The sequence below is a fragment of the Sander lucioperca genome, chromosome 11 (assembly GCF_008315115.2).
Source record: "Sander lucioperca isolate FBNREF2018 chromosome 11, SLUC_FBN_1.2, whole genome shotgun sequence".
Taxonomy (NCBI): Eukaryota; Metazoa; Chordata; class Actinopteri; order Perciformes; family Percidae; genus Sander; species Sander lucioperca.
In genome coordinates this window covers 27859760-27914372 of record NC_050183.1, presented here as the reverse complement: position 1 = coordinate 27914372, position 54613 = coordinate 27859760, and the positions used below count along the sequence as shown (strand labels likewise).

At 41.4% G+C, this 54613-nt stretch overlaps 4 protein-coding genes across 4 annotated transcripts; all 4 read right to left on the bottom strand.

Moving 5' to 3' along the window:
* Positions 1–8342: 8342 nt before the first annotated feature.
* faslg (Fas ligand (TNF superfamily, member 6)) lies at positions 8343–11199 on the bottom strand. The gene is made up of 4 exons (XM_031311839.2): positions 10312–11199; positions 9661–9703; positions 9501–9560; positions 8343–9409 (listed from the first exon to the last, which is right to left on the bottom strand). The coding sequence occupies exons 1-4, from the start codon at positions 10591–10593 to the stop codon at positions 8997–8999; spliced, it is 798 nt and encodes a 265-aa protein (XP_031167699.1). The 5' UTR covers positions 10594–11199; the 3' UTR covers positions 8343–8996.
* Positions 11200–13542: 2343 nt separating this feature from the next.
* Positions 13543–20547, bottom strand: si:dkey-86e18.1 (uncharacterized protein LOC557342 homolog). The gene is made up of 5 exons (XM_031311838.2): positions 20361–20547; positions 18875–18915; positions 18720–18794; positions 18417–18606; positions 13543–14292 (listed from the first exon to the last, which is right to left on the bottom strand). The coding sequence occupies exons 1-5, from the start codon at positions 20425–20427 to the stop codon at positions 13742–13744; spliced, it is 924 nt and encodes a 307-aa protein (XP_031167698.1). The 5' UTR covers positions 20428–20547; the 3' UTR covers positions 13543–13741.
* Positions 20548–22792: 2245 nt separating this feature from the next.
* On the bottom strand, positions 22793–26787 carry LOC116058851 (CARD- and ANK-containing Inflammasome Adaptor Protein). The gene is made up of 4 exons (XM_031311782.1): positions 25509–26787; positions 25173–25356; positions 23994–24216; positions 22793–23903 (listed from the first exon to the last, which is right to left on the bottom strand). Exons 1-4 carry the CDS (start codon positions 26686–26688, stop codon positions 23154–23156), a joined length of 2337 nt encoding a protein of 778 aa, XP_031167642.1. The 5' UTR covers positions 26689–26787; the 3' UTR covers positions 22793–23153.
* A 3826-nt stretch (positions 26788–30613) lies between these two features.
* On the bottom strand, positions 30614–32331 carry jun (Jun proto-oncogene, AP-1 transcription factor subunit). Its single transcript, XM_031311784.2, has one exon. It carries the CDS (start codon positions 31935–31937, stop codon positions 30948–30950), a length of 990 nt encoding a protein of 329 aa, XP_031167644.1. The 5' UTR covers positions 31938–32331; the 3' UTR covers positions 30614–30947.
* Between the last annotated feature and the right edge of the window lie 22282 nt (positions 32332–54613).

Below are 54613 nucleotides of genomic sequence, written 5' to 3'. Positions count from 1 at the left end.
GCAAACCCCTGAGTCCCCGTGCCACAATATAAAGTTAGTTGAAAACAGTCATTAAAAAGTCATAGTATAGTATGTCGAAAAAAATTATTAGAAAATCGTAGTATAGTATGTCGAAGAAAGTGATTAAAAAAAGTCATAGTATAGTATGTCAAAAAAAAGTCATAGTATAGTATGTCGTAAAAAGTGATAGTCATAGTATAGTATGTTGAAAAAAGTCTGAATTTCATGTAAAAAAAAAAGTCATATTATAGTGTGTTTAAAAAAGTGATAAAAAGTCAGTATAGTTTATTTAAAAAAAAAACAGACTGGGGTTGAACCAAGGGTCAGAGTCTGCACTGACTACTTGCTGGTGCTTTGCAAGCCCCTGCGTCACCGTGCCACAATATAAAGGTTGTTAAAAACAGTCATATTACTGTATAGTATGTCATAAAAAGTGATAAAAAAGTCATAGTATAGTATCACGAAAAAAGCCATAAAACCGTGGTATAGTATGTCGAAGAAAGTCAAGAAAAACATACAAACTCCACACAAAAGTCCCAGACCAGACAGGGGAATTGAACCAGAGGTCAGGGTCTGCACTGGCTACTTGCTTGTGCATTGAAAACCGCTGAGCCACCATGCCACAATATAAAGTTAGCTGACAACAGTCATAGCATAGTATGTCGAAAAAAGTCATGGTATGGTATGTTGAAAAAACGTATAAAAAAGTCATAGTATAGTATGTCAAAAAAATGATAAAAATAGTAGTCATAGTATAGTATGTTGGAAAAAGTCATAGTAGGCTATAGTAGGTTGAAAAAGTCATGAAAAGTATATAGTATATCAAATATAGTATGTCGAAAAAACTTTCCCTCCTGCCATGCAGCACTCAGTCAAGTTGTTACTTAAGTTAAGTAGAGATTTATAATGAACTTAGAAAAAACAAAAGGTTCAAATGTGAAAAAAACTGTGTCCTCACCTGATTGGTCCAAATCTATCACAATATACAAAACAAGGACTATGTGTGCTTTGTAGTAAACACTGTAATTTGAATGACATGTGGTGGGAAAGAGTTTATCCTTTCTTTTACTCATGATAAAAGTAGACAGCACTGAACTATTCAATTCAATTCAATTTTATTTATAGGTATAGTTACCTTGGGTGGTGAGGAAAACACTGCAGGGCAATGCAGGGCGTAGCAGGGCACTGCAGGGTATAGCAGGACGTAGCAGGATGTAGCAGGGAGAGTTGCACAATATCCACGATGATGGAGAACGAGTAGGGTGATGTTAATATAAATGCGTTTTGTTAGTGTTGACAGAACATCACTGCAGTACCCAGGAATAATTGATATTTTAGATAAAAGGTGTTTTTTTCCCCCCTTGTTGTCTTCCTTTGTCTTGTTGCAGTCACAGTAAATGCAATTCATTGAATATTTGATAGATGGAGCTAAAGACAAGATGAGTATGATACTCAGCATTTTGTTTCAGTTTCCTCTCTGTCTACTTAGCTTTTCCCTATCACAGAGGCAGAACATGGGCCAGTATCGTCTGCAGCTTGTCAGACTGGGGGACTCTCATACAGCGGTGGAAAGTAATTAAGTAGGCTACATTTCTCAAATACTGTACTTATTAATTATATACTTTATACTTAATGCTACTTTTTACTTATACTCCACTACATTTTAGAGGAACCACAAGGGCACTCGGAGAGCGCTGCCCTCCGCCAAGGCATGCCGTAATCTCACAATGTTAATGCAGTGTGAATTTTCCCTGTCAGGAAGTCATTTTTTTCCCGACACCACATGAATTCAGCACCGATACCCAATCTCGCAATGTTAACAAAAGTAGAAAATCATTTTTTGTATTAGTCTCATGATTTGGATCCAAAATGTAATGGGTTCTCTCTTGGCCCGTGTTAAGGCAGATTTATGCTTGTGCGTCGAATCGATGGCGTACCCCCACAGACCCCTCTGCGTCACCGCGAACCCCCCCTCCGAGCCCTCCGCCGTAGCTCGACATGCACCTCCAAAAATTTGTAACTTTGCGTCGAGGCTACGCAGACCACAAGGACTGTGATTGGTCAACTCGTCCTGTTTGTTGGAAGTCGGTGTTTCAAGCAGCCTACTGTGGGGAGTAGCAACATGCTAGTTCACTGACAAGCTTTGCAAATAAACTTAGACATATTTTGGTTACAATGACGGGGTTATCCGTTTGTAAAGTGTCTATATGTCAGTAACGTTTTGAAATTAGAACTTCGCCAGCAAGCAGTACTTTGTGGGCAGTTGTGCTAAAGTTAGCTTGCTAACATAACATAAACTGGCTGGCAGACACCTCGCAAATAACCTCTGACTTATTTTCTGGTTACAGCATCTATGTCAATGGATTTCCAGATACTTTTTTTTTTGTGTGTTTTTACAAAATCTAAGCAAGAGAAGGCCAAACAAATAGCATTAATATTTTAGCACGACACTATAGCAGCGGTGTCAAACTCAGTTTCACTACGGGCCACACTGGAAAATAAGAATCTCGTCAAGGGCCAGGCATTTTTAGTTTATTGACATGTTTTTATTTAATTGAAAAAGTCAAACATCTTTGACTGTATTATTTCATGTCTTATATACTCTTCTCACTTACAGCTTGGTCGACATAAAGCCCCAAAAAGTAACTTCAAAAGAAAAAAGGTCGAAAAAAGCAAGGGGAAAAAAGTTGGAAAACGCGCCAGAAATGTCGGCAAAAGTTGTGAAAACGTTGAAAAAAAAAAGTGCCAAAAGAATCGACAAAAGTGACAAAAACTTCCAAAAAAGCGACAAAAAGTAGGTGGGCCAAAATTTATTATAAACCTAAATTGTTATGAGGGACGGATCTAAATCTGCCAGGAGCCGGATTTGGCCCGCGAGCCTTGAGTTTGACACATGTGCTCTATGGGGTTTGCCATTCTGAATACCGTTTCGGTGGTGAGCGACACAGACGCAGGCGACACCCCCTAGCGTTATGGCGGTGAAATGCACCGCGATGCAAAGCAACCCCGACGCAGAACTCCGAAAGGGTCATGTCGCCGTGGGAGCGATGGCGGAGCTACGGCGTGGAGTTAACGCAGAAGCATAAAACAGCCTTTACACCCTTCCACCAGGTTTCATGGAAATCGGGCCAGTAGTATTTCCGTAATTCTGCAAACAGACAAACCACACCGAAAACATAACCTGCTTGGTGGAAATAAATGCTGTACTTTTTACTTCACTACATTGATTTAATGACTTTAGTTACTAGCTACTTTGCAGATGAAGATTCTAAAAACCCTTTAATCAGTATATGGAATACATGCATTGGTATACAGTATTAAACCACCCAACAGTATAAAATTATCCAAAGCAGCTCTACTGCATGCCAGCTAACATTAAAATGCATCGTAGATAATAATGTAACAACTAAAGAGCCCATTTGGCTGCATAGTGATTAGTTTTACTTTTATACTTATAAGTACATGTTCTTGATTATACTTATTTACTTAAGTAAGATTTTAAATGCAGACTTTTACTTGTAAGAAAAATTTTTTAAATCATGGTATTAGTACCTTTAATTTTATTTATAGTATCAAATCATAACAAGAGTTATCTCGAGACACTTTACAGATTACAGAATAGGTCTAGACCACACTGTAATTTAGAAAGACCCAACTATTACAGTGGTTGCCTCAAGAGCAAGCATTAGCAGTAGCTATTGCGACAGTGGCAAGGAAAAACTCCCTTTTTGGAAGAAATCTCAGACAGAAAACTCCCCAGAGCTAGGTTAGTAACAAGCACTTCTGGGACAATGATGCACACAAAAGGAAACAAGTGAAAAGAGAGAAGAGAGAGCAGCTCATTGTGTCGTTGGAAGGAAGGAACTTCCCCATCGGTCTAGAGTTATAATAGCATAACTAAGAGAGGCAGGCTAAAGAGAGGTGCCGGATCGGGCTAAACTCTCCCCTGCCGGATCGGGCTTTACTAAAATATCTTACAACTTCTTCCTCCACTCTTACACACAAAAGTATTTGGACATTCGTACATTACACCCATGTGACAGCTCATTCTAAGACCATGTGCATTGATCTGCCTCCACTCTGCTGCTCTTGGTGTTGGAAGCTGCTGCAGGGATTTGCTTTTGCTCCCCTTCAACCAAATGAACATTGGTGAGGTCCACCACTGATGTTCAGGGGTTTATGTGGTCTGTCTCTACTGTAAGTCTGTGTTCCAGTTCATCCTGAAGGTGTTGGATGGGGTTGAGGTCAGGCCTCTGTACAGGCCAGTCCCACACCAAACTTGGAAACACAATTCGGTAATACTTTACTTGAAGGTATCTACATAAGAGTGACATGACACTGTCATGAACACATGACACAGTCATGACACATGAACCCTAACTCTAACCCTAACCCTAACTTGTGGTGACAAAAACCGAGTGACACTTACTGACAGAAGCGTTATGTCATAAACGTTTATGACTTGTTTATAATGTTTATGACACGTTCATGTCACTCTTATGTAGATACCCTCAAGTAAAGTGTAACCCACAGTTCTTTATGGACCGGGCTTTGTGTACAGGGGCATTGTCATGTTGAAACAGAATAAGCATCTTTCCCAAGTTGGAAGTATTCCATTGTCTAAAATATGACTGTATGATGTAGCATAAGGTCCTTACCATTTATTTTCTCAATCACATTCTTACTACCAGTGATCGGACACTACACAAAAATACTATTTTCTAACACAGATCAGTTTTTCTAATCTGTGTTTCTGGTTGTTTTTTTAGCGCTTCTCGCTGGTGTCAAGTGGGCTGAGCTCCATTGGAAAAGGTTATGTCACGTACTTCTTGAGTCAGAATATGATGACAGTTGGTGGGTTGCTTGGTCACTGTCAATCAAATCTGATGAAACCATAACCCACACAGTCCTGATTATCGCAAGAACTTCTTGAATGTTAATGTTAAAACTTTTCATAAATAATATCATGATGGTTTTTTTTTAGAGAAATACTTCCACTTTTAACTTAGGAGGATAAGTTAAAGATTTTCAAGTGTGCCTTATAACAATACTCACATGCCCTAATACCCCCACCACTTTGCAAAGGGACTGGGGATGCTGTGACATGTCTCCTTTAGCTTTAGCTTTAGCTCTTTCTTACACACTATCCAACGCTACCAGATGATCAGCAAACTCCACCATGTCAACGTCCCCTAATCTTTGTGTTCTGGCAAACTTAAGTCCGATGAAAGAAGACGCAGGAATTAATAAATTGAAGTCAGATTTGACAGGCCTTAGGGCCTTATTTTAGACATAATTCCTTACACTAGGTACACAGTTTCCTCAGTAACAGACTCTAAGCCGTCAGGGTGTGCACCACTACTTTACCAAGCGTCATCACCAACACTGGAGCCCCCCCAAGCCTCCAGGACAGGAGAAGGGAACTCTCAGTCAGTTGTCCCGGGCCCTGGGCCCTACTCAATGGACTCATGATCCTGTGACTTTATTATGTTCCTTGTGGCTATGTTTTTTGTGATTGATTCCTTTAATTGTTCTAATTTGTACAGGCTGAGAAAACAAATTTCTTCTAACAGAGGACAATAAATAAATGATCTATTATCTGTCTAATGAAATTCTAATGTAAGAAGTAGAGGACAAAATCTGTAGTCCTCATTATATAGGGACTCGGTACACAAGGGTACCGAGTCAACCGTTCTCTGGGATATGTTTTCATGCTAATCGAATGTGACCAGTTTTAGCGCAAACCGCTAATTAGCTTATAACGCTAGTCGTCGGGGCACGTGAAAGTAAAAAGAAATCTCTATTTCTATACCACTAACAAGGCTCAAAATAGCACCACACTTCCATGGTAGCATAATGAGGGTCCCTACATGTAAACCGAAGCATTGAGAACTTTGTAAGTGTACAGACAGTTTATTAAAAAGATAGTTTAGAAAGACAATACCGTTCGGTATACAGGCAGGCTCCATCTTGGGAAAAGGTCACGACCAGTCGAACGCCGTGCAACCAGTAACCAGTAACATAGCTCAAGCACGGCGTTCGTCGTTCGACTGGTCATTAATTAAGTTCTTTATTTTTTATTTTTTTTATTTTTTTTACGAATTAACAAATTCCCTCTTTATTTCATCATATAAGCTTTGTTTAATAGACCTTGATCTCTTACATTGGATTTGTATTAGGAAGGGACGCTTCAGGGCCAGTACGGACATGAGGAACAATTACAGTAACCAATAACTCTTTGAATGTACACATGGGCAGGCATGTCGGTGTTGTTTTAAGATAGACTGAAAAAAAAATGCAAAACTACCCTTATAATGAGTGTTTCAACTTCATGTTTATGCTTAAACAAAAATGAGATGAGATGATTCATGGGCCAAAGGGTTTTCTGTGAGCCAACTTTCCATTTTTGTTTATTGTCTCATTAGCTCATGCATGACTGTGGTGAGCAAACTTAAATTTCATATTCAGATGCTTTACGTGATTAATTTCCAAGATAGGAAACAGGAAACCGAGCAGAAGACATGTCACATGATATATTAACCATTGATTTGATTTGTAAAGTTTTGCTTCTTCTTATTTGCTCATTTGCTGGTGGAAGAAGTATTCAAATAGAAAGTAGCAATATACATTGTAAAAAATACTCTGTTACAAGACTCTGTTCAAACTTCTGCATTCAAAATCACACTCAAGTATAAGTACGAAAGCGTGAGCATCAAAATATACTTAGAGTACTGAAAGTAAACGTTATGCAGAATGGCCTATTTCAGAATCATATACATTATATCACTGACTTATAATTAGTGATGCATTAATGTGTTTATCACTTTAATGCTAAAGCTGGTAAAGATGGGGCTTATTTTAATTATTTTATATATTGCTCAGCAGCTCATTTATTAGTTCAATGGTTCCCAAACTTTTTCACATCAAGGACCCCTAAACTTACACAAATTAGACCACGGACCCCCATTTGATCAGATTGTGTCCCAATGTCTCCCATCTGATAGGATTTGTTTGCCTTTTGATGTTTTATTACAAAAAGGGTATGAAACCCATGACCAAAATAGTCAAACATTCTGCCATTGTATTACTTATGGATGGAATTATAGTGAAAATAAATGATTCCCCTTTTTGCTGGGGACCCCAGGGAGTCCCCCGACCCCACTTTGGGAACCACTGTATTAGTCGATTCTATTATTTTGTTTTAATAATCTAAATCTGCAAAGTAACTAGAGCTGTCAAATAAAGCAGAGTGAAGTAAAGAGTACAATAGTTGACTCTGAGATGTAGTGGAGTAGAAATATAAAGTAATAGCATAAAATAGAAATACCCAAAAGTACAAGTACCTAAAAATTGTATTTAAGTACAGTACTTGAGTCAGTGTACTTAGTGTTAGTAACATTGCACCACTGACTGGAAGTCCACATAAACAAGAAACATGAATGGATACACAATATCCATCATCAATCAACTTGTTTCACTAACATGCTGATGGGAACCAGTACACAAAAAGTCAATTTCTGCTTCCGCTGATCAGTAACCACTGAGATTCTGTGAGTAATTTGGGGTTTAGCCCAAAATGACAGAAACATAGAAGTTTGTTCACTTTAAAGAGGATTGTTTGGCTCTTATTTTGAGGCACACCAGGTCTGGAGACAGTAACTAACATAAGTTTAAAGTTAGTCACATGGATAAAAGGAAGCACAAACTCAAAAATCGACCTGCACAGAAGCGAGACCCTCATGATATTCACACAGGAAGGAAACGAGCGTCAAACCTGCCACTGTTCAGTCCTCTCATCTGTGCCCAGCCCGCATATCTTGTCACACTGCACTGACATGAATGTTTGTGGTGTACTGAAGAAGAACCGTGCAATGAGGGTGTTAAACTGCAAAAAAAAAAAAAAAAAAAAAACTTACCATTGCAACGATGCAGAGCACTCTTACTCTTACAGTGGTCTGTAAGCTAAATGATAAACTTTTCAATAACCAGGAGAAGTATTTCTTCCCCCATTTCTGCTACTTCTGGAGTGTTAAACTGCATCTTTACTGGAATTTACTGGGAACTACTGGAACTGTTGGGTCTTTGTAAATTATAGTGTGGTCCAGACTTGGATAACTCTTGTTATGATTTGATACTATAAATAAAATTGAATTGAATTGAATCTTTCAAAAAATACAAACCTGCTTGTCTCAGACTTCTGCTCTACCTCAGTGGAATATATGGAAATCTAGTTCATTATAAGGAGCAAAGACCACATTCGAGTTGGTGTCTTATCTAAATACTTTCCAGTGGTCATAAACAAAACTCATGTGGGTGTTCATAACATGGCAGACAATCACTTCTTTTTTTCGTTTTCATTTATTAAAGCATTTCTCTATTCCAAATGAAAATCAACTTAAATTATATGTTTATTTACTTCCAAACAACCATTATAATCACACATTTAGACACCATCCATGTCAGATCCACACTAGAATAAATATTTAAGTGGCCAGGTTAGCTCAGTTGGTAGAGCAGGCGCACATATATAAGAGGTTTACTCAGCGGGCCCCGGTTCGACTCCGACCTGTGGCCCTTTGCGGCATGTCATTCCCCCCTCTCTCTCTCTCTCCCCTTTCATCTCTTCATCTGTCCTGTGGAATTAAAGGCCTAAAATGCCCCAAAAATAATCTTCAAAATAAATATTTCAAAAAAATGCTACCACTAAATCAGCATGTTAGTGTTAACTGATTCAACATTTATAAAAACTTGTTTATGTACATGTGTGGAAATTGCTTCAATTAATCTCACTGCCAACTTTAAAGCTGGCAATAAAAACAATGTGAGATATTTCCTCTGGGTTTTAACACTGCAAACCATTTCATATTATGCTATTCAGTGCAGTTATTGTAGGCTATAGCGATCACATTCAACATAGGAATCAAAGTGATGAGTAAGATTCAGAGACATTCAGGTTTCCATTCTTTCAGTGGAGTAAAATCATTACACTAAAGCCTTCAGATCTTGTAGAGACCAAAGAAATTGGCATAATAAGCATGACTAAGATAAATAGGGTGTGATACATTCACAAAAACTCTGTCGGATTTCTGCAGCTGCAGGGCGGAGGCGAGGTAACTGTCTGTGGTCCAGGGGTGGCCCTGCTGCTGAGAGCAGAAACCCCCTCTGTGGGCCTCCATCAGGGTCAGGGGCAAGGGGCGCCCTGCTCTCCTCACAAACACAGAGTGAACGAATGAGGACGAACAGTCCTTAAAGATCAACTCCACTCGTGAGTAAACGTGGTAGAGTCCGGTCTCGTTGACTTGCAGGGCACCATCTTCAAACCTGTAAGCCACTGCTCCGGATATGAACGCCCGGCCTGCCTGCGACTCCCATCGCAAAGTCTTAGGGAAGTGTTCTTTTTCAATCCGCCCTGCAACAGAGGAGAGAGGATGTTATAACTCGTTCAGCCCTATTTAGGATAGAGAATCAGAGTACCGGTTACATTTTTATTATTATGTTACCTATCACATGTGCTGCAGGTCTGTTGTCTTTGTCTTTTCCATCGAACTCGGGTTTATGACCTGAAACAACCGTCAGATTAGAGTCACATCACCCCTCTTTTTCTCCTTTATTGGGAACATTTTCACTTTGTTGGGAATCATGAGAGTTGTTTATATTTACCAATTTGCTTCTGAGGTGTATTAAACTCAGTCATGGGTTGAACCTTATTCGCGAGACAAAAGAGAAACAGAGAAATGTCAATACCACATCACACAGCGACACTTCCACAGCGCCTCAGTGCTTTCTTCTAGAAGCCCTCTCAGAGCTAAAGTCAGAGAGAGAGGAAATCCTGTTAGACTGGACCGGTGACCACAGATGGAACGATTACATCCATGGTTTGCGCTTTTTAAATGTCAAAAGCAGAGCTGAGATACATTAACTCTTCAAATGATGGCAGTAAAGTGAATTCATTATTAAACGTTGCAGTGTTAACTTTCCAGATGTGTTCCACTCTCCCACCTTACACCTCTCCATCACCCCCTCTCTATGCAAAGGTGAGAGAAGTCACACCTTTTATATTTGCAGCTTTGCCCCCATTAAAACAGTACAAGAAGCAATTTTATACACATTCAAATACTAATAATATTGACATTATTTCTTGACAACTGCCCAATTACTTACTTTGCGGTCACATTCTACAACCTCAAAACTATTTATTTCCACATACTGCTGTAGTCATCATTACCAATATTAATACAGTAAAAGCTCACTCTCTTTTTTGTTCACTCTCCATGTTCACTTCCACATCCATCACGTCTTGCGGCCCCTTACCGTTCTCAACTCTTTCAGTTCTTGCTGCATGTGGTTAATCTGGTAGGCTTCGAACCCCAGGGCTACAAACACAAGCAGGAAAAGAAACAGCACGACCAGGGCCAGACCGGGGCTGACTCCCATGCAGCCCCGACTCTTCTCACGGCTCTGAGTCCTCTCCTGGGCCGGCGGGAAGGACCAGCAGGGTACGAGACTGGGTGGATGGACGGTTGAGTGCTGCGAACCTCCACCTCCATCTACAAGGAACACCTGTGGGAACGGATAGCTCTGGTCATGGCTCATGGTGCAGGTCCTGTGGGGAGACAAACTGTGTGCATCTATTGCCTCTGCACAAAAGAGGTGTGTACTTTTGTCTGAGCACCTCGGTCTTAAAAAAAAAAAAAAAAAACCAAGATACAGCTGTCAAGGCATTCACCACCCACAAACCCCTCCTACACGCACAAAGGAATGAAGACAAGTGCAATTGACTTCTCATTAACTTACACAAGCCAAGAAACGATCAAACCATCCATTTATCCCTCCCCTCTGGTCTGTATTGCTGCTTACTATTTATTTATTTAGTACTTGTTGCATATTTACTGACGTCATTGAGCTTTATCACACAGTTTGGGTTATTTATTTGTTCACTAGTTCAATCTTGTCTTTGTACTTCACGTGTAGCTCAGTCTGAAACGAAAGGAAGCTAGAGGTTTCAACTGACCCCCACCTCACTAACCACCCACAAGTCATCATCAGAAAGATGATACGTATGATACGTTTCTCACAAATTCCACGAAAGGAAAGATTGAGCAACCAAGACCAGTTACCTGCGCAGCATTATATATGAAATACAACAGGTCTTTTGGCCTAGGGTAACATCTATCTAATAAAGCGGGGCGCCTCTGTGTGTGTGTGTGTGTGTGTGTGTGTGTGTGTGTGTGTGTGTGTGTGTGTCTGTGTCTGTGTCTGTCTTTGAAATATCTCATGAACCATTCATCCAATCTACTTCACACTTGGTTTCCTGGGTACCCAATGAACTTGGGGTTTTGGATTTTGGACTGCAGTTCACTTTTTGCTGCTTCTAACATAACATGATTGCTGGATATAACAAGCAAACTTTTCTTCATGTTCCTGGAGCATGAGCGGATAGCTGACAGGAACATCGCAATTGTTGTTGAATAAGGTTGGGGGGAAAAAAGGCGCTACGTAACACTGGCTTTTCCTTGTCTATTATTTTGCTAACAGAAAACTCAATAAAAAGCCATTTGCCAACACTAAATATCAAACAAAAACCATACACTATATCAATTCAATTAAATTTTATTTATAGCATCAAATCATAACAAGAGTTATCTCAAGACACTATACAGATAGAGTAGGTCTAGACCACACTCTACACTAATAATTTACAAAGACCCAACAATTCCAGTAATTCCCCCAAGAGCAAGCATTTAGTGCAACAGTTGCGAGGAAAAACTCCCTTTTAGGGAGAAACCTGGGACAGACCCAGGCTCTTGGTAGGCAGTGTCTGACGGTGTCGGTTGGGGGTGTGATGAACAGTGGCAATAATAGTCACAATAAAGATAACGGAACTATGACTACAAATAAAAACAGAGAAGAGAAAGGATGCTGTGTCTGAAGCTATACACCCTCCCCTGCCGGTCGAGGCGAACGCTGCAACTCCTCCCTAACTGTAAGCTTTATCAAAGAGGAGAGTTTTAAGTTTACTCTTAAATGGGGTGACGGTGTCTGCCAACGATAATACGATATTGTTGACGAAAAAGACACTAAAATGTTTTCGCCCCCTCTCTCTCTGCGCACCCACGCAAGAAGTAGCCAACACTGTAAGTCAGTAGTAGGGTATACAGTGGAGTTGCATATTAAGTGGTTCGGGGTCCTTCTGTAAGTCATTTTGGGGTACAAGTTGGTTTTGGAGAATTCTAAAACCAGCAATACCACAGGCCAAGCAATCGGCCCGTTCCAAACAGGCACATTTTCAACTGGCACTGTACTAGTACTTTTAACATTCCTTTTTTGCACTCTTTCACATCTAAACCATGTCCTGAATATTTATCTTTGGTATTCCACGCGTTTAAAAATGCATTATTATTATTATTAAAGTTGTATTACTTTATCAGTCTTTATGAGACACAGTGTGTAAGTAAACAGTGATACAGCAGTTTCAGTAGAACACAGCGTATTCTTGGTGGGAAGACACTGATGCCACATGAAAAGGCCATATGTCTCTGCATTGGCTTTCCTGCATGTGAAAAGCTAGTAGTGAGAGACAGCGATACTTCACTGGGGGTGAGAATTAACCCCAACCACTACCTCAGAGATGGGCTTACAGGAAAGTCACACACACAGCCCTTATTCCTCTCCGCTCAGTGAAGAGTTAATGCCATTGTGGTCGTTCTGCCACTTTTTGGGTTCGTTACTTCAGAACAATCACCCTGCTCCTTCATTGTGGTTGCAACCGTTTCCATGAGTGGGTTTTCGTGATTTTTGATAAAGGGCATCTTTTTGACCTCATAGATGGAATTCATTGCAAGAAATTAAAAGCCTTGCAGTGCAGATCAGGGGCCTAAACAATAAAACTTTGTTAAACTGCTTTGTTATGATTGACATCAATTGTAAAGCTAAGCCAGTCTGATATACTGTATTGTCTAACTTAGTCTTTGTTTTGTGTGTATTTTGGTACCTGCACAGGAAGCTTGGAGGCCTCTGCCCTGTCCACTGTTGCAAAACTTTCATTTCCTTTCTCCAGGCCCCTGCGGAGACAAAGGGAAACTCACCTTGCAGTGTGCATACAGAGCTCCAACTAAAAGGGTAACTACGTCAAACTAAACCATAAACTTCACAGGGTGTCTGCACTCTCTGAGCTGATGTGTCTGTTTCCCAGAAGTGTCATGCAGTCCTCGCAGCAGCAGCATCTGCATCTGCAGAGTGGGTTATAGTGGGAGGGTGGGGTTGTGGGGTCTAATCAGGTCGTGCTCTGAACTGCTTCTCCAGTTAGTATAACCAGGCAATGACACTAAAATGAATCACTGAATCAGCAAGTATCTCTGTCTATTACCATCTGTTTCTCACAGTCTCCCTGCTTTCTGTTGCATAATGGAGATGCTTGTGGTCGTGATGACTGATTATGTACCTAAATGCAGTACTGCCTGACAATGACAAAGAATGCCTCATGCTGAAATGAATGACAATTACCCTTGTCATGCAAACATACCTTTTCCCTTACGCAGCAGGTGTTGTGAGCGGGGCTTTAATATTCAGATTTTCTGTATACCAATTACATGTCGAGGTATCGCCGTGATGCAGTCCTAGTCATTTTCAATTCAGTTCAGTTCAATTTAGCTAAAGGAAAGGAAGCCTTTGAATGAACCCAGAGCACTCAAGATGTTTCATAAAATACTTCATTGTAAAATGTCATGATCACGTAAAAACGTCACGTGTCACACTCCTCATCAGAAGAAGAGTAACAGTCTAGTCCCAGTACATGACCCATCCTCTCCTCTGTTGTCCCAGTGATGGATGATTTCCCAGGTACCATTTCTGTTGCTTCACAGTCTCGGACGACACTTTTCTGTCCAACGACAGATCCCATCGCTGCACCGCCATCATTCTGTGTGTCTCCGCTCTGGGTTGAAAATGTTTGCCTTAATGAAGCGTTAACGAGGTTTGGCAGGCCAGACTGCAGCACTCTGGCTAGGCTCTGTGTTTGAGAGGAGCCTCGCTGAACTGACGATCCTCTGAACGCAGCAGTGGCCACCGCCAGCCTTGTATGGTCGAAGGAGAGGGGCTGGTCCTGGTCTGCACAGACGTCCTCTGAGGTTTCGGAGTTTGGCTTGGTGGGGACAGGGGTTTGAAACCTGGTCGCTGAACTTCTCTCAGGGGCTGAGGTTTTGTGACATCCTGTCCAATTGCGGGCCAAGTCACTCTCACTTCCACTTAACTGACTGCTACCATCATATGACTCACAGGGCCGAGGGTTCTTAACTGTAAATGAAAATGAAGATAGATCGAGGCATGAAGGTGAGCTACTGGTGTCTTGAAGGAATAGTTCACCCAAAATGAAATTCAGTCAGAAACAAAGTGTATTAGACAAGTAATAGCATATTAAGATTATACCGATTTATGTCTGTCAGAGACTGGACATTCCCAGAAATAATCAGCAGCAGTGAGCAGGTAAAATACGAGGGGATACGGAATAGAATGTAGAAGACTTGATACAGTATCACTGAGTTATGTAATGTGTATAATTTACAAAATAAACCGTTTTTAATATGGCAAAGAAGACAGGAGCTAGGGCTGGGCGATATGGAGAAAATCAAATATCACGATATTTTTGACCAAATACCTCGATATCGATACCGCAACGATATTGTAGTGTTGACTATTGGTGCTTTCACAAAATATTTACACAATGAGATTTTTGATAAATAATCATCAGTAATGTGGATATAATGACTAAGTGAGTAAAGGCAAATGATAGAACAGTGACAACAGTCTGGTAAGTTCAGAAAATGACATCACTTTACTGTAATGCAGCCTTTAAAACCAGGAATGGACAACACTTATGCCATATTACGATATCCAAAATCTAAGACGATATCTATCTCTTATCACGATATTGGTATAATATCGATATATTGCCCAGCTCTAACAGGAGGCCTGGTTGGTGAAAGAGGGAATCAGCATTATCAGTAGGGCTGCACAATGTGAGGAAAATATGCAATAACGTTGTTGAATACCACGATAACGGTATTACTCGGGATAAATAAACAGGTATTATTGTGTACTCAGTTCTGCCTTTCTGCTGCTTTCAGTATACTGCTGAAACACAACAAATTGCTTGTTAAATAAGCAATTTAAAAAATCCCTGCATGACTTATATAGAGCGATATGTTTATATATATGTTTATTAAACATTATTGCACAAGTTGATATCGCGATGGCGATAGAAAAACGATATATTGTGCAGCCTGCCTGGTTATTCAGAGTTCTAAAAGTTCTGGAAACTACCATAAAATGACTATTACTATTATTATTTATTAAGTATAACAATCACACATTGTCCAGAGTCCTATTCTGACTAAATCTGACTCACTCCCAAGGTTCTACTGGTCCTACATTCATCTGGCGGAGGAGTCTACTGCCTTTATGTGTGTCTTGTAAAAATCTGTCAATACAACTTGTTGCACACATATATACAGTGAGGAAAATAAGTATTTGAACACCCTGCTATTTTGCAAGTTCTCCCACTTAGAAATCATGGAGGGGTCTGAAATTGTCATCGTAGGTGCATGTCCACTGTGAGAGACATAATCTAAAGGAGGAGCTGGTCAATGACCTGAAAAGAGCTGGGACCACCGTTTCCAAGGTTACTGTTGGTAATACACTAAGACGTCATGGTTTGAAATCATGCATGGCACGGAAGGTTCCCCTGCTTAAACCAGCACATGTCAAGGCCCGTCTTAAGTTTGCCAATGACCATTTGGATGATCCAGAGGAGTCATGGGAGAAAGTCATGTGGTCAGATGAGACCAAAATAGAACTTTTTGGTCATAATTCCACTAACCGTGTTTGGAGGAAGAAGAATGATGAGTACCATCCCAAGAACACCATCCCTACTGTGAAGCATGGGGGTGGTAGCATCATGCTTTGGGGGTGTTTTTCTGCACATGGGACAGGGCGACTGCACTGTATTAAGGAGAGGATGACCGGGGCCATGTATTGCGAGATTTTGGGGAACAACCTCCTTCCCTCAGTTAGAGCATTGAAGATGGGTTGAGGCTGGGTCTTCCAACATGACAATGACCCGAAGCACACAGCCAGGATAACCAAGGAGTGGCTCTGTAAGAAGCATATCAAGGTTCTGGCGTGGCCTAGCCAGTCTCCAGACCTAAACCCAATAGAGAATGTTTGGAGGGAGCTCAAACTCCGTGTTTCTCAGCGACAGCCCAGAAACCTGACTGATCTAGAGAAGATCTGTGTGGAGGAGTGGGCCAAAATCCCTCCTGCAGTGTGTGCAAACCTGGTGAAAAACTACAGGAAACGTTTGACCTCTGTAATTGCAAACAAAGGCTACTGTACCAAATATTAACATTGATTTTCTCAGGTGTTCAAATACTTATTTGCAGCTGTATCATACAAATAAATAGTTAAAAAATCATACATTGTGATTTCTGGATAGATTATGTCTCTCACAGTGGACATGCACCTATGATGACAATTTCAGACCCCTCCATGATTTCTAAGTGGGAGAACTTGCAAAATAGCAGGGTGTTCAAATACTTATTTTCCTCACTGTGTGTATATATATATATATATATATATATATATATATATATTTTCAACTGACTGTCATATTGGACTGGTCCAACATGTGTCTACAGAACAGGACATGTTTTACTGGTTGGACAGTATAAAATAAATAAATAAAGAGCATGTCTATAGAACAGGACATGTTGTACTGGTTGTATACACACACTACAGTATAAAAAACAATGCAATGCACATCTGTTAGCTTAAAGCCAAAGTATTTCCAAGCTACCGAGGAGGCATTACTTTTGGCCACTAAAGTTTCCTCTTCAATCTCTGTTATTTCGTCGTCTCCCTGAGCAACACTCATTTTCTTACTTTCGTGTTCTTTTTGCTCCACTGGCTCCCTTCACTCTCTCTTTAGGTCCTTTCTTTTCTTTCGCTTCGTTTTGTTGTCTCTGTCTATTTCTTCACTGATTTATGGTTCTGCGGAGGCTCCACGCAGCTGATGTTTATACTTGTGCGCTGGTGTGTGCGTCGAGTCGGCATGTGTGTGTGTGTGTGGTAGAGCGAGGAAGAAGTGAGAGAGTGACGGCGATTTTCTTCGGAGTGAGTAGCGACTCTAGAGTCATAGTGAGAGAAACAAAGTGTCTCCTCTGTTCTTTCTGACCACGGTGGGAAATCTGGAGCAGGAGAAGTTAACCCTCTCCTTGATTTCACGTTGTTTATGGAGAAGGAGAACCAGGAAATGAGTCGGGGGAAATGCAACGCTACCAAGTGATGTGTATTTTTTATGTGCATCAAAGAGTATAGACATAACAAGAGGCGAAACTCAATAGAACGTTGTGCTGTAGCTTGCAATGGAACAGTCTATTGAGTGCAGCTCCGCCAACTTAGACTGAATGCAACACAACGTTCTATCGAGTTTCGCCTCTTACTTACTTCTATACTCTTTGGGTACATGTTGGGCGGGATGCAACGCTTCACAAATAAAACAAAATATCGCATAATTATCGCGAGACTTTCGGTATAATATCGCGCAACGTGGTATCGCGATAACGATATTGAGTCGATATATCTTGCACCCCTAATATATATATATATATATATATATATATATATATATATATATATATATATATATATATATATATATATATATATATATATATATATATATATATATACATACATACACACACACACACACACACACACACACACACACACACACACACACACACACACTACCGGTCAAAAGTTTGGGGTCACTTAGAAACTTCCATTCCACTCCATTATAGACAGAATACCAGATTAGTAAACAAAACGTGCCTTTGGAACATTGGATGAATGGTTGCTGATAATGGGCAATGTCGATATTGCATTAAAGATCAGCCACTTCTTTCTACAACAGTCGAGAACCCTTTTGCAATTATGTAAGCACATAATGTAATCTGAAAACTGCTGCCCTGGTTAAAAAAACAATGCAACTGATCTCAGCTGGTATTCTGTCTGTAATGGAGTGGAATGGTAAAGTCTAAATGACCCCAAACTTTTGACCGGTAGTGTATATACTGTATCCATTTTTTGTTTTTAAACAATTTCTACTTTACACATTTTTTTCTACCTCTCTGTTGGGATATTCAACCATGCTAAACATGGATCTGCCCCAGCCAACTCGCAATGTGCCGCCATGACGCACAAGCTTCACCTGTTTTTTCCGCTAACATTCTGGAATGAAATATTCTTCACGAGAGTCAGTCAAAACAAGATGAATATATCTCTAGAAGCTGTTAGCTAATAAGAAAACATGCTTGTATTGCATGTGAGAGATTAGTCATAAGCTTTGACACACTGACCGATATTTGGAGAGTCTTGTGTCTCTGCTCTTCGTTTGCAGTATGCTCGAGGAGTCCATGGCTTATGTTTGCAGGTGGGGTCCAGAACTCGTAGTTTGGCAATGAAGCTTTTGTACTCTTTTTCTAAAGCCTCAATGTGCAGTTGGAACTCGGCTATCTTCCTCTCTGGGTAATGAGACAGCTGGGATTGCTGAAAGGGAAAAGACAAATACTGATATTATTCAACTTTACACAGGGAACTCAGAGTCATTAGAAGCCATGTTCTGTAGAATCAATTTGACACATTACTGACAATTCACTTACTTGCAAATAATATTCTATTTCATTCTTGATGCCGGGGATCCACTTTTTCACAGAGGAAGTTGAATTAAGAGTAGACTGCAAATAAAAGAGTTGTCTCAAACAAACTAGTCCAAATAAAAGTGAGTTAAGGCGAAGTGTTAACAATTCTTTATTACCAGCTTGGGTCTCCGCTCGTGGACATCTTTGATGCGTCCCTCTGTAAATGATATATTGAAAGAAAACATTAGTCTAGGTGCCTTACTGGTGACGGTGGCAGAGAGGAGGACACTGGACAAACTGCTGGACATTACTGACAATGCCAGCCACCCTCTGCACACTGTCATCAGCAACCAGAGGAGCCTGTTCAGTGGAAGGCTGCTCCTTCCCAAGTATAGGACCAACAGACTCAAGAACTCCTTTGTCCCTCGTGCCATCATACTCTACAACTCCTCACTCGGGGGGAGGAGGAAATAGGGTAAAGAGGACAGAACAGAACACAACAGGAAGGAAGGGAAGGAGTGGTAGCCACTCACTCATTCACTGTGCAATAAATTAATAATCTACTCACATACATACCTGGACACTCTAACTGCTCTTAACTGCTAATTTATGCTAAATGTCATTTATTTATTAACTGTATAATAACACAATACCATACACAGTCCTATAAATTTATCTTTATGTATCTGTAGTTTATTGTTTTTTACTGTTTGTTTACTTTTTGTAAAAAATATTTAGCTAAAAGTTTATTGTTATTGTTATTCTTATACTGTATATACCTCTTTATTTAAAGAGTGTTTTGTAAGCTGCTGAAATCTGCTGCTGGAAATCTAATTTCCTTGCGGGAGTCATCCCAAAAGGATCAATAAAGAGAAGTCTAAGGGTTAGGGTTAATCTAAGTCTAAGTCTTAACCCTTGTGTTGTCTTCCCGTCGACCACATCACTTTTAGTTTTTTTCTGGGTCAAAATTTTAAATGAAAACTTTTTTTTTCAACATTTTGTAGTTCTTTTTCGACACTTATCACTACCCGATGTTCTTGTTGATTTTTTCCAGGTTTTTTTGTCACTATTTCTGACGTTTTTGTCGATTTTTTGGGATGTTTTTGTCGATTTTTTCTCGCATTTTGGAAGCTTTTTCCAACATTTTTATCATTTTTTTCCCCTTTCTTCAAATACAATAAAATTAAATAAAACACCCAAATTCAATAAAAGTAGTGAACTGATCATTTATTTTACTTGTGAAGAGTAATGGTTGTATGGAACCATCCACGTTATTTTCTTTGACAAATTTGGTTAAAAGAAACCCCAAATATCTGAAATTTCGGAAACTTTTTTTTTTTTTAAAAATGGGTCAAATTTGACCCGAGGACAACAGGAGCTCAGTATACTCTGAGCAACATGATGAATGCTAATGTTAGCTGTTAGCAGGCAATGTAGCACTGTAAAGAAGAGATGACTAGTTCTAAGGATTAGTCCTAGTCCCTACATGCAGCACCTTAGTTAATTTCCTTCTTTCATTTCAACCAGATGGAGTTAATCTGTGAGTTAGCATCATTGTCAGTTAGCTAACAGTTAAAGCTAACATTTGCTCGGCCAAAGCTTTGTCCGTCGGCCAAATATGAATGGCAGTGGATGTTACTGCTACTAGCTGCTTGCGCTTACCCTCTCTCTCTTTCTGAAGCCATAGTCTGTTCAATTTCCCTTGTTGTTTCTCCTCGTTTCTTGCCATTTCAACCTTTACTAGCTACTACTCCAGACTCCAGAGTCTGCAGCGAACAGCGGCTTAATACAAAACAATGTCACGTGACCCATAGCAGTCATGTGATGCTAACATGCCGCAAGAGCAACTCCCAACGTCATCACACGTGCGCTTACCTGTACAACCATAGACTGTGAAAACACAGTATTATAAGACTTATTAATAATATATTCATAAATAATATATTTATTATAATATGCAGTCTATGTGTGCAACTCATAGGTAAAACTCGAGCTTATAAGTGGGAAAGTGTTTCTGTTCCTCTGGTTTGTATGTATTAATTAGCCTACATATGAGGCAATTATTAAAATGAAAAAGAAATGAAAGATACAGTTTAAAGGTGCTGACTGAACCAATGCCCTGTTATTATTACAATGGAGTCACAGATTTGTTTTTCTGAAAGATAATCCCCATACTTTAAAAACCCCAGAATATTGTTAACAGAGTCCTTAATTAACCTACACTTCTAACTATGGTTGCAATGATCTGATACACTGCGTACATTCAGCTACATTCACTCATTTAGTTATGGTGGGCCAGGCCCAGTTTTTAGTGCCACAGCAATCCCTGGCCTCATGTTACTTACCTTATATAACACCTATTCAGTGGCTCGATGGTGTTTTAAGGCCCCAACGTCTCCTTCCAGGCAGCGCTGCGACCATTGACTTCAAGGCACCTAACCTTAACCCTAACCCCTAACCCTAACCATTGCCTAATCCTAGTGCAGTGCTGCCTGGAAGGAGACTATGGGGGCTTAAAACACCGATAAACTATTTAGTGAGTCTCAAACAGTGAGGTAGGCTATAACAGGTTTTACTTTTGGGCAAAAGTGAGCACTGGAATCGGATCAGTACTCGCCAGCGGACACCCTGAGTGTCGGCATAAGGAGAGAAAAAGGTTAGATCACTGCATACTTCTAACTATCTGGATTAAAAACAAACAAAAACGATATGTCCACTGTAACAACATTAATTTAGAAGTTGCAACTCTATTTTCTAATCCAGAATCCTAACATCTGCACTGGGTTAGACTAACTGCAACTGCTGATGCCTCATATTAGCTTCAGCTGAATTTAAGAAAGTAAATTGTAATAGACACAAAGTTTTTAAAATTACATTTTTATATTTTTTTTACATTCATTTAATTATTATATTTGTTTACATTAAAGTTGCCTACAGGTTTTGGATTTTATCTGAGATACTTATGTGCTATCTGTTTCCGCTCAATATTTTTTGCATTTGCTCAAAATATGTTTTACATCATGTCATTATACTTTTTATACTTTATGCCATGTTGAAGTGAAAATGTGTCAATCCATTATCCATTATCCATTGTGACAAAGTGTTTTCTGATGCAAGAGTCACAATGGAAAAGTGATGTGGTGGGGGATGCAACATAATTACCGAAACTGGCAAATGTGAGGAAACACAAAACCATAAAAACATTTTTTTTTTTTTTAAAATGGGTCTCCAGTGGTTTTGGTTTTGCTGTCAGCCGCTTGCCATGTTGGTCTTTTTTACCAAGAAACATCCTGAGGCAGATGTGAATCACTAGCAGTTATCTTCATCAGTCTATAATCACCCAGCACAACTTGCACCTCTGTTGATCTTTTGCAGATGAAGGGTATATGAAATAAAGAATAATAGCCTACGTCTTTAACGAAATATTTTTTTATTCTAAACTACTGCAAGGACACATAGCAACCACTGCAAAATCTCTTTTCAACAACAATTAAAATAGAAATCACAGCACCGAACATCACAACAGACCCGACCAATGGGCCGAGCATAACGTTAAAGGCTCAGTATTTAACTTGTATTAAAAAATAAAAACATTTTGTCATATTTGCTGAAACTGTCACTATATCCTGACAGGACTACATGAGATAGATAATCTGTGAAAAAAAAATCATATTCCTCTGCCTCCTCCTGGTACTCTGAATGGCATTTCCAATTTTCACTGTGCCCGAACATAAACAACCAATCACAGCCAAGGAGTCTTTAGCGACATATTTTTCATATAAACATATTTTAGTGTAGCTGTGAGAAATAGGCAATGCAGTAACAGAATCTTGATTCATTCATGATCAGCGCCGCCTAGACATTTGGAGATATAGAGATCGGAGTTCACAAGCAGATTGACACTGCGTTAGAGACTCCTCGCCTCTAAGTGGTTGTTTCCTTATGCCATTAGGTAACAGGTGGAGGCAGAGGAATGTGATTTTTTTTCACAGATTATCTGTATATTATCTGTCATATTAACTGTAAACCACCTGTAGCTTTTATGTACTAAATATCAGCGTTTTCTTTTATAAAAGTGGCCATCACGTGTCTAGTCTACACATAGTGACTCAAAAAGAAAACTCTCCTTCCACTGAGGTCTTAACTGGGATTTTATTTGGACACGGGAAAGAGGGATTTCATTACCACGTATTTGCTTCATTACCGAAAATAAAAGCAACCTTTGCAGTCTATTCTAACATCCACACAAGAATACAGTGTTGCATGATTTTATTTCTGTATTATTTTTTGTTTCTATCGCTATTTTATGCAAAACGCATGTCCTCAATACCTTTCACAGGATATGACACAAGGTTTGAGATAAAAGATGAATAGATGAATAGATAAAAAGATAATATCATTAAGCTGGCTTTATATTTTCAGTTCCTGTCGTTTGCTCTCTGAACTCATCTCCCTTTATTTGATAAGAAACATCTTTCTCCCGAGTAAAGATGCAATGCTCTCATGTTCCGGTGTGTCTCCACTCTTTGCCACCTGCAGTGGTGTCTTCCCCACATTGTTGGCCGCCTGCAGATTCACCTTCTTCTGCCGCCCCATGTGCCCAGCTTGGCCCCAGTTTACGAGCCTCTTCACTACCTCCTGGTGTCCACCTCGTGCAGCACAGTGCAGAGGAGTGTCTTTACTGTGATCTGTGCTGTTGATCTTTGCCCCAGCCTCCAGGAGCAGCACCGTCACACTATCATGGCCCCTCTCAGCCGCAGCATGAAGCGGCGTTTTCCTCCATGTATTCCTCTCCTCTGTCCCTCTGTTGCTGAGTAACTGTAGAAGAGCTGAAACCACGCCGGCATGCCCACCAGCTGCTGCGTAATGGAGAGGTGTGGAGCCATCCATGTCTTTAGCCCCTCCCTTTGCCTTGTGGGACAACAGTGAGGTCACAGCATCTACTTTCCCCTCCGCAGCAGCCAGGTGAAGGGCGGTTTTTTTCTCCTTATCAGTGGCGTTTGGGTTGGCTTTGGCTGACAGCAGCAGGTCTACCACACAGCTTTCTCCCTGGGAGGAGGCTGCCCAGTGCAAGGCTGTCCTCCCCAGCTTGTCTTTGACGTCTGGGTCTGCCTTGCCTTGAAGAAGCTGGGTCACTGAGTCTGCATGGCCCTGTTGACTGGCTATATGCAGAGGGGTCAGCCCATCCTGGGTTAACGCATTTACCTAAAGAAATGACACACAACTCTCAGTCTCCACAAACATAAACACACATCTACAAAATGGACACTAATGACCAACTGGTTTGACAAGTACCTGTGCTCCAGCTCGTAGCAACACATCAACTAGTTCTGGCCTATTGCATTGAGCTGCCAGGTGTAAAGGGGTTTGGCCTTTAGGTCCAGTTATGTTGGGGTCTAATCCCTTTTTCAGCAACATCTGCACCATGGGCACACTGCCACTGTGGACAGCCAGGTGCAATGCTGAGGACAGGTCGGTTAAAGTAGCATCCAGTTTGGCCTGTTTTGCTACCAACACTCTGAAATGAAAAAATAAGGTCACTGTTTAAGATATACAAATAGTTAGTCTATATCCACGACATTCCATTTCCGGGATTGCTCCGGTGCCGCCGGAAATTCCACTGGATTTTTTTTCCATTGGAATTTTAAACTCCGGTGGATTTATGAGGACTTTGGTTAACTGCTCCTCAGATATCTGCAGGGTAAATCCAGACAGCTAGCTAGACTATCTGTCCAATATGAGTTTTCTGTTGCAAGACTAAAACTACTTTTGAACGTACATGTTCCACCAAAACAAGTTCCTACCCGAGGCTATTTTGCGGAGGCGCTGTGGCTCGGTCCAGCGCAAAGCACCGCCTAAGACGATTTAGATTGGTTTAAAGAAATGCCAATAAACCAGAGCACGTTTTTGTCCCATCCAGGAACGCTGTGTTGACTAGCCAGACCCTCCTCCGCAGCACTGTGGAGGAGGGTCTGGCAATGTGAGACTAACAAATAGCAAATAAACCGGAGAATACAGAGAAAGGACTGGCTCAAAGTAAATATGGACTCATTAGCAGTAGCAAGTATTGCAGTAACAAGAAAGAGCTGCAGTAATGACCATATAGAATATGATTTGATAGGAAGAAGAATGTGGACATTATATTGTATGTAGCCTACTGTGTGTATTGGATGTTTTAGATATGTTTACATTCTATGTTCTGTTGTAGACATGGCATGGTTTGTTAATTGCTGTCTGTGAAAACCTGAAAAAGCAAAATATAAAGCTACAATGTGTGAAATTGAACAATATCATACACTAGTTCCCCCTAGTGGTGGTTAAAAAATTCCTGTGGCAGTCAGCAACGTGTGCAGCTACGAAGGAGACCTATGAAGTCACTGATAATAATCCCTCCTATAGGATTCCCTCAATGTGAATGTGTAGAACAGCCATGTCAGTTTACTTTAGCAACATTCAGTCCTGTTGGAGAGTTACCTGAAGACCTCAGTGTGCCCCAGCTCAGCTGACAGCAGGAGAGGAGTGTACCCCTGTTTGTCTAACATGTTCACTTTTGCTCCGCTGTCTATGAGAGTGGTTACCAGTCCATCATGGTTCTGTTCAACAGCTGAGAAGAGAGCAGAGCCGAGGGTTTCTTCACTCAGAGCTCCTCTGGGATTACCTAGAGTTTAAACAAGATTTAGTGTGAGCTTGTATGGCTGCAGCTTCCTTCTTTATTTATGTACAATTAACATCTCCAAAAAGAAGTCTAATGCAAGGGGATGTAGGTTACTAAATAACATAGGCCTGAATATCTCAGGGGAAAAGACTCACCAAGCAGCATATGGAGAATTGATTCTTCATTGAGCTTAATGGCTTCATTTATAGCATCATAGTCCACTTCAGCCCCTGCGTTTAAAAGGACAGTCAGTGTTTTCTCATTGTTCCTGGAAACTGCGTGAAAAAGAGCTGTTTTTTTACAGTTGTTTCTGGCACCGACAGCGGCCCCGCTCTGCAGCAGCAGCTCAGCCAGCCTCCAGTTGTCTTCCATGGCTGCCGTGTGAAGAAACATGTCCTGCTTGTGGCTTTCACACTGCTTGGCCTCCTCCTTCACCAGGAGTTTCACAGAATCCATGTGCTTATTGTCCGCTGCCAGGTGAATGGGAGTTTTGCCTTGTAGATCCAGAGTGTAGATGGGGGCCCCGGCCTGTATGAGGGCCCCGACTATCTCAGTGTGACCCCTGATGGCTGCTCTGTGAAGAGCTGTATGGCCCTTATTATCCTGCAGGTCCAGTCTGGCTCCTTTACGGATCAAGAGCTCAATGATGGACAGGTGACCGTGCTCAGCAGCTACATGTAAAAGAGTCTGATTGGAGGAATTGACAGTGTTAATATCAGTGTCTTCTAACAGCTCCTCCAGCAGTGCTAGCTCCCCGTCTGTAGCCATAATGTGGATGAGATCTTCTGGTTTACTTTGCACTGGTTTGTGCTCCTCTGACTTTAAAAGTGGCACAGGGCTTCTGTCTTCCTTTTCAGGGCTAGATTTCTTAGTTGCTTTGGTGGCAAATAAAATACGAGTCTTCTGAGTGACAATTCTATGTGTAATTTCCTCCGTCCCCTCCTGCTCCCTCTCCAGCAAATATCCAATCAGCTGTCTCCTTGTGTCTCGTATACGTTCATTCACACCACCCAAATAGGTTTTGATTCGCAGGTAGAGGTCGGGTTCTGCCAGCATAAGACACGGATGAAAGAATTTGCGACACGCCCTTTCACCTCTGGCCTCCAGGATGTCCAGGACCCTGGAGTTTTGGTCTTTGCGAGTCCTGATGGTCAAGACAATGGATCTCTTCGCTGCTGTCATGACCCCCTCTGTGACGAGAAGATCCAGTAGATCCTCGGTGTGTGAGATCCCATAAACTAGATCCCTTCTCTTTGCCCGGATCACATCCACAGCATAGGGGTTGATGTAGGTTGATGTTGCTTGAGCATCAAAACCCTTGAGGATATCGAACATTTTAAATACGCTGGGAAGCTGAAGATTTTCTCAGGTTTTCACATGCAGCAATTCATTGTTATAACTCTAGCTGTGTGTGTGTGTGTGTGTGTGTATGTGTGTGTGTGTGTGTGTGTGTATGTGTGTTATTGCTTATTGCTAAGTGAAACACCTCTATCCTAGCAACAAAATACTGACATTCAGATCTGTCCAGCTCAACCTGCTTGTTAGGAGATTAGGTGACCAAATAACATTGTTAGTTTTCACTATAGCATTTCTGCAGCATGGCAGTTATGATAGCCACCACATAGGTTATTAAAATGTGTAACTTAAATAATATTACACTGTTTCTGAGCGTGATCTGTGTAAAATTCTTATTTCAAAAAAATTTGAATACAGTTTTTAATAGACAGGTTTTGAAACTTAGCTGTTTCAAGATGTGTGTGTGTGTGTGTGTGTGTGTGTGTGTGCGTGCGTGCGTGTGTGTGTGTGTGTGTGTGTGTGTGTGTGTGTGCGTGTGTGCATTTGCGTGAGAGAGGAAATGCATGAGTGTGCATTACTAACCATGTGTGGGTGCAGAAATGGGGCACTCCCTGGATAACCCCATTTTGCCTAATAGCTGAATCACTCCTAAGCCTATATGTGAAAAGTCAGTGGCTAATTGAAACATCATTTGTCACGATTGTGTGCATGCCATTTTGCACCTAACGCAAGCCATCATTTATTTGTGTCAGATGTGCCACATGCAGTCAGTGGTGGAGGAAGTATTCAGATCATTCTCTGAAGTAGGCCTACAGTCAAGTAGCAATACCAACACAACGTCTGCATTTTTTTTTATAAATCAAAATTATTTATAGGCTAAATAGGCTAGGATTGAGTTGTAGTTATTTAATTATTATTACTGATGCATTAACATGTATGCAAAATTTTAATATTGTGTTAGTTGAGGTAGATATAGGCTAGATCACTACTTTATGGTTATATATTTTGTCTGTAAAATCTTAATCTGCAAAGTAACTAAATACAACTGTTATATAACTATATAATAAATGTAGGCTAGTGGAGTAAACGGTAGGCGACAATATTTCCCCTAAAATATAGCAAAGTAGCATAAAAGGCTATAGGCTACTTGAATGTAGTCTTGACAACGTCATGTTTGCAGTTACAAACTACAGATATATAGCTGATCTTTTTCTTTGTTACGTTGTTGTTAATTTCTACATACAATAGGGTAGTTCGTTTTTGCCGTTGTAATATTTTCATTGAGTGTCCCTCTTGAATAAATTCTTAGGTCTCACCGTATTACGCAGAGATTACAGAGTCCAGTCACTTCCCGTAGTACACGCCTCCTCCGTCGTGACGTAGATCTTCCGAGGGCTCCCTCTCCTTATATGGTAGGAAAGGACTCCCTTTCCGGGAAGGATGCCATGCTGCTCAAGTTTGAGAAATTCGAACACGTTAAAGCAGATTAATGGATATGTATCCATTAATCTATAATCTATAATAGAGTCCTCATAATAATAATGTATAATAAATAACTATAATTGTTTATAACAAACAGATTAGAATAAACCTACCTTCAGACATCACGTTTTTAATAGGGTTATTATAACTTAATTGTATAGCCTACAATAATTGATATTGAATTAGCCTAATGTAATTTCATTTGTTTAGGAACTTATTATGATAATATCATTGACCAACAGTTGAATGAGCTGCATTGATGCGTCAAACCATGACAATCGTCCTTATGGATCTGTAAGAAAAAAAAATATGTAAAGAGAAAGAAAGAAAAGAAGGGAAAATGAAAAAATTGTAAAATAGTATTAGACATAATGGACCTTTTTCACAGCAGACATTTTGACTTGTCATAGTAGGAAAAGCACAGCTGAAATTGATAACCTTAACGATGGCTCAATTCCATCAAGTGTCCCCGTAAGCTATTTCAGTGAGTCAGCATGAACAATACCAGGGTCTCTCCTAAGTGGAATGCAGCCATCATTAATGGTTTTGAATACACCTGTGCTTTTCCTACTATGACATGTCAACATGTCTGCCGTGAAAAAGGTCTATAGGCCTATCTATTTCACATTTAGTCTTTATTGTGTATCAAGATATCCTTCAAGCCTTCATATTTAATAACCTGTCCTGTTTCTTTAACACCAGAAATTAAATTTAAAAAAAATGAAGTTAATTTAATTAAAGCAACAACTGATGAGCCAATACTACAAGCTGCTGTGGAGGCATGAGGACTTTGAGACGGCAACATTTCATTTCATCTCTCAGGTAAATCAGTCTGTGTCGCCCTCTAGTGTTTCATGATCAGCAGGACGCACTGGTACCTTATGAGTGTTCATAATGATACAATATAACAGTAACCTGAGTGCCATATCTGACCTATCCTGACACATTCACCTGCTATAATTATGATGTTTGCTGGGTTTACTGTGGAAATTAAGCCAAATGGATGTTCCAATTTGGCCAGTCACTCAATAGAATTTTTTTTGGCTGGTGTTGTGAGTGATGCAAATCTACCAGCCAGTTGCATATTTTACCAGCATTTGGCATGGTGGATGGTGCTAATTTTGAACCCTGCTTGTATACAGCCACAATCTATTGTTACTTCATAAATATATATTTATAGTTACACAACTGAAGGGTTAAAAAAGCCAGTCAAAAGAACATATTGGGATGGATTTACTGATAATTTAAAGGTATGTGAACGAGCCCTATCTTGTGTTCGGATTTTTTGCTATTCCTTTGTTTACATTTTTATTAGGCTATTATTTGTTCCTTTGAGCTACTTTTTCAGGGAGGAACTTACAGCATACTCATTGAGAGCAGCGATCTGACAATATAGGCTACAATGTATCGAGAATATACTCTACCACAAAACCACAGTGGTACTTTTACCTTTTAATGAGTTGGTATTCTGTAATGTGTTATATGATGTATTCATTTGCAATAGAAGGACCTGAGACTTTATCTGAGTTTGTTTTCGACATGCTGGGGCTTACTTAATTCACAACAGGACAGGAAGTATGTTGAATAACTGCATGGTGCAATAGCACGGAGGATGGCCTGTGATTTTCCTTTTGTTATGTGTCGAATCAGTGACACCTTTAGATGTCTTCAATACAGTTCTATTGCTAATTTCAACCTGTTGTAACTCTGTAACAGTACTGTAGTTACAACATGTCCTCCTTTTTGTGCCTTAAAGTGTTAACACTGAGAATAATGGGAGGTTTTGTATAATATGTATAATCGGTCTGCGTGTGCTGAGGCATAAAATGGAGATCTCAGCCCGCAGTCTACAGGATTGGCCTCCATCTGTAGCCTAGTAAGTGAGCCTGGTCTGTCAGCTGAAACAATCACTTAGCCTGGATCAATACTAGCACTAATGAAATTAGCCTTGAGGTACTGGGAACTAGCAGCTCTTGCAACATGTTGCAACATGTTTTATTGTTTGAGCTCCTGACATGGCACACCCACTTCTTTTTTCCTGTCACACACACTTACAAAAACACAGAGGCAATGTGGCTTCATTTGATCTCGTTTATTTTCTTAAATATTGATCATATTTCTGAAGTGCTCAGAAAACAAAAACATAAAAAAAGAAATTATACAGTATTCTTATTACAAATGGTAAACATAAGTACTCCAAGTTGATCTTATATACATATAACAATGAGTGAAACCCCATTAAACAACTTTAGAAAAAAAACAAGTAAATCTTGAAGCTTTTTCTAACTGAATTTCTTACAATTAAGAAAAAAAAGTACATTGTACTGTAAGTCAGGCAGCTTTTGTTACAACTTTTCAGCCATTTAGAGTTGGCCAACACGCCCATGTTTGAGGCCATTATGGCTACAGCAAGAAAAGTTTCTATTGTAGGTTGTAAATCCTCTAATACTGAATGTCTCCTTTGATGGTCATGATAAGGTCCATGCAGAGCTGGGTGTAAATCAAGAAAATTTCAGTCCTGTCCAGCTCTGTAAAAAAAAAACCCAGCACGAAACAGAAAGGTATCCTGCTTGCATGCCCTCTCTGGTTCATGGCTACTGTCACTTTCCCCGAGCCCCTCTCTGGGACGCGCCACCAGGTAGCGCGTGGCACTCTGGAACTTTAGCGCGGCCCCCCAGGTCCTGTGGCCAGTGTCGCGCCACATCATCCCAAATCCCGTCACGATTTCAGGAGATACAGCCACTCACTATCACAGGACGCGTGGTTTCATTCATTCAACTACAGTCTTTTGTCTCTCCGCCGCCGCTGACACCACCTCAGAAGGTCTGGAGCTGTTGCGTTAACATGAGCTGGCACCCGCTGTTGACGTGGTTCATCACCTTCTGTTTCAGCTGGGCCACCTGCTCGCGCAACATGTTGGCAGTGGACGCGAGCTCCGAGTTCTGGGACTTGAGGTTCTTCACTTTATCCTCCAGCCTCGAGATGCGCTCCAGCTTCCTCTTCCGGCACTTGGAGGCAGCGATGCGGTTCCTCATCCGCTTTCTCTCGGCCTTGATGCGCTCCTGGTTCTCCATGTCGATTGGGGAGAGAGGAGGCGTCTCCCCCGGCATCTCAGGCACGGTTTGGGGCTCCTCTTTGAGCGCCGTGAGCCGGTGGAGCTGGCCAGAGGATGTCTGCCCGTAGATGGGAAGCTGCGGCGGGGCAGCAGGGAAGGACATAGTCGGGGCTGAGGTGGTGTAATTCGGTGCCGAGACGGTGCTGATGGCCGGGTTAAAAGTGTTCAAGTCCTCATAAACCGGCGAGTCGGAGCGCATGGCTGCGTTGTTGTTGTTGTTGTAAACGGTGGCACCGGCAACAGATGAAACAGGCGGCAGGGAAGTGTTGACACTGGTCTGAGGAGCCGAGGTGACACTCACATTAGTTGTGCCCGGCATGTGCTGGTGGTGAAGCTCAGCCAGGGCTCGGACAAACCCCTCAGCGAAGCCCTCCTGCTCGTCCGTAACATTCTTGGGACACATGAACTGAGTCGGGGTCGGCGTGGTGGTGATGAGTCCGTTGCTGGACTGGATGATGAGCCGCTCCAGCTCCGGGGAAGCCAGTTTCAGCAAGCCCACATCGGGAGAGGTGAGGATGTCGCTGGCTTTGGCGCGGAGGTGAGGTTTCAGAGTGCCCGTCGGATCGCTCAGGTTCAGCGTCATGTTGTGTTTCAGCACTTTGGGGTTGCTGTATCCGTAGCCGGCGTTGTCTTGCTGGGAGAAAGCGTTGAGTGAGTCGTCATAGAAAGTAGTTTCCATCTTGGTATACATGGAAGAGAAACCAAAGTAGCTAAAAAAAAAGTCTTCTACAAAACTACTTTTCGTCCCCCCCCCCCCTTTCTCTTCTTCCTGGTTTATTACTTGACTGAAAAATACACTGGTTTCCAAACGTCCTCTCTGCGTGAAAACTTCCAAACTTTGAGCGCGCACGTTCTTGACAGGAATCAGGACTTACTTCTTTCAGCCAGTGATGGTCGACTGTTCAGTGCAGAGTGCTAATAGCTCACAAAGCTTTTGCTAAAGTAGGCTATCCAGACTTCCAGTCTGTTAGTGGAATGAGCCGAGTGTCTCTAACTTTTCTTGTCCGGCACCGAGAGCGTCTGTGGCTCCTTCCTCTGCCTGGATGTGTGTGTACTACTCCGAGCTTGCTGGAGGCAAACCTTATCTGCTGCCGCTGCCTCTCTAAAAATAGCCATGATGTCATGACAGGGCTCTCCCATTGGTCGATGGGCGTGTCGCGGGGGCGTGGCCCAGCCCTCCGATAAGGCGCGTTGCCATGACGACCACCCAGAAGATTCTTAATCTCGCGGTGGATTGTGGGATGATGTAATGCTGTAAGGAGAGTGTAGGCGCGGTGCATTGTGGGATGACGTATAGTTTTTGAATATCTGGTTACCCGCTTTACTGTCAGTGGCGGGACAACCAGTGCTGCTGCTGTACGTCTCTCCTCTCTCTCCAATTATTTTGTTGTGAAACTGCTCTACATCTGTTTTCTTTTCATCTGGCTTTTATTTTGTACACGTGCTCTGTTTAGCCTACTTAAACTTTTTTGGACACATATAAGTCTTTAATTTAACATTAGAATCCCTTAAAAGTAGCCTACATTTGAACGATCTCTAATAGCCTATGCATTTCAAAAAAATATTTTGATCATAAAATCTATTTTATTCTACTGATGTGTCAAAATGACACCTTCTCTTCTCTCTTACTACATATGAAAAATATATATGACCTTATAACACTAACAGTAAAGGAAAATAGCGCTCTATTCTTCTATTCTATTCTCCCATTCAAATGCAACATTGTTTATATGGCTTCAAAACAGCTATTGTCATACAGTAAAAAAAGTCTTACAAAATTGTATTCTATTCTGTTATCCAAGTTTATCTGACTTCAAAATACCATTTTGTGATACAGTAAAGGAACATGGCTCGTCTATTCTATTTTATTCTGCAAATAAAATTCATTCACTTTCAACCACACTGCAAAAAGAGATGTGTTAAAAATGACACATCATGTGTAGAATGTTAACACATGTGGTGAGTGTGTTCAGGGACTACACATGTGTACTACACACAATAGATGTGTGAGCTGTTTTAACACAGAATTTGTGTCAGGTAAATTTTACACACACATGTGTGATATCAATACTTTTTACACATTAAAGGTCCCATGACATGCTGCTTTTTGAATGCTTTTATATAGGCCTTAGTGGTCCCCTAATACTGTATCTGAAGTCTCTTTTATATAGACCTTAGTGGTCCCCTAATACTGTATCTGAAGTCTCTTTTATATAGGCCTTAGTGGTTCCCTAATACTGTATCTTTCCCGAAATTCAGCCTTGGTGCAGAATTACAGCCACTAGAGCCAGTCCCACAATGAGCTTTCCTTAGGATGTGCCATTTCTGTGTCTGTAGCTTTAAATGCTATTGAAGATGAGAGAGGGGGGGCAAGGTGGAGGGGGGTGTGTGGCCTTGACCAACTGCCATGCTTCGATTGTTTTCAAGCCATGATGTCTCTCTCTTTCTCATGGGTGGGCCAACTTCTCTGGGTGGGCAAAGCAGAGAAAGGGGAGGTAACCTTCCTCCTTATGACCTCATAAGGAGCAAGATTCCAGATTGGCCCATCTGAGCTTTCATTTTCTCAAAGGCAGAGCAGGATACCCAGGGCTCGGTTTACACCTATCACCATTTCTAGTCACTGGGGGACCATAGGCAGGCTGGGGGAACTCATATTAATGTTAAAAAAAAACTCATAAAGTGAAATTTTCATGCCATGGGACCTTTAAGCGTGTGAGACAATTTTACACTCAAATATGTAATTTCAAAACATGAAGTGCTGATTATTTTTAGCTGAAAATTACCAGAAACGACTAATAATGTGTTAACATTACCAAGCATATGTAATCATAAAAAAATAAAGGGAGACAAATGTCAAAATCTATTTGCCATTTAATGAGTGCAAAGTACAACAAAAGCTACTGTACTAACTGTAGCAGGATATACAGTGATAAGAGTAATATCAGAAGCATGAATACATATAAAAAGATACAATCACACAGTTATGACTAATGGATGACATGTAACAAGATATAGCCTAACAGTAATATCAGAAACATGTTTAGATCTCTGAGATAATAATAAAAATCGCCACATCAGAAGTGTTGTCAAATTTGTTTAAAGTAAGTATAGTAAATCCGTATGAAAACCACATACTTGCATAAAACAATCAATCACACACAGTTATGACTAATGGATGACATGTAAGCTTCAAGCCATATGCTATTATATCTGACATTAATACATTTAAATTACCTCCACATTATTTTATGCTACTCTATTCTATTCTATTCTATTCTCTATTATATAATATTCTACAGTAGCCTATTCTATTCTATTATTTGCCAAATATCTACACAGCAGCTGAATTGGAGCTCTAATTTCTGAGGGAACTGGAGAAAGTTGTGAGCTCAAAAAACTTGGAAAAGTGAATGTAAACTGTTATGTGAAAACAAATTATATATTTTTCCGTGTGTGTGTGTGCTCTCATAGTGGAAAGTCTTCTTGTTCTGACTGTCATTCAGTCTGGGACATCATGGTGGTCTCGGGTTGGTGGTCCCTCTATAAATTGTCCTATATAGCCCACATACACAAAACACTAGCTTTGATTAGTGGGAGTTTAAATTTGACACCTGGGCAGGTTAATATAAACACAGACGTATTTACTTATTTAAGAAATGCATTAAAGCTCTGTTATTTACCTGAAGTGTAGAGCCAAGTCCATCTTATTGAGTCATGTACTTTAGTACCTACCAGTCTTTCCTGCCTGCAATCATTAGGAGACAGATTTAATGGGAACTTTTTTTTGCTTTTTACCACTGCATAGACCACACGTCTGAAAAGCTACATTTAAGACCTTTTATTTCTGCTGCAACTACAGATTGTTAAAGATAGATTTAGTGACGTCTGTTCGTCCTCATAAAGAGCAAGTACATTTCCTATTATCCATGTCAGGGTGTGTAATTAGTGTAGTGCAGTCCATTGTCCCCTGGCCCCTGGTCAGAAATCACATCTGGTTTAATGGCAGGAGGTTAACCGGTGTGTCTTACGTGTTCCCCTCTAGTCCTCCACACTCCCACTGTCTGGGTCATTTTCTGCCCTGCCAGCTTTACCGCCTACTATCTCCAGCACACCACGGCTAAATATGTCCCCCTTGTGTGACAAGTAAATCAGTCCCCTGGCGCTGGCTGGCTCAGAGAGGCACCTAAGGAGGCTGAACTGGATCATAAAACACCACCACAGTCTGACTTTTCATGGCTGCTAATGTTGTCTTTACGTACTGTTGTATATGTCAAACCATGGCGATCAATAAAGTCGGATATAATCTGACCTGACTGGTTGATTTAACTGATCTTGTGCAGTTTCTTCCTTGATTGAAATGCTTAAAAGAAGATGTCTTATCTTTACAGTTATGCACACATAAGGAAATGTTAAGATGGCTCCTAGATGCATTTATATTTCTTCTTCACTTTCTTTCATTTTTCCAGGTATCTTTAGATTTAGGTTAACAGGTACCAAACCTATACATGTCTTTTTTTTTATTTTCATTTTCTGATAGTTTCATTCACTTTGTCGTACTTTTATATCTCTCTGGGGATGATGAAATAAGCCAAAAGCAGAATAAGGACAAGTTGTTACGTTGCATGTTTACACTCAATGTTCTACTGGCACATTCTGAAATATTTATCCACTTTGGCTCATTCATCTATTCATGACTGATTCTGAATTAAAGCACATGAAAGAATCTTAAGTAGGTGGTCTAGTGTCCCCCCCCCAGCAGGGATCCTTATGTATGACTTCACCCATTGTCCTAAATAGACGAATTAAGTTAGGGTAAAAACGTATGATGTCATTCAAAGTTATTATCTCGTTTAAATTAAAGCTCTTTTCAGAGTCAAATCCCATAGCAAAAGTCAGACCTTGGTAAATTCTGTTTAATATATACTTTCAAATAGTGTTTGATACAGAACCCTTAAATGTTTCAATATGGCTTGAGCGCTGGTTGAATTGGGCCTGTTTTTCTTCCCTGGTCGCCATGCGTAAAGTTTAAAGGGGTAACCACAGCATGGTAGTTTGCCAAAGTAATTTTCTGTGTAGGAATGTATGGGAGAATCAGCATGGAGGAACCCTACTGTTTAAGTCACTTTCAACATGAGGTTGGTATATCCTGCTGCTGCCTTGGTTCAGGACATTTGGTCACTTGTGGTCACATGGAGCTCTTATTTGGCAGGGGCTTCGGAGGGGAGAAGCCAATTGTTAACAGTGTTGAGAAATGTTGGCAAAAAGTAGCCACATCCAACTTATAATAATTCAAATAACAATTTCTTGTTTAGATTTTTGTAATAATCTGTCTCATATAAATGATATAGCCTACATATTCTAAGTCAGGCAGCAAACCATACTCGCTTATTTTAGCTGATTCACTGCCACCAGTGAAACAGGGACTCTTTTGATGAGACTTGCTCTTCTTATTGAATTATTTCTGGTTGGTGGAGCTAACTGCAGGCTCTCAGGACTTTGGAAAGTGAGGTTTCAGTACTGTGGAAAAAACAAACTAGGATAGATGGATAGGTAGCAGCATAACTTACTTCCGTACTTCAGTACTTTCCATCTGTGAAAAATACAGAATCAATAATAACAATCTGGAGAGAAATATAGGTGTCTTGCAATCTTAATGACTCCCAAATAAGCACATACGGTATACAGTACAATGTATTTAGTTTTGCAGATAGTTTGGCCTAATGATGGCACTAGATTAAAAGTCTGAGGATCATCAATGTTTTGAAAATTCATCCTGAGGGAGACATGAATGTGTGTACCAAATTTCATGGCAATCCACCCAATTGAGACATTTGACATAAAACCACAGATGTCAACCAAAGTCATTGGGGTACATCATCTGGGAACCATGATAGTCTGTATAAACCTTTGTGGCAATCTGCCAAGTAAATAGAGATATTTAACATGATAAGTGAAATCTTTGACATGCTCATTAGGATTCATCCTCTGGGCACCATTACCATCTGTAACATTTTTTTTAATGGAAATCCATCCAACTGTTGTTTAGATATCTTAACTTATCTTATAAGATATTCTAAATGTTTATATACTATACTAGTATACAAGTATTGGTGATTCAGCTCTTTTTCACATTCCTTTCCCTCCGTCTGTGTTTTATTGTCAAGATTGCAAACGAACAAAGACAAACTTACATGTTTTTCAAGCACTGTGTTCCTGCTCAGCTGCATCCTGACCTGAGGTGGTAAAATTGGGCCTTCTGAGTTGTTTAGTCTTTAGCCTTTCATCCATCAATCGCTGCTTCTCAAACCTTTGTTTACCATTAGTTCGCCCTCCCTCTCTCCTGAATCTCACACCTCTTTCACTCCCTCCATCGTGACATTACCTCGGTACTGTTTTTCCCTCTAGAGCCCAAATGTCCTCCACCCCCCACACACACACTTTGCCTTTCTCTTATCGTTCTCCTTCCCTCTCCCCTTCCCTCTCTCGTCCCTCTCCTTCTCATCTTACTCCTATCAGTGGCTGTCCAGACAGCAGGATTTCCCCTGTGATGGAAACAGGCTTTGGCGCAATTGTATTGTTTCAGCAGTCCTTTTCAGTGAAATCTCAGAGCTTTCTGTGTTTGTGTTGCTATCATTGAAAGTTAAACCATGGGCCAAAGCACTGTCTGCACAGTACAAAGGACAAGCACAAGTGTAAAGCCAATGAAACATAAATAATATATATTTTTTGGGGTCTTTATGTCAAACTGAACATCCCTTGAGGTTTGCAGGGTGAGTGAGAGGCAGACAGGGAGACGGACTGTTGAAGCTTTTGAGACAGTGCACACTCACAATGGTCTTACCATGTCAGAACAATTGTTGTTTCAGCTGTTACGTGAAGGGAAACAAGCACCCAATGGTGTAGATTGTGCGTTAGACTGGCCTGTAAGCAAGCTTGCACGCACAGATGTGTGTGTGTCTGTGTGTGTGTGTGTGTGTGTGTGTGTGTGTGTGTGTGTGTGTGTGTGTGGGGGGGGGGCTTGTGTAACTATATTAGTGGGGTCCAAAAACCAGTAGTCCAGTATACTTGTGGGGTTCCGACAGCTTTGTGGGGCCAAAATGCTGGACCCCACAAGTTTAAAGGGCTGTTTGAGGATTAAGATTTTAGGATTAGGGTTAGAATTAGGTTATGGTTAGGGTGAGGGTAAGGGTTAAGGTTAGGCATTTGGTTGTGATGGTTAAGGTTAGGGTAAGGGGCTAGGGAATGCATTATGTCAGTGATTGTTCCCCACAAAGATAATGCCACAAACCTGTGTGTGTGTGTGTGTGTGTGTGTGTGTGTGTGTGTGTGTGCATATCTGGGTCTGCCTTTACTTTAGGTGCATGCATTTGTAAATGTATTTGTCATTATGTGAGGACACAAACCATGTAGGGCGAGCAGAGAAGTTGAAACAGTTATTTAAAAGTAATGGATAAATAGTTGATAGCTCACTAAGCATCATGGGCAAATGGTTAACATAACTACAAGTAATAGATAGGCTAAATGGTTATCTAAAAGTTGGTTGTGGTGGTTAAAAACATAAGAGTAATGGATAAATAGTTGAAATGTTAGCTTTTGCCACTACTCCATTGTAGTAGTATGAATGCAAAATGAACCAAATCAACTTAAACTGTTCAGTTGTGCCGAGAGAAAAAAAATCAACATCCGATATTAGCCTATATTCAATTTTATATCATTAAAAGTGAAACAATATCCATTTTAAAATTAAAGCATTTAGAATATGACGGACCGTGGTGTCGATGAAGAGGTACTGTAGTTATTCTGACAGAACTGTGAGCGTATGTCAGACAAAAAAGGTTGAGAAACTCTTGCCTACTGTACATGACAGAGACAGAATGGGAATGTGGACCGAATGATATCCCTTCACAGTGAGGTGTAGAGAATACGTAGCCTGTAGTTAGATTTACCTTCCCAGACAAAAATGATGATATTGATGCACCTACTATCAATTTCTCAAGTTTTTTTTGTCAAAACGCCATGTTCTTTTACACCTCTTTTCTTTGATTATTTTCCCCTTTGTCCTTATTCCACACCGCAGCTTTCATTCTTCCCGATTGCCTCCTTTTTTTATCATCCTTACCTGAATTATGTGTAGTGTTTAATGAAAAAGGAAAGACGCAGCTAAATGACAAACCTCCCTCTTTTCCTTCCGGATTTACGATGTGTTGTAATAGCAGGAATCATTGTGTTTGCACACGCAGACACACACACACACACACACACACACACACACACACACACACACACACACACACACACACACACACACACACACACACACAGTGATCTCCCTGAGTGATGTCTCATTGTTACGCCCTTCACCAAGTGTAGAATGAGTGTTTGATGTCTTCGACAGGGTTTTTCAAGCGCTGTTTTAATTAATTTGCCCATAAAATGAACCATGATTCCCTGCAGCCTCTCTGGCACCCTTAGCCACAAAAGACTTTATTAGCTTTGACAATTAATCGTCGCTAACTACCCAGACTAATCACATCTTAGATTTATTGGTCAGAATCATATGGAATATCGATTGTCTCTCCCTCATTTCGACCCTTTCAGCGCAACGTAACTCACCCGGCGAGCGTACAATGACATCATTGGGTAAGGGTGGGCACACTGCAGGTTCTTTGACTTTACTTTTGCTTTTAAGGCTACAGATGCTGTTTTATCGCAGCTAAGAGTGAAGCAAGGCAACAACTCCAGTTAAAGGGTTACATAGACTGTGGTTTGTGTGTTTTTTGGGGGTGCTTGTCTTATTTGTTGTCTCAGAGTAATTTAATCTGCGAGAGTGAGTCTGTACCTCATTATGTAAATTAAATAACCTCATCTAGAGAGAAAGGCAGAGTGAGCCACAGCAGGACTCGCTCTCTCTCTCACACGCACACACACACACACACACACACACACACACACACACACACACACACACACACACACACACACTGTGTATACAGGCGGGTAAAGTCAATGGCCTTGTTGACGCTGCATAGTAGGTTGTGTGTGTGTGTGTGTGTGTGTGTGTGTGTATGTGCACACTCAGAGACCTGTATGAGTGTGTGTGTGTCACCAGGGACAATGATCGATAGCTATTAAAACCCACCAGTGCCTCGATCCAGATGGAGGACTATTTGTGTGTGTCCGTTTGTGTGTGTGTGTGTGTGTGTGTGTGTGTGTGTGTGTGTTTAGCCATGATCAAGCACTGTGTTTGTACAGGTGGGACACTGTAGGCAGCAGTGCTAACCTGTTCCACTCCATTTACCTCTGCAAGCCGGGGGACCTCACCAACCACAGAAGGTGTGTTTGAGTGTGTGTGTGTGTGTGTTTTAGTATTGGGCTGCATTTGTGTTTTTTCTGTGTGTGTTATGTGTGCAAGTGTGTCTGGGACTATGTCAGTGTGTGTTTGGACTTGCTGGTTATTCTAGCCTGGCTTTTCAGAGGCAATAAAAAAAGTAAAAGGAGAAGAAGGAGGGGGGTGGGGTGGGGGGGGGCTGTGACAGGGCAGAGCGATTGTTTTAAGTCGAGCAGCCATTTCAATCTGTGGCTGAGAGAGACCGAAAGAAGGAAGAATGAAAGTTTGTTCTTTTTCATTTACTGAAGAAGAGAGAACATAAACCGAGAGAGAGAGAGAGAGAGAGAGAGAGAGAGAGGCTTTTACAAATAAAACATGACTCAGGGCCCAGTGAATCTTTTGCTTAAATTATATTGGCTTTATTGGATATATGATAAGTATAAGTAAACTTGATCTTGCATACAGCAGTCCTATGAAACAAGAGACATGCAACTGTAAAAAACAGACTCCTCTCCCTTTTCTCTTCTTTCTTGCTCTCTCTGTCTCTCTCTCGTGCACACATCACTGTGTGCGCACACACACACACACACACACACACACACACACACACACACACACACACACACACACACACACACACACACACACACACACACACACACACACACACACAGATATCATCCTCACCACCCTCCACTGAGACAGCCATGCAACCTGATCACAGATCAATATTGAGTGGTGTTATGGTTGCAGGAGAGGGGGATCAGACTTGGTGGTTGTCTGGCTGTTGGACGAGGGATTTTATACCACTCTATACTAAGACCATGGAAAATACTTCTTTGGGTAGCAGGTGTCAAATAAAAATACATATCACAACACTGCATACAGTAATCACTATTTTGAGTGTAAAATGTATAAAAATACAAACTTAAGATATGAAACTTAAAGGGTTAAACACGAGTGTTGCTAACTAGAGGGTGACACGGGAATCAATTGTCGCTCCCATCTCATCCCAAGCGCACGAAAATACTCCTGTCATATCCTGATCACGTGACTGCCCCCCCAAAAAAATCCTGTCCTGCAAAATCCAGAGAGAAAGACTCCCGAATCCTGTCCTGCTCCCGTTTTGTTCCCTATGTTGTCTTAAGTTATCAGACTCCGTCGCGGACACGCGCTTCACACCGCGAGCAGGCTCGCGCGCCACCCGGCGGAAAAGAGAGAAAGAAAAAGAGACTTTGTCCGTCGCTGTATGGAGGATAACTAGCCAGTTGATATCGCGTGACACTCTATTCCGTCCCTATCACGTTACCGACAGTGAAATTGACTCCCGTACCGCGGGACTCCCGCGGAAATACCGTGACCCACAGGAGTCCCGAAAAATTGTCACCCTCTATTGCCAACAGGGACGTTGTAGAGTGTCCTCTGGTAGACAAACTATGCAACGCCAACACTCATAAGATGGTTGAAGGGTGTTTAGTCCGTTTTTATTTTATTTTTTAAATATTCATTTATCGGCCATTATAAATGCCGATACCGATAGTTTGGTAAATGCCTAATATCGGCCGATAATATCGGCCCGCCGATATATCGGTCGGGCTCTAATGGTAATAAAGTCAGAAACTTGACTAAGTAATGTCAGTTACACAGCAATATTTATCTAAAGTTTGTGTGCACTAGTCAGCCATAAGCTACTGGTTATACCACACCAAGTAAGGCTTGAGCAGCAGTACTCCTGTATTAAATGATATGTTTTACTGTATAACTCATGAATTCAACTTTTCATTTGTAAGATGAAAAAGTGTGTTATTTCTTCCTTTCAAACGTTACATAAACTCATTTTTAGCGTTCAGTTTTCATAGGAGCCTATGGCCTGTTCTAGAATGCCAGTAACCATAGCAAGAAAACTGAAACTCAGTGAAGGTTAAACTAACAATTGGATAAATTAAAGATACTCTATTTGTTTCATTTTCGTTTTGGTAAGTTGCCACGGTGCCCTAATGCACTGTGCTACGTGTCTTATCAGATACTGCATATTGTTGACGCCAGAGACCCACGGGAGACCCGTGTTTGTGTGTGTGTGTGTGTGTGTGTGTGTCTGTGTGTGTGTGTGTGTGTGTGTGTGTGTATATGTGTGTGTGTGTGTGTGTGTGTGTGCGTTTGTTCGGCGCTAGGTTGGGTGAAGCTGAAGGGAGGAAGCAGCAGTACATAGTTGAGTGACAGTAGCTGATTCTGTTTAACTCGCTGCTGTGTCTACCTGAGTGTGTGTGTGTGGGTGTGTTGGTATGTGTCTCCACTTTAACAATGAAACAATGAATCTCATTCTCTGATTACTGCCCCTCTCCCCAACACATTTATTTTCTAAATGATAGACTTTTTCCCATATCAAAATCCTCAGTGTTTCCTCTCCCTGGCTCTCTGGTATCATTGTAAGGGATTAGCTAATACACGTTTGGGTTGTGCTGTTGCCGTGCCAACCGAGCAACAAATATTTGGAGCTATGTGGCACCTTCCACCAACATTCCAGGATCTGCTGTGTTGGAAAGTTCTTCTGTCGGTCCTTTCCTCCCTCCTTCACTCTCCATCCAACTTTCAGCCCTTCCTCTCTTTCTCTTTCGCTCTCTCTCTCTCTCTCTCTCTCTCTCTCTCTCTCTCTCTCTCTCTCCCTCTAGATAAATGGACTCTTTGTCTCCTGGTAAAATGAACTTGAAAACAGTAGTTGGGACAAGTGGTTCTGTCTAACAGCAGGAACACACACACTATAACACTATAATAGTAATTGCTTTGTCATTGGAACTGGCTAATGGCCAGTCAGTGCTCCACTAAAATATTACTACTACTCCGCTAGTATACTATAAATACTGGTACTTAGTACAGTTTCAAAATGTCTTTTCTCTGACCTGTGTTGGAAACTCAAGTAGGGACTTATACTTTACTTGAATATTTCCATTTTATGCTACTTTATACATATGTAGAAACAACTCCAGATAGTGCCGTTTTGGGGCACTTGCTGAGACGACTAAAGTTGTCGTTTTGTCTTGGGAAGACAGTCTCCATGCAAATATTGCACAATTTATTGTTACAAATTATTGTATACAATTATTGTATATAATATATATATATATATATATATATATATATATATATATATATATTATATAAACAAATGAGCTCCATCTGTACCACCTACAAAAAACATAAAAAAGCAGCTTACGTTTTGATTAGGCAATAATAATTATTCAATAACATAACTATAGTAACACTTGAATGGACCATTTTCCATAAAGAGGACTTCTACTTTTGTAACACAAATACAGTTTGCAGATAATATTTTAAAATTTGGACTGCTAACTTTTATTTGCGCTGGAGTATTTTTACATTGTGGTATTGCTATACTATCAGGATGTGAATATTTCTTCCACTGCTGTCTCTGACACTCTCTGTCTTAAATACTGAACATGTATAGGCAGCACTGTAATAAATGCGAGCCAGTAGAATGCTGTGAGTTTCAGAACCATACGACTGAGGTGACAGATAATAGCTTCCCCTTATTGACATGCCGCTTCGATTTCATTTCAAGTTTTCCTTCCTGTTCGTGCTTTGTGAATCTCAATCAGTGATCAGTGAATCCTCAGTTAATCATTAGATTAGGTTATGACTTGCCCGAGCTATCGCCGGGGCTGCTGAAAGGTAATCAATATTTTTTAGCTGAAACTTCTGACAAGTCCAACAGATTCTCACCCCCATTTCGTAAAATACGGACACTTGGTCAGGTGCCTTTGTCGTTGTTATTGACGCTAAAAGTCTCCTTTAGCGTCATATCTAAACGTGCTTCTAAACGCGCTTTGTCGGGACTATTGGCGTCACTTTTGACGCAGTTAAGTTAAGGAAAAGATCGTGGGTGGGCTTACGTTTCCATGACACGCGGGAGACGGTTGGGTTCAGGAAAACAAGAACGGGACAGTTGGGTTTAGGAAAAGAAGAACGCGACGGTTGGGTTTAGCAAACTAAACCGGTCTCCTGGCTGAAAGTCCTGTGTTGTTTGACCTATCTCAACCAACCTCCCTACGCGGTTTTTCAGCCTTTCATACTACTCGCTACCGTAGTCGCTCTTAGTGCTACTATCTTCAATTTTTTCAATCTTCAGTTGCTGCTCTCCCTGGTGCATTCTACAAACACGCTGAAGGGCGCTTTTTTTCGTCGCTTCAGACGCTGACAGCCACTGTCCAAACGTCCGTATTTTCCGAAGTCATATACAAGCAGTATCTGGGAATGTGCCTGCATAGGGATTTACGTGCAGGCTTGCACACACATATTGTGCGTGCACGTGCGTTCCCACACACGTCAAGTCAGTAGCTGTTGCAATGTGCAGTCCTGCAGCACGTCTGCATGCTGATGGAAAACCATGGAGCTCTGTGAGGCAACCAGCTCATCTGGTCCGACTCGTACACAGTTCATCTTAAAGGTTTACACCATGATGAGTGTGTGTAGGTAGATATATCTCCACAATATGAAGCACAAGTTATTGTCTTATATGTTAATTATTAAACAACTTTGCTCCTGCTGTTGCTCCATTGATCACTGTACAGGCAAGAAGCATAGTGTGAACTTACCAAGAGAGACAGCGGGGACTGTTGTTGTAAATGGAGCTGGTTTAGCATCCTGTAACTGCTCAGGGTGCAGAATTTATGAGATCAATGCTGGTATACAGTGTCTGATTTATTATCAGTGTTTCTGTCTGATGTTACAGATTCTGGTAATTTAATGTGTCCTTTGTGTTTTATGTGTGCAGACGACCTTTATATACACTTTAATCAGTAGGAGTAAATAACCTGTGTGTCTCTGAGTAATCAGTGTACAGTGTGAGTGATTCATTTATTTCAGCAACAAGACAATTCAAAGTGCTTTACATAAATCACAGAAGAGCAACAATTAAAACGTGTTAAGGAGAATAGAAAACAAAAAATAAGACGGGTATAAAAGACAAGAATAAAAGTTACAGTGCAGTGTAAGAAATGAACAATAACTGGATTTAATAGACGGCGGCATCAAACAGAAAAGTCTTCAGCCTTGATTTAAAAGAAGTGAGAGTTGCAGTGGACCTGCAGTTTTCTGGGAGTTTGTTCCAAATATGTGGTGCATAAAAACTGAATGCTGCTTCTTCGTGTTTAGTTCTGATTCTGGGTACTAAAAGCAGACCTGTCCTAGTCGACCCGAAAGGTCTGGATGGTTCAGAATGGAGCGGAAGATCAGAAAGGTATTTTGGCCCTAAACCGTTCAGTGCTTTATAAACCAACAGTAGTATTTTGGAATCAATTCTTGTAGAGACAGGAAGCTAGTGTAAAGACCTCAGAACTGGAGTGATGTGATCCACTTTCTTGGTCTTACATGAACATTGTTTGTAAGGCTTGTGGCTGCGATCAGTGGCTAACTCTATGGAATGCACTTCCGCCCTCTCAACCAATCATTAATCTGTATTTACTCAGTGTAGCTCAGGGCACTCTGGCCGTGAGAAATCTTTCCCAAATTGCTCTCTACTTTAGCACACATGCCTATGTGTGTGTGTGTGTGTGTGTGTGTATGTTTGTGTGTGTGTTTGTGTGTGTGTTTGTGTGTGTGTGTGTGTGTGTGTGTGTGTGTGTGTGTGTGTGTAAATGTGTGCAGTCAGACTGGTTTGTCAAAGAGGAATAGAAAAAAGTCTCAGCTGAAACTGACACTGGTGCATGCACATATAGGCACATGCTCTCAGTTTGTCACACACACACACACACACACACACACACACACACATGATTGAGTGAGCGTTTGGAATCCTGTCTACACTTAAAGTCCTGCCTCTATCTCAGAAAGGGAACGGTTATGGCTCTTATCACATACTGAGACTGTGTGTGTGCACATGCATTAGCGTGCTCGTATGTGTGTGTTTGTATAACCCTGTGCACATGTGCGTGTGTGCATGTTTGAGAAAACACAGACAGGCACATGGGACTGCTCAAGCTGTGTGTTTTGGCTCTGTTAGGCAGACCATTACTATGCCGTCGAAGGTCAGGTGGTCCGGCCAGAAGGCCCACATATATTTGTATGTTTCAATTAGGTATGCAGGCCTGAATATGAATAACCTCTCTGGGAAGTTGATGTGCACTTCCTTAGTTCCCAGTGGGTTTTGTGGGATTCTCAAGACACTTCCCAAAACCGTTGTGTATGTCTTGGTGTGGCTGATGGTGATGAGACAGGCCACCCTGGAAGGCCACTGGCTTTAATACCTGGTACTGGTACACCCTGAAATAAAGTATCCTTGAGCAACACTTTGATCACTTGTAGTGCACACACTCACCTGTGTCAAAGAGATTACAAGCAGCTGTAGAAACTCTGGTGATATGCATTAAAATATGAACACATGTTCTCAAGCCCATCCTCCTTTTCTCCATGACCAGGGAGCCATTATTGACTTTGGGCAACCGCAACACTGTTGTTCAGCAGTGAAATATTCGGACTATCAATATCAATACTATAAACTAACAATAATAATAGCTAATACTACAAACTCTTCGGTCACATTGAGATAGCAGATAATGAAAGCTCTGTTTCCACTCAAGACTAATAGATACGTGTGTTGGCAGACAGCAGAGAGTCGTCCAGTGAACCGTCCCGCGGCCCCCACATACCCAGGTTTCCTGAGGTCAACATGAGGCCAGGCCGACCCACTATCTTGCATCTTCTCCTTTCATTGTCTCTTTCTCTTCTTCAGCGCCTCCTCTCCTGCATCCTCAGTCTTTTTAATCAGGTGTCGTCATGATGCTCTTTGGCAGGCTGTTTGAATAATGAATGTCCAGAGGTCTCTGTTTCTCTCTTTTTGTTTCTCCCTCTTTGAATCCAGGTCAACAACCATGTAAATCCTGGGTAAGGGATCCCTCAGTGGTTCTGCGCAACCTGGTTTGCCCTGGTTTCTGCACGCAAAGGTTATTGTGCAGACATAATCACACGTCTTCAACTTGACTTGGGCATTTGGATCTGTTTGGTCTGCCAATATTTTAAAATAAAGTTCTCACTTATTCGCTTTTTTGCTGACAGATAGATGAGGAAATCTATACCACTCTCACATAATCTGCACAGTAAATATGAAGCTATAGCCAACAGTCAGTTAAAGTGATGGTTCAGAGTAATTTCACCCTAGGCTGCTTTGCACCTTGACCTCGAGCCAAACAACCCCACCATAAGCTTTTTTCCCTTGTTATAACGTTGGTCGAGTTAGCGTTTAAATAAGAAGTATATTTAAATAACACTTGCCTGATGGACTCTCCGTAGCAGTATCTACTGCTGCGGTAGCAGCCGAGAGGAGTATCCATCAGGCAAGTGTTATTTAAATACACTTCTGGTGTAGTTACAAACTTTCTAATGCCTCGTTTTATAAGTACAGAAACTATTTGTACTACTGTAGAAGTTTGGTATCATTCCGGGCATTATTAGTGGGGTAATTTACGAGATACAAACGTGGATCCATTAGCGCCTGCACTAAGCTAACCAGCTGATAATGCTAACTCGACCAACGTTATAACAAGGGAAAAAAGCTTATGGGGGGTTGTTTGGCTCGAGGTCAAGGTGCAAAGCAGCCTAGGGTGAAATTACTCTGAACCATCCCTTTAACTAACAAAATCTGCCTACCAGCACCTCTAAAGCTTACGACTTGTACAGGTACCATGTGGAGTTTTTAAGCACTAGTAGTGCTTAAGAGCATTTCTTTTTTTTTTACGAGTGGGTCCCTGTTAAGTTGGTCTTGTGCATGTGCACGAGGACTCACATGCATCTGTACTATATGAGACGCCTGTCAATGGTTTCACGCTACTCCACTGATCCAATGTGCCAACAAAAGCACGGAAGACTGCTAGCAAGTACACGTGAATGCAAACAATGCAGCAGTAAAAAATGATCGAAAAAAAAAAATGGATTTTTAAATGTTTTATGGAGAAGGAAATGTATGACGCAAAAAAAAACATATAACGCCCTGGTACCTCAGGAGTACATACAAAAGAACAACAAAAAAACACAGTAAAAACAACAATAAGGCTGTCTTTAACCTTTTGTGTACACTGAATACACCTAAAACCTTTTCAAAGTCTTCACCGTACATGTCACATTTCATCTGTTCAACTGTGTGCAGAATAAAATGAGCTGTCAAGGCTGCAGGTGTCTGAAATAAATGCTGTATTTACGTTTGTCACGACTTCTCAGCTCTTATTTGTGAACAAATTAAAGCTAGTAGTGGTAAGTGAAATGCACCTGATTGATAAATGTACTTTAATTGCTTAATTGTGTGGAGTCTGTCAAGCCCACATATCTAAATGACATTTCCAGACTGATGTGCATTCAAACGGGCAACGGAGGAAGTCGTTTTGGCGTAATAGCGGCGAATGAGTGGGTTAACTGGCACTAATTACCCATTGTGCATGTATGTGTGTCAGAGTGTGAGTCTTAGACAGGCCTTGTAGAGACACCTATGCTAACACAGCTGTGTCTTATTCCCCTGGGTCTGGGAATGATTATATTGGAACTGAATGACTCCCTTTTTATTATTGCTTTTCCCATTTATTTTTTTTATACATGTGTCCTAAATTTCAGCTTTTATTTCTGCCCATTGTGTTCTTTCTGGTTAGCGTGTGGGACGGAGCAATGGAGAGACAGATGGAGGTGGAGAGACGTCACTGTCAGTCGATGTAGGAGCTCTCCGACACTCACACACTTTCATTCAGCTCATCACAAACGCCCTGCTGTCTTTGTCTGTCTGGGTGCCATGCCGGGTAGCGGTGGGCGCGTGACGTTATAGTGGAGTAGGATTCCACTGTTTGCTTCTGACGTTCGTCCGCCCTCGGCCTTCTGTCTGTGTATGTGTGTGAGTGTGTGTGTGTGTGTGTGTGTGTGTGTGTGTGTGTGTGTGTGTGTGTGTGTGTGTGCGTGCATGCATTTGTGTGTCAAAGTGGTTTTGTGAGGGGACATATTTTTATGTGTGGTTTTGCACAGCAGAGAAGTGAAACCAGTGTAGCTTCGGAGACAGCACAATCCTCTTTCTTTCAACCATAACTTCAACCATGAAATTCATAGATCGAAAGAGCTCGCTGTCACGTACTCACAGGCCTGCTGTTTCTGTTGATGAGAGTGCTTTATTTTGTAGCAACAGTTACACTCTCACGCCAATAGCAGAAATTACAACCAGCTTAGATTCAAATTTATGGATTATATGTTGACGGTGACATTTAGATACCGCACATGACGATCATAATATAAGTGAGGAATGCACTGCAACCCAGGAGGCTAACCTGTTTGGACAACAGACCATCACAGAGGCATTTCACAGCCATATGCCACTCTTGAGTGCCAAACATACTCTTGCTTTTCAGCTGGGACTATGCCATGTTGGATATATTGATGCATTGTAGGTAATTGTAGGTCATCGATGTAAACAACTCCTTGACATGAGGACAGGCCTCAGTGAGGCATGGGTTCTGCCCTTCAAGAGCAGCAGGAAGGACTCACAATGAAACTACTTTCAGGCTGCTTCCTTTCTGTGCACAGGCTCTGAAAAGGAGGCACAGTGCCAGTTTCTCCTCCTCTAGCCCGAGGTGCGTTTTATTTTATAGAGTACTTCTCAAGCGTTTGGGAACATACAGGGGAACAAGTTAGATGGGCTGCTGACTGATTGATTGATGACTTTGTTTGTCAAGGTGCTGCCAAAGCTGTTCAGGTGTTACATTAGCACATATTAAAAACACACCACCTTATTATGCGGTTGTTTTGTCATATTTCCAACGCACAAACTTGTCGCGGGCACTTTCTTTCACGTGCACCGTGGCCACGTTGTAAGAAATGAGGAAAAGGCGCTGATGCATACACTCGAGTCATTGTGCTTGTGCACCTGAAAGCTGTGTTTATTTTCCCCGCTGCTGCACATGCAAGCTCTGCTTTGTGCATCGGTCCTGAGAGCAACTTCCTGAAGGCTCTCTCCAAGCTTCCTGTCTGAGAAGGCAGAGGTTATCTGCGGACCCCGCCCCTTTTAAGCCACACAGGTCCATGCAGCTGTTTCCTCTGATGATTATGGATCAGATTTAAAAACGCACATACAATCATACATGTGCTGGGATTTCAGGAAGGCCACAAAAAACTTCTGCAAAGTGTCCCTTCTTGCATAGAGGATGCTTTTCTGTGTCTGATGTGTTCCCTAACTTCACTTTTTGACATCAGTGTGAGTTTGTTTGAGAAGGGGTGTGTTATCAAGCCTAGGAACTATACTATAATGTGTGTGTTTGCGTCAGTGTGTATTAATGTGTGTGTGTGTGTGTGTGTGTGTGTGTGTGTGTGTGTGTGTCTGTGTGTGTGTGTGTGTGTGTGTGTGTGTGTGTGTGTGTGTGTGTGTGTGTGTTTTTTTGAACATCTGCTCCTCGTTGGCTTTGTTTTCCCTCTTCTTCATGGCCCACCCTTGCAGTGGGTGCTGGACTCTTCTGCTGGTTGTCTACGCAAATAAAAGAGAGGAAGACAGAAATGGAGATGGAGCGAGGAAGAGACGAAGAGAGAGAAAACATTTCAGTCTAGTGTTCAAAGATCCAGTTCTCTGTTCCCACTTTTCTTATCCCCGTCTCTTCTCTCCTCCTCCCACTTTCTTTCCCTTCGCTCTTCTCTGCCTTCCCCTCAGCTGTTTCTGCCGTGGCCTTGTTCGCTCCATCCACCTCCCTCAAGGCAGCAGATGTTAGTTCTGTGTCCAGATGTTTTCTGTTTATCACTTTCCAGTCACATCTTTAACAAACTCTCACACAGTAAATATTTACAGAGGCCTCTCCTCTCCTCTCCTCTCCTCTCCTCTCCTCTCCTCTCCTCTCCTCTCCTCTCCTCTCCTCTCCTCTCCTCTCCTCTCCTCTGCTGCCACAATGCACAGCAACAGAGAGAGGCTGCCATTAAACAGAGAGTAAAAGAGATCAATTCAATGCCACCTACACTTCCACATGCTTGTTGCTGAGACAGTTTTTGTTCTTGTCCTCTTTTTATAAGACAAACACACATACAATACAAACGCATACAGTGACGCACACACACACACACACACATACAAATAGACTCAGGTATGTACGCACTTCTTAGTTTCTGTACTGGTTTGACTACAGCATCTTCTCTGCTGGATATACAACAAAGAGAGTGTTCTGTCACGTCTCGTGCAGCCAGACTCCGATTCAAAAAGGAAGTCTTCAGATCTGCGTTTACACTCACTCCAGAAATCACTCACTCTTGAAACGCATTGCTTACATTACAGCTTACAGCTGCATTTTTCTTTTCTTTTTAATCAGCCAGTCAATCTGCAGCTTCTTTCACTTCTGACTCGTATCCATCTGACCTCTCTGCTGTTTCATAGTTGTGTCATGCACAGAACTAAAGCCTGGGAGGGATTTTTATTGATTTGTATTTGACATTTGACTGAGACATAATAATTTGGTCCTCGCTGCTCTCTCGCATGCAGTCACGAAGGAAAGCATCGGCTGTTAATATTGAGCAACTCGGCACGCGAGATACCAATAACAAGACTATAAATAATAATTCTTTCTGCATCTCACCTGGCTTGTTCTGGCTTGACAGTTTGATAGAACAGCTAGCACAGTACATACCAGCACAGAAACATGCAGATCAACGCCCATGCATGCTTACACACCTTCGTACAAACATTTATACTACATGTGTGTGTGTGTGTGTGTGTGTGTGTGTGTGTGTGTGTGTGTTTGTGTGTGTGTGTGTGTGTGTGTGTGTGTGTGTGTGTGTGTGTGTGTGTGCGCGCGCGCATTTGTACTTTATACACATTAACATCTGTTCAATCTCTAAACATGTTTTTCATAACCCCATGTGCAAACTATATATTTAATATAATTTTTTTACTACTTATTGACTGAGTGTTGTGCTTTCATAGTGTATGTTTTTGTTTTTCATGCTAAATCCCCTTCATTTTAAATTTGATTGACAAACAATAAATATAGACATTCAAAGTGTTTCGTCATGCTAGAAGTATGGATTTATTACAGCCTACAACTTTGGTCCAGACTGAAATATTTCAACAACTATTGAATGGATTGCCATGAAATATTGGCCCCACATGCTGATGTTAGCATTTAGCTCATAGCACAGCAATGTTTTATGCTTTTAATACACAGATGTTGTAAAAATACATAAGTAAAAGACATGGAGTTAGACAGTGGTGAAGAAGCACTGATACTGCAGTGACTGACGGTGCTGAACCTCAGGTTGCTGAACTTGAACGCTGGCCCAGACTCTGACAGGGAGGTGTGACCCTCTGCTTGACGACATGACACCCTGCTGCCAATGAAGGGGGAATTCCTTCTCTCCTCTCCTCTCCTCTCCTCTCCTCTCCTCTCCTCTCCTCTCCTCTCCTCTCCTCTCCTCTCCTCTCTTTTGTCTCTCTGTCCTTTGTCTTATACAACATGTTCTCCCTGTTCTGTGTTCTGTCTGGCTGATTGATGGCCCACTGTAGATCAGAGTTTATTACTTCCACAGGCTTTTTGGACGTGGACACAACTCACCCAACACTATCTTCCTCTTCCTCATACCTTCCACTTCTTGGCTTGAACATTAATCCCACTACTGTGCCTCTTTCACTCCCTGTGGTTTCTCCTCCCCTTGTTGCTCTCGTCCTCCCCCTCGCTCTATCCCCGAACCCCCCCACCCCATCACTTATCCAGTTGATGACATCCATCTCACGTCACGGCGGACAGGAGTCCACGTGCATAATCCTTCTCATACTATCCAGTTAGCCACTGTTAGCCCTCTGACATGCTGAGCAGGGGACATGGAGCCAGGGAGTGAGGCCATCAGACAGCTGCAGCTCAGAGGTGACAGTCCAACCTCCCCCTTCCCTCCCTCTACTCCCCTAAACACACACATAAACACATATACACTTCATTGTACATTTAAACAGACTCCCTGACCTCTAGTCCCAACTTTAACTCTCACAATTAAAAAGCCTTGCTCTCTCATCCTTATACTTTCCTGTAAAAACAGATACACAGTGGATGTTACGTTACTGATTGCCATGTCAAATTCCTGTGTGTCTGCTGATGCATTTGGTTCTGATTCTGATTCTGATGAAGAATAAATACATGCACATACTGAGTCATTTTATTGCTAAGGTGTTTTATTGCTAAGGGATTAGACAATGAGTAGTCTTGCATTGCCAGACCTATCTCCACAGTGCTGTGGAGTAAGGTCTGGCTCCTCCACACATACACTCCTGGATAGGAGCTGTTTGCATTTCTTTAAACCAATCACAATCGTCTTGGGCGGCGCTAAGCTCCGGTCGCTAAGCTCCGGTCGCTAAGCTCCGGACGCTAAGCTCCGGTCGTTGTGCTCCAATCGCAAAGACGCTGCTGAAAACGCCACATACAATATTAAAAGAAGTTAACTGTTTACACAATACGGTAACGTGAGCTATTTACATCAGCTGGATACATGGTTAAGGCTCTGACACACCAACCCGACGGCCGACCGTCAGCAGAAAAGGCAGTCGGACTGATCAATCGGCTCCCCTCTCTCAAAAAAGTGACGGCACGGAACACACCGAACAGACTCGGGTCACCGACCTTGCCAGACTGTCCGACGGCCGATTATCGGGTTGGTGTGTCAGAGCCTTTAAACGTAATTTGCTCTCACCAGTGTATCTCTGTGTGTACTTCGTCCACAGCAATCCCCACCAATTGCTTCCGAAACGTCCCAGTTAGAGAGGAAATGCCGTAAACATATTCTTTGTAAATCTTTACAACCATTCCCCGAAAAAACCTTGTTGCACCATCCAAATGCTCTTCAAAACTTGCCATTTTCAGCGTGTAATGTTAGCTTGCTAGCGCGGAGGTTCTGGTTGCTGTTTCTCGAAGTGACCAGAGTTTAGAACGTGAATACAAAGAAAGCAGAAGGTAAGGGACATCCGGTGGAACATCCGGCTGCGCTGGAACTATCCGGTAAATGAACTGTCGTCAATTCAGACTAGACAATGAGTTTTAGGA

Bases quoted from the DNA above. Each gene is read 5' to 3' on its own strand.
- si:dkey-86e18.1 (XM_031311838.2), bottom strand. From the start codon at position 20,427: ATGGCAAGAAACGAGGAGAAACAACAAGGGAAATTGAACAGACTATGG. The intron at 18,795-18,874 runs GTAATAAAGAAT...TTTTATTTGCAG, and splicing joins ACGAGCGGAGACCCAAGCTG to TCTACTCTTAATTCAACTTC. The intron at 14,293-18,416 runs GTCAGTGTGTCA...TTTCATTTACAG, and splicing joins ACAAGACTCTCCAAATATCG to TTAAGAACCCTCGGCCCTGT.
- faslg (XM_031311839.2), bottom strand. From the start codon at position 10,593: ATGAGCCATGACCAGAGCTATCCGTTCCCACAGGTGTTCCTTGTAGAT. The intron at 9,704-10,311 runs GTAAGGGGCCGC...CTCGCGAATAAG, and splicing joins AACTGAAAGAGTTGAGAACG to GTTCAACCCATGACTGAGTT. The intron at 9,410-9,500 runs GTAACATAATAA...CCTCTGTTGCAG, and splicing joins ACCTGCAGCACATGTGATAG to GGCGGATTGAAAAAGAACAC.
- LOC116058851 (XM_031311782.1), bottom strand. From the start codon at position 26,688: ATGTTCGATATCCTCAAGGGTTTTGATGCTCAAGCAACATCAACCTAC. The intron at 25,357-25,508 runs GTGAGTCTTTTC...TTTAAACTCTAG, and splicing joins AATTCTCCATATGCTGCTTG to GTAATCCCAGAGGAGCTCTG. The intron at 24,217-25,172 runs GTAACTCTCCAA...TTTTCATTTCAG, and splicing joins GGGCACACTGAGGTCTTCAG to AGTGTTGGTAGCAAAACAGG.
- jun (XM_031311784.2), bottom strand. From the start codon at position 31,937: ATGTATACCAAGATGGAAACTACTTTCTATGACGACTCACTCAACGCT.